Source organism: Zingiber officinale, chromosome 6B (genome assembly GCF_018446385.1).
Source record: "Zingiber officinale cultivar Zhangliang chromosome 6B, Zo_v1.1, whole genome shotgun sequence".
NCBI lineage: Eukaryota > Viridiplantae > Streptophyta > Magnoliopsida > Zingiberales > Zingiberaceae > Zingiber > Zingiber officinale.
The window spans coordinates 263,640-335,728 of NC_055996.1; the positions used below are offsets into that span (position 1 = coordinate 263,640).

Below are 72,089 nucleotides of genomic sequence, written 5' to 3' on the forward strand. Positions count from 1 at the left end.
TCTAAGGCTCAGGTCCCACGGACCTATCGATGGGCAATCCACTAAAAAACTTCTTCCGGTGGAAGAGAGAATCGAATGCAAGAGAAGTTAGGTCAAGTGCAACACACTATACTTGTCCTTTTATAGTAATTAAGTATAAACACAGATATTACCAACACTTTTTAGGAATTGGAATGAGGTACTTTGTGTTGATGTCTATCTACCAGGCATGATCGGAACTCCTTGGAGCAGTCGTCAGGCTTAGCAGCTTCATAGTAGAGTCACTACAGGAACTAGTAGCAATCGAAAGCTTCAATGCACGTGTAGTAACTCGTATGTACTTGATGTATAAGTGCCTACTTGAGACTGTCTTAGAAAGGACTTGGAGGGTGCCTCCCATAAGCATGGAAGGTGCCTCCAATAAGGCAAATCCTATCCTGAGAAAACTGGCACTTATATGCGACCGATTCCAAAAATCATCCTGCGGAGGGCGTCTTCCATAGCCATGGAAGGCGCCTTCTATGAACAGTATCGATGCGCCTTCTATAGCCATGGAGGGTGCCTTCAGGCACTATTCACCTGAAGGTAGACTTGCTTTCTTGCTTGCCTTACACAAAATGTGTTAATCCAAATATCCTGCAAGACAAGTGTTAGCACAAATAATAAATAGTAGTAATTAGACTCTGTCTCATCAACACCAGAATCTAGTCAAGGTCTCAGTCTAGGAATCTCAAATGGACCTAAACTGGACCGACGCCTACTGTCCATCAACTAGAACACATCCTCACACTCACTCTCCTCCAGTGACTTACCTTTACTTACCTTTTGCCAGACATCCGGTCAGCCCATCGACCAGTCTGGACTTCGTGCCAACTATCCGGTCGACCCATCGACCTAGCTGGACTTCGTGCCAGCTATCCGGTCGGCCCGTCGACCTAGCTGGACTTCGTTTCAGGTATCCAATCGTCCCGTCGACCTAGCTGGACTTCATGTCAACTATCCGGTCGGCCCGTTGACCTAGCTAGACTTCGTGTCAGCTATCTGGTCGACCCATCGATCTAGCTGGACTTCGTACCAACTATCTGGTCGACCCGTTGTCCTAGTTAGATTTTTCCTGCACACTCAGTCATATCGTTAGATCATAACAAACCTAACTTAACTTATTTTGTCATTCATTAAAACCTGAGTTAGACCATTAGTGTTAACCGCACCAACAACAGTTTCTTCTGGGGCTCAACCTCCCCGAGCAAGAGCTAACCGAAAGTTCTCTCGACGGCTCAGCCTCCCGATGAGAAGCTAACTGAAGGTCCTCTCAAGGGCTCAGCCTCCTCGAGCAGGAGCTATCTAAGGGTCCCTTCAGGATCGGAGATTAGCCTCCTAGAGCGGGAGCTAATCGAAGGTCCTCTCGAGGATTCAACCTCCCTGAGTGGGAGCTAACCAAAGGTCCTCTCAAGGGCTCAGCCTCCTCGAGCGGGAGCTAACCAAAGGTCCCTTTGAGGACTCTTTAGAGAATTCGCATAAAACACCCAAGATATTTGTGCAAAATGAGGACATAGATTTCTTTAAGCCTTCTCCGAGTGAGGTAGCTTCGCCCATACCTTTTTGCAGGTCAAGAAACTCCAAAGATGTGCCACGCGAAATCAAGTTGGCTATGATAACATGCTTGATGGCTCTCGTGAAGCCTTGTTCAAGCCTTTTTCATATCTGAGCACTAAGAAATTCAAAATATTCTTGCGATTGCAAGAACTCTTGCTCGGCATCCGCTCAACACTCTTCTTCCCCATCCTTATATGGTGCCAGCTCAAACTGTGCTAGTTCAAGCTAAACGGACACAGCTCCTCAACTCTTTATTTCGACCACTGCTCCCACTAGTCAGTCGATCTTCTGCCTCCTTCGACTAGACATAAAGGGGAGGCTGGTGATCAAGTCAGTCAGAGGAGCCCCCATGTGTCCCAGTCAACGTTCTAGTCAATGGATGATCGTCGCTCGTGCCGACCAATCGAGTTCATTCTGGTGAATCATGTTGGATCGAGACCACGCTAGAGGGGGGTGAATAGCGTTTGTGGCTATTTCTTTCGATTCGTAAAACAAACGAGTAAAAACGCAGCGGAATAAAGAAATAACAAACATAGAGAGACAGGAAGATTTACTTCGTTCGGAGCCTAAAGCGACTCCTACTCGAAGGCCCGAGATCCTTGATCGCTTTCCGTGGGCAACAACTATAAGCACGATAAAACTATTACAGATTAACTACAATTTAAAGCAGTAAACAGATTATACCGACAACAAAAGACTAAATCGAAGCTCCGGGTTGTCGGGGTGTCGTTGCAGCACTTTCTGGATCGAGTCGTTAGCAGCTTGTCGCAGGGAGATTACTTAGATTCTTGTGTATTCTTGAAGCTGCACCTTGACCCTTCTTTTATATGATGTTCCGGACGCTGGATCCATGTTCTTGTTGCAGATTCCTTTCACTGTGGCTGTTGGTTGGCTCATGGAGAAACAGATGGATCTAAATTTTCAGTTGTTCGAGACAGTAAATCACAAAGACAGTGTTAGAATAAGACAAACATCGTAAGGAATTGACAGTCTTCGGACTTTCAGATTTTTTTCAAAAATCCTAGGTCGACCCGACGCCTCTTGTTCCCTCTACGGGAGCGTCCTCACCTACTCCACTCGGAGATTTACTTGATGCAGTCGATCCTCCGGATCGGACCCTCGATGCTTCCGGACTTTCTGCTGGACATCCGCTTCCCGGCTAGTCCAGACTTTCACCTGGTTCGCGACACCAGGACTTTCCACCTAGGGTTACCACCCCCTAGGACTTTTGCCTGAAGCCATCGACCTGCCAAGACTTTCCGCATAGGGTTACCACCCCCTATGACCTAGGGTTACCACCCCCTAGGGTTTTTCCCTTTGCCTAACCGCAGCTAGGACTTTCCTGAAATACTCATTCAACCATGTTAGATTACAACAACCCTTAACTTTGAATCCTTTGCCATTATCAAAACTCAGGTTCGATCGTCGGATGCTTCCCGCACCAACAATCTCCCCCTTTTTTATTATGGCAACCCAGATTCAAAGTTAAGTGAAAAAACAAATGCATAAGTATATTAAGCAAGCTTAAGTATCTAAATTCAAATGAACGCCTAACTTAAGCTAACGCTTAAACTTTTTGTAAACTTTTTGTGAAGCTCCCCCTTAATATAGGGTTTCCTTTTTTCTTTAGAATTTCTCTACTTTGAATTTCTCTACTTTGAATTTCTCTACTCTCCCCCTTTGCCATATATCAAAAATGAGCTAGTTTTGAAAAACTTAATTTTCAAGACACAATTAAAAACATTTTAACTTAGGCAAGGAAAGTGAAGGATAACACCTTAGAATTTATTTTGTTTGAATAGACATAGAAAAACATGAGCTCTTTTTGAGTCTATAGAGTCTATAGAAAAACATTGGTTTCCAAAATTTGCATAGAAAAATTTTCAAAATACAAGTTTCAACTTCAGAGATTTTCAAATAAATTTGCAAGGAAAAATAATTTTTAAAGCTTTAACAACTTAATGAATTTTCAAAAGGGTTTTAAAAAAAAATTTCAACGAAGAAGATATTTGAAAGTTAAGTTTGGAGAAAATTTTGATAAAACTGTTTAAGGAATGTTTTTGAGTAAGGAATGTTTTTGAGATAACTTTCAAGAATACTTAAGGCAAAGGAGCAGAGATAACCTTAATTTAGTTTTAGTAAGGTTTCAGTGTTCTAAAAGTCCAAGCATGAGTCAAGATTTGGTTTTGATCAGGTATCAGAGCCCTTAAGTACAAACATGCTTAAACTTTAATATTGCCTCCACCAACTGTCTAACCATTTAGCTACTTGCTGATTGCCTAGAGGGCAACAGTGTTCACCTGGTTAGTCAAGTCAAGTCAATTGATCCAGTTAGATTTGACTAAGGCTGGAAGACTTGATTTGATTACTGTTAATTATGTATTTAATGCCCAGACTCATATTGATGCACAGAAATAAGCATTCTTGAGTCCAGGCTGTACCCTATGCATCTCACACCGTTCTATGTTTTACAAACACAATCAAGGTAAACCTAGGTGTTTGTGAGATGCTCTGGCTGAGTCCTGGAGGAACATGATTTCTAAGGGTACAATCCTAGACTAAATCCAACTTTCGAAAGTCTAGTAAAGTGGGGATTTTGGTAAATCAATTTTGCCTAGAAGTTATAAAAAACAAGTAAAGAATATAAAGTTATAGTATCTATTCTACCCAACACATGCCTATTTGTCTTCTAAGTGAGCTGAACTCAAGTTCAGGTAAGGGTTTTATGAAAATGTCAGCTAGGTTTGATTTTGACTCAACATAGTTGAGTATAATATCACCCTTAGCTACATGATCCCTTACAAAATGATGCTTCACCTCTATATGTTTAGTCCTTGAGTGATGAATTGGGTTTTTTGTTAGATTTATTGAACTTATATTATCAATTAAAATTTTTGTTTTATGATATTCTAGCTGATAGTCTTTAAAAGTATGCATCATCCATAGCAATTGATATGCGCATTCACCTAAGGCTATATATTCAGCTTCAGTGGTAGATAAAGCAACACAATGTTGCTTTCTACTTGACCAACTTACAAGGCATTACCCTAGAAATTGACAACTGCCACTTGTGCTTTTTTTATCTAACTTGCATCCAGCGTAATCTGAGTCAGAATAGCCATGAAGGTCAAGAGTGCAAGTTCTAGGGTACCAGAGTCCTATATTTAGAGTACCTTTAATGTACCTAAGTATTCTTTTAACATAGGTTAAGTGTGACTCTTTTGCACAGGATTGGTATCTTGCGCACATACCTACAGCAAACAATATATCAGGTCGGCTTGCAGTTAGGTACAATAAGCTACCTATTACACTTCTATAATATTTTGGGTCTACTGGTTTTCCTACTGGGTCAGAGTCAATATTGATGTTGGTTGCCATTGGAGTGTTTATTATCTTTGAATTTTCCATGCAGAATTTTTTAATTAACTCCTTAGCATATTTAGTTTGATAAATGTAAATTCCATCTTTAGTTTGTTTTATTTGTAAGCCTAAGAAAAAATTAAGTTCACCAACCATACTCATTTCAAATTCACTTTCCATTAATTTAACAAATTCTTTTAGAAATTTAGAGTTAGTAGATCCAAAAATTATATCATCAACATAGATTTGGGCTATGAAGATGTCTTTTTCTACAGTTTTTACGAATAGAGTTGGATCTATTTGACCTTGGTTGAAGCCTTTGGAAATTAAGTGATTGGACAACTGTTCATACCATGCCCTAGGGGCTTGTTTAAGTCCATACAAGGCTTTTTTTTAACTTAAATACGTGAGTAGGATTGTTTAAGTCTTCAAATCCTGGGGGTTGGCTTACATAGACCTCTTCTTTGATGAAACCATTTAAAAAGGCTGACTTAACATCCATTTGGTATAATTTAAACCCTTTATTTGCTGCATAGGCTAATAGCATTCGAATGGATTCGAGTCTAGCTACCGGTGCATAGGTTTCATCATAGTCTAATCCTTCAACTTGACTAAACCCTTTGGCTATTAGTCTGGCTTTGTTTCTTATGATATCACCTTGATCATCCAACTTATTTCTAAAAACCCATTTGGTGTCTATTATTGATTTATCTATGGGTTTAGGTACAAGGTCCCAGACTTGGTTTCTTTCAAATTGGGCTAATTCCTCCTGCATAGCTATGATCCAGTCCAGGTCGAGTAGTGCTTCTTCTATTGTTTTAGGTTCGATTTTAGAAATTAGGGCAATCTGACTATGGATTCTATAGGAAGATCTAGTTCTGACTCCTAGGCTTGGATCACCCAAAATTTGGTCAGCTGGATGAGAGGTACTGGCCCTAGTTGGTCTTATAATTGGGTCAGGGGCTGGTTCCTCTGGTTTATTAAGATTTGGTTGAATTTCATCATCTTCTATATTTCTTGGTTCAACATTCACATTTATATTTGGTAGATTATTTTCTTCATCAAATATTATATTAGTTGTTTCTTCAACTTTTAGGGTGTTTTGATTGTAGACTCTATAGGCTCTACTATTTGAGGAGTATCCTAAAAATATTCCTGGGTTAGATTTGGGTGTGAATTTTCCTAAATAATCTTTAGTATTTAAAATGTGAACTTTACACCCAAATATTTTTAAATAGTTTAAGTTAGGAATTTTATGATAATATAGTTCATAAGGGGTTTTCTTGTGAAATTTGTTGATTAAAATTCTGTTTTGAATATGATTTGTAGTATTTATTGCTTCAGCCCAAAATTGGTGATTTAAATTATATTCAGTTAACATAGTTCTAGCGGCTTCTTGTAGTGTTCTATTTTTATGTTCCACTAGACCATTTTGCTGAGGGGTTCTAGGACATGAAAATTCATGTAGGTATCCATTTATTTTACAAAATTGAGTAAATCTATGATTTTCAAATTCTCCCCCGTGATCACTTCTTATTCTTTTAGTTTTAGTATCTTTTTCATTTTCTATTAGTTTGCAAAAGTTACTAAATATTTCATAGGTTTCATCTTTTGTTTTTAGGAATCTTACCCATGTAAACCTAGAGTAGTCATCAATTATTACTAAGCAATACTGGTTCTTGCTTAGTGACTTGGCTCCATGTGAATCAAATAGGTCAAGGTGAAGGAGCTCAAGTAACGAGTTGGTTCTTTCTAGATTTGTTGATTTGTGTGTTGACTTAGTTTGTTTTTCTTGTTGACAAGCATTACAGATTGAGTTTTCAATGAATTTTATTTTGGGCAAACCTCTAACTAGACCATTATGACTCATTTTTGAAATGAGTCTAGTGTGAGTGTGACCCAGTCTTCTGTGCCACAAGTCAGTTTCCTCTTCCTGTGTTATTAAACACTTTATTGAGGATGTGGGTAGATTGATTGAGTACATATTATTTTTCCTAAGTCCCTTAAGTGTGATTTCAGGATTTTCAATATTTTTGACTAAACATCTAGCTTTGTCAAAAGTGACTAAGTATCCGCTATCACACAATTGGCTTATACTTAGTAAGTTAAAATTGAAATTTTCAACTAACAGAACTTTTCTAATAATAAAATCGGAGCTGAGTTCGATATTACCTCTCCCGATCACTTTAAGTTGACCATTGTTGCCGAATGCAACTGATCCTAAATTTTTTAGTTTGAGCATTGAAAACTTCAATTTATCTCCAGTCATATGTCTGGAGCATCCACTATCCAACATCCATTGATCCAACTCCTACACATAAAGTGAATGAATTGGTTTCTTGTTAATGGATAAAAAGATAGTTTGACTGAAGTGGACTCCTTAGAATTTTATCTTACCCAGGCTAAGTTAACAATAATTGGTCATATTGTTGCAATTGTTTTAGAAAAGTGTTTTTTTTATTATTTTTTTTATTTTTTTTTATTATTATTATAAATTTAACTTGATTAACACTGTTTAGGTTGGAGATATTTGAATTAATTTGATTTTGAAGGATGTTTAACTTAACTTTAAGTAAGATTTAAAATTTAGTTTGCTTAGTCATCTCACCCGATCTAAATTGTCAATCAGGGAATGCTATAATTGATGTGAGATGATTTATTGTTGAATTCAAAGGTCTGGTTTAACTTTGTATTAGATTCAGGTTTAGCTTTGGGTTCAACAAGTAAGCATTCTTTGGATAAACTTCTGGGCTATGGTGAGTCACACGGAGCTCATTAAAGTAACCATGCCTTCGAAGTTTTCCAAATAGTCCTACCCACTGAACTTAATACTAACCCTTGGTCTAACTAGTTAGGATCCATTTTAAGGGTAGCTTCGATCAGTTCCACTTGGCCAAATGCACCAGGTCGAAGCCATATCTTCCTAGACATGCGATGCCCAAGCTTCCCTAACGTACTATCATCCAAAAAATTTCACCAGTACCGTGGGTCAAGTTAAACCTAGGCCATTTTACCTAACCTCAATTACCCTACCGGGTGGTCTACTCTTGGTTACCCTTATCGAGTATATTAAGTTTGGAGGTGCCAGATAATCTGGAGCCTTCCTTTTAATTTGATTTAATTATTTAATTTCGAATTTTGAATTTCATTTTTGAATTTATAATTTAATTTCGAATTTTGAGTTTCATTTTTGAATTTATAATTTAATTTCAAATTTTGAATTTAATTTTTGAATTTATAATTTTAATTTCGAATTTTGAATTTATAATTTAATTTTGAATTTTGAATTTCATTTTTGAATTTATAATTTAATTTCAAATTTTGAATTTATAATTTAATTTCGAATTTTGAATTTCATTTTTGAATTTATAATTTAATTTCGAATTTTGAATTTAATTTTTGAATTTATAATTTAATTTCGAATTTTGAATTTAATTTTTGAATTTATAATTTAATTTTGAATTATTGTTTTTCTTTTTGCTCCCCCTGGATCACGGCCTCGATATGGTCTATCGAGGTAATGTATTTGATCCTTCGGGACCCAGTATTGACCAAGTCCAACTTGATTGATCAATTTGGACTTGGGGACCCATGCTTGGGCTGTGTTACTACTTTGTTTGTTTATTAAGGATAAGTAAGATTTATATTTACTTTTATATCCTAGCCCATTTCTATTGTAAATGGCCCTTTGTGTCCCAAGAATTAAGTCCAAGTTCTTGGAGCCCAAAGAAAACCGTTCTAAAGTAGTTTTTAAATCTTTAACCTGATTTTTTAGACTTGAATTTTCTTCCTCAAGTTTATGATCTTGAGTTGGAAATTCAGTCTGACTCTGGTCAGGTAAGGTTTTAGTGTCAGTCACTTCTTTAAGGGCAGATACTTCCTTTAGAAGTGACTTAACTTTCAGGTTTGACTTAGCTAATTTGCGCAATAAATAACTAACTAAAATGTTTAACCGGGAGATACTTACAGCGGGGTCTGGTCCTTCGGAAACGGATACGGATCCGTGGCTTTGCTCGGACTCCGCCTCGGACTCGCTCTCGCTTCCGGATTCGACGATTTGGTCCCGGGCCATTAATGCGAGTAGACTCGTCTGTTCGAGCTCGTCGTCGTCGTCCTCCGATGAAGATTCGTCCCATGTTGCCTTAAGGACCTTTTTCCTTCTTTGCTTTTTGACCTCCTTCAGGTTAGGGCAGTTGGATTTGATGTGCCCTTTTTGGTTGCAGCCGTAGCATGTAACTTCAAACTTCATCTTTGAGTTCTGTGAACCTTCCTTCGTTTTTACTGCCTTTTTTAGATCTCTTTTGTTGAAGCCCTTCGTTTTGTAGAGCTTCTTTACGAGGTTTACCAGCTCGGTTGTAATTTCAATGTCTTCATCGTCTGAGTCTGGTTCAACCTCCGACTCCGGTTCCGTTCTTCGTCGTGATCTCGGTTCCCGTGTTCGACTTGTACCTGCAACCAACGCAATACCTTTCTCGGTTGGCTGTGCATTAGTCTGCTCATGAAGTTCAAATTCACAAAATAATTCATCTAATTTTATTGAAGATAAGTCCTTGGAAACTTTGTAGGCATCTACCATTGATGCCCACAATGTGTTCCTTGGAAATGAGTTTAAAACATACCTTACGACGTCCTGATTCTCTATCTTCTGTCCGATTCCGTGAAGAGAATTGAGGATGTCTTGGATTCTCGCATGTAGAGAACTTGCCGTTTCGCCTTCCTGCATCTTTAGATTATATAATTTATTAAGTAAAAGATCTCTTTTACTTACCTTGGTGTCGTTAGTGCCTTCGTGGAGTTCGACTAGCTTTTCCCAGAGCTCCTTTGCGGAAGAGAACGGGCCGACTCTGTAGAGTTCTTCTTTGGTAAGGCCGCACTGGAGGGTGCAGGTAGCTTTGGCGTCGGCTTCCACCTTTTTGATTAGAGAGGCGTCCCACTTCTCGCAGGGGGTTGGTTTGCCGTCGTCATCGGAAGGTAGCTGAAGTCCCGTCTTAATGATCATCCATGTTTCGAACTGAATCTTCAGATACGTCTCCATTCTTCCCTTCCAATAACCGAAATCATCTCCGGAGAATAGTGGGGGACGAACAGTACTGAACCCCTCTTGTTGAGCCATTTGTAATATGCAGCAAAACAAAAAAAAAAATATATGTTCCAAGACTACGTCTTGGATTAGTAGTGCGGGAATAAAGAATAGTAATAATAACGAGCTCGAGTGGTGTTGCACCAACTTCGGGCAAAAGCCGATTCGATAAAAGAATTAGAATAAAGCTTTAAGGCTAAATTCTAATTGACTCCGAAAAATATAAAATCGAAAGAAAAATTTGTTTTGAAATGTGGTTGCACCAATTCAAAACGACCCCGCTCTGATACCAATTGTTAGATCGAGACCACGCTAGAGGGGGGGTGAATAGCGTTTGTGGCTATTTCTTTCGATTCGTAAAACAAACGAGTAAAAACGCAGCGGAATAAAGAAATAACAAACACAGAGAGACAGGAAGATTTACTTCGTTCGGAGCCTAAAGCGACTCCTACTCGAAAGCCCGCGATCCTTGATCGCTTTCCGTGGGCAACAACTATAAGCACGATAAAACTATTACAGATTAACTACAATTTAAAGCAGTAAACAGATTATACCGACAACAAAAGACTAAATCGAAGCTCCGGGTTGTCGGGGTGTCGTTGCAGCACTTTCTGGATCGAGTCGTTAGCAGCTTGTCGCAGGGAGATTACTTAGATTCTTGTGTATTCTTGAAGCTGCACCTTGACCCTTCTTTTATATGATGTTCCGGGCGCCTGGATCCCTTCCGGGCGCCTGGAGTGTGACGTGGCCAGCCAACCAGGATGATGCACGTGTCAACTTCGCGCAGGGGATAAACTTTGGTCCCGGGCGCCCGGATAGCCTTTTTCCAGCAGGTTCCTCACCTGCAAACAAAGGTTAGTCCGAGCAAAATCACCTACAAGACAGTGTTAGAATAAGACAAAACATCGTAAAGAAGAATTGACAGTCTTCGGACTGTCCGAGTCTGACTTCGGATTTCCAACCGAAAATCCTAGGTCGACCCGACGCCTACTGTTCCCTCTACGGGGAACGCGTCCTCACCTACTCCACTCAGGAGATTTACCTGTTGCCAGTCAATCCTCCAGATCGACTGGACTTTTGCTCAGCACTCGATGCTTCCGGACTTTCTGCTGGACATCCGCTTCCCGGCTAGTCCAGACTTTCACCTGGTTCGCGACACCAGGACTTTCCACCTAGGGTTACCACCCCCTAGGACTTTTGCCTGAAGCCATCGACCTTCCAAGACTTTCCGCATAGGGTTACCACCCCCTATGACCTAGGGTTACCACCCCCTAGGATTTTTCCCTTTGCCTAACCGCAGCTACGACTTTCCTGAAATACTCATTCAACCATGTTAGATTACAACAACCCTTAACTTTGAATCCTTTGCCATTATCAAAACTCAGGTTCGATCGTCGGATGCTTCCCGCACCAACAAATCAATCAATTAGATAATCGACATTTATGCCAATCAGCCATTAATATACAGGAAAGACAAAGAGTTGGGGAAGGCATTATGCATCATTAATTAATACATATGGAAGACAAAAAAGTTAGGGAAGACGTTACGCATCATTAATACACATGGAAGACGAAGAGTTGAAGAAGACATTATAAAGAAGCTCATTAGTATGGAAGGAGGTATGCTATTTTTTGGGGGACCTAAGATACTACTATTCATCTTCCCTAGCTAGCTCTTCACTTTCCCGTCATATTTGACTTGAGCGTGGAGTGGTAAAGCCGGGGCAACCCCGACACCATTCTAATCCTCCTCTTTTGCGTTTGTTCATCTTCAAGTACTCCAAGTGATGGTGATTTCTCTCCTCGATCTCCCTCTCCTTGTTATTCTAGCAACAACAGTCAACACATCTGCTAGTTCACCGGTGGATTATCCTCCTATATATATATATATAGGAGCACCCCCTGCGTACCCCCACGTGTGACTGGTGGGTAAGCAACTTTAAAAGTGGTCGATTAGCTAAAACCAAATAAAATTTTAAAAGATCATTTTTCCCTACACAACTAGAGGTGACAATTTTTATAAAAAAAATAGTACAAATTTACTAAATAGATAAATAAAAAATATTGCATTAATTTAATTTTAATTAAGAAATAAAAAATCAAGTAATTCATAGTTTATATTACAACTTTGAGGTTAATTTTTACATATAAGTTAATACAAAATCTTAAATTTTAAACTCTAAGAGTATTTACATCAGCTTCCCTAAATATAAAATTTACATTAAATTTTATATTTTATGTAAAAAAAAATTGTATCAGCTATCATATTCATTCTCTAAATTTAGATTTTATGGATATTACTTCTAAAATTTTAATGAATGAAATACATTCCCTGAATATTAAAATATTATTTAATTTGGGAGAGAGAAAAAAATAAAAGGAATGAATTAAGTAATGAAAAGTAGATATTACATAGAGAGAAAAAGTAATAAAAAAGTGAAAGAGGGAGAAAAAATAATAAAAAGATAAAAAGAATGAAAATTTTAGGATAACTAATATAGTGTATCGTAAAAAATAATTATCAAAATTTAATAAAATGAATAGTTTATCATAAATTTTAAAGATATTATGAAAAAATTGATATGAATACATTAAAAAATAGATTTTTTTCTCTAATTTTTTTCAAAATACGTACTAAGTACACGTGATATATATATATATATATATATATATATATATATAAAAGTAAGATCATCTTGTCTTTTTATATATTTATATATATATATATATATATATATATATATATATAAAAGTAAGATCATCTTGTCTTTTTATATATTTATATATATATATATATATATATATATATATATATATATATATATATATATATATAAAAGTAAGATCATCTTGTCTTTTTTTAAAGTGCACCAACTATTAAATACACGTGATATATAGAATTAAGATTCTTGGTGCAATATTTAATTATTATTTTTTAAAACTAGATATCCTAGTTTCCCTGACTAATTCATACTCCTTATTCATCTATCGGATAAATTTGTAATACAATTTATACAAATTCAAAAGTCAACTTTCAAAATATTCATCTCATTTGAAATTAAAACCCTATTTGTTCCTATACATATTAGTTTATAATGAATCATAATGGTACATGTGCGCCTATAAGGGAGTACAAATTTAGGGTTTGAATTGCATTAAACATAGTGACTCATGTTTAAGTGCAACTTGCATGCATCAAGTATGACTAATCGGGATAAAAATTATCTAAATGAATCAACCAACGTTTTGTCACTTTCTGCTCAAATTGTGTAACGAATACAGTAACGTATTAGATCTAAAATAGTTAGACATTAATGGTGAATCCATAACCACCCAAATAGAAATGGTCAACCACATATCATCAGCAGTTGGCGTTTTGAGCTAGGTGGGTAAAGATAATAAATAGTCTTTATTCAACCATTTAACGTTGTCAAAGATCAGAACTCCTATATAAGAAGGTTGCTACCTCAAGTAGAGTAGACGGACACAGAAATAAGCCCCAAAAGTCTATCCACCTTCGTTCCCTCTTGTTTCCTTCTCTTTGTCAAGCACTCTGCTCAACAGCTCTCGTGAGAGCATTCAGGTACAAACTCAATTAGCCACGAATAATTAGTGTTTGGTTATGTATGTGATCATGTCGTCATATCTTAGCTAGGAAGCAGACGTCTAACGAACCTCAAAGCACCGTTGGAAAGGACGAATCTGATTTAAGAAAATTCTATGGAACACATGGCCTTGGTAATTTTCCATTCGAGCTCGACAGTTAGCTCCCTCGGTACTTGATTCCTACATTTAGGCTGCTCGGTTAGGCAATAGACCACTCAAGTCAGTCAGCAGTCAGCTCTTTGCAGTCAATCTGCTAGGCAACTCAACATTCAGTCCACTTAAGCCACTCGAGCATTCACGTACTCAAGCCACTCAGGCATCCGCAACTACTTAGGCAACTCAACACTTGGGGCCGCTTAAGCAGCCGGGCTGTAGATTTTATAATCTAAATGCATGATTGACGAATTAAAAATGCGGTAAAAACTTACAGCGATCTCCCGCAGATCCGCAGTCGGCAGTGGCGAAAACTCGCTGTCGGAAGAGCGATCACAAGATCGGAAAGCCCTCCGCAATTCCACAAACCAAATCCCGCCGCCTTGGATGTTCTCCTCTTACTCTCGTCGCACACTTGCAATTTCACACCCCCTGAGCCTTGGACGGACCCCCTTTATATAGGCAAATACACTAGGGGCATAATGGACTTTTCCATTATGTGTAGTGGGGAACATCGCTGAAATGATGTAACATCTTATTTATATAAGACTCTTGTGACAGACCCAAAAGTCTTTTAGAACGATCTCTTATGATCTTCACCCCTATGATGTATTCAGCTTCTCCCATATCTGTTGTATCAAATTGTGATGACAGCCACTTCTTGACTTCATTCACATATCCTATGTCATTTCCAGCTATCAGCATGTCATCAACATATAATGATAAAATGACATACTTTCCTTTTTCCTGTTTCAGGAAAACACAATGATCCTCATTGATCATTTCAAAACCATAAGATAAAACGACTTCGTTAAATCTTATGTTCCATTGTCTTGACGCTTGCTTTAGCCCATATATAGACTTTCTAAGTCTACATACTTTTTGCTCTTGGCCTTCAACAATGAAACCTTCTGGTTGAACCATATAGATTTCTTCGTCAAGATCACCGTTAAGGAAAGCGGTTTTTACATCCATTTGATGTAATTCTAAGTCATAATGTGCCACAAAGGCCAAAATAACTCTTATTGATACAAATTTCACTACGGGAGAAAATGTCTCTTCAAAGTCAATACCCTCCATTTGGGTATATCCTTTTGCAACTAAACGAGCTTTGTATCTGTTAATCGATCCATCTGCTTTCCTCTTTATTTTGAGAATCCATTTATTCCCAATAGCCCTTCGGCCCGAAGGAAGATCAACTAAGTCCCAAACATGATTTTGAATCATGGACTCCATCTCTTCAACCATTGCAGCTTTCCATTTTTCTCTAACTCTACATCCCAATGCTTCCTCAATGGATTGAGGCTCGTCGTCGTCAATTGGAAGTGTAACCAATGCCTCATTCTCAATATCAAACCTCTTCTTAGGTTTGATCTTACGAACACTTCTCCGTAAGTTGGGCTGTTGAGAAGTCAACTCATGACTCGGCATATCACTCCCACTCGGTTGACTAGACTCATGTATCCCTTTTGACACCTCTCTTGTTGATAATATCTCATCCTCCTCAAATAGAGGAACATTTTTATCAACATCACCTCTGATTGGGAACTCTGTTTCGAGAAAAATTGCATCTCTCGAGTCTATTTCGGAGATGGTTCCATCTAGTTGCTCACCTATGAAAACATAACCTTTGGAGGTCGCATGATATCTTATAAAGATACATTTCTTACCTCTAGGCCCTAGTTTTCCATACTTGTAAGAACTATCATGAACATAAGCAGCTGACCCCCAAGGTCTCAGATTACTCAAATCTGGTTTTCTGCCTGTCCAACGTTCATATGGGGTAGATGGAACTGACTTTGAAGGCACTTTGTTAAGTATATAGGCTGCAGTTAATAATGCATCTCCCCAATAGGAGATTGGCAAATTAGCTTGCGTCATCATAGACCTAACCATTTCAAGAAGAGTCCTATTTCTTCTTTCAGCTACCCCATTTTGCTGTGGAGTTTCAGGGATTGTCAGCTGTCTAATAATCCCTCTATCATTACATATTGTCTTGAACATATCAGACAAATACTCCCCACCACGGTCAGTGCATAAAGTCTTAACTTTACGTTCCGTTTGATTCTCAACTTCGTTCATATAACGAATAAAGCAATCTAATGCTTCGGATTTGTGAGAAATCAAATACACATGACCGAACCTAGAGAAATCATCAATAAATGTAATGAAATAGGAAGCTCCATGTCTAGCCTTCACATTCATTGGACCACAAATGTCCGAATGAATTAACTGCAATGTTGATTCAGATCTAATAGCCTTACCAAATGGTTTCCTAGTTGCTTTTCCAGCAAGACAATGCTCACATATAGACAATTGAATTTTAGCTCGAGTGCCCAATAGACCCTCTCTAGCTAACCGATTCATTCGTTCTTGTCCTATGTGTCCTAATCTAGCATGACAAACCTCATCAGTTATATCTGCATCACTAATTAAAGCAATGTTTGAAAAATAACCATCAATAGCATAATTGACATCTGGTTCTACATCAAGAACCATAAAACCATTTGTTAAAAAACCATATCCGATTGACACTGAGTCAATCTTAAGCTCAACAGACCGATTGTAAAAATTAATACAATACCCTAAATCAAGAAGACACGTAATGGAAACAAGATTCCGTCGAATTTCAGGAGCATACAGGACATCATGTAGAAATAAAACTCTACCACCACGTAGGTTGAGTTTGCAAGTGTCGACTCCTTTGACTTCAACTCTTGCATTATTTCCCACATAGATCCACTTGTTGCCAGCTGGTACCCGACGGTACTCAACAAATGTAACTCGTTCCCGAGCTACATGGTTGGTTGCTCCCGAATCTATAATCCACAAAGGATAAGAATCAGCTAACAACACTGAACTAGCAACAAAATACTCTTGAAAAGAAGACACACTTGGATTTACCTTTTTTGGCTCAGTGCACTCCCGAGCAAAGTGGCCCTTTTTGCCACAGTTAAAATAAGTCAACTTGTTTTTAGGTTTCTTTCCAGTCTTCTTGACTATCTTCTTGATTGGGCCTTGTCCCACAACAGTAGCTTCCTTCTTCTTTCCCTTCCCTTTCTTGAACCATTTCTTTTTCTTGGATCTATATGATCCAGCAGAACTTACAGCCACATAGGCTTGTCCAGAAATCCTTGCGGATTCAACTCTCTCCGCCTCCAATTCTACATGGCATGAGACGTCAGTGAAAGTCTTGATACTCTCACTGTGAGTTAAGGTCTGCTTCATGGTCTCCCAAGAATCTGGAAGTGAATGAATAACTGCTTGAACCTGTTGTTCATCAGTCAACTCATGACCAGCAGTTTTAAGCTCCCGAATCATGTTCGACATCTCCCTGAGGTGTTGAACCATTGACACATTCGGACGCTTTTTGTAGCTGTCAAATTTAATTGTCAGCTGTCGAAGCTTGCTCAGACTTACTCCACTGTATTTTTCTTTAAGGGCAACCCAGACTTCATGAGCCGTAAGATATGACTCATATTCAAAAGCTAGGTTGTCTACCTTTGAACTAATCAATATACCCTTTGCAGTGGAGTCCTTTTTCTTCCATGCCTTATAGGCATCAAGATCTCGTCTGTGTTGTGCAGTGGGACCATCTACAGGTACTTCCATAACCTGATTTACAACCTCTAGAACTTCTTGTTCCTCAAGTACATATTGTATCTTGAGGTGCCAGATCTTGTAGTTATCTCCATTAAGTTTTTCACCTTTGTTGAGTTCAGCTATTATGTTTTTGGTTGCCATAATCTATCATAAATAAACAAATTATTTAGTATTCAGTGTATATCATATGTATGTAATTTATGATTGACTTAATATTTCTTTGAGTTGGTTTACAAAATCAAGTGACAACTATGTTTTCACTCATCATCCGTATGACCAATCAAATTAATATTAATCAATTCTATTACATACATCCCAACAAATGAACTAATCATTTATAATATCATGAATTCATTAATTAAATGAACTAATCATTTAATATATCATGTTTTTTTTAATTAAATGAACTAATCATTTAATACATCATGAACTAATCATGCATCATGTCAAGCAAACAGCATAAATAAATGAACATATCATTAATATAAAATTATGCTGCAAATTGTTAACATATAACCAACTGACATGAATGAAATGGACTAACTATTGTTCATACAAAACGACAATAAAAATAACAGAATTCTAATAAACTAGATAGGCAACTACCACTCCCACTAGGACAGACACTAGTACAGTGGCCAAAATAATCCCTCTCAGCCTGGACTCATTTGGGGTAATCACAGGCAGGGCAGCTTCAAGGTTCTCTTTTGGATCCACAATTGGATCCTCTTCTAGTTCCTCCTCGATCATTTCCGGGTCCTCTTCGAACTCTTCCGGATCCTCTTCAGTCATATGATGAAGCAGCTCCTCACATAATACAGAATATGTGGCGCGTCCTTGATGACGCCCCCAAATATAGTTTGCTATCATCCTAGGATTTTCTAGCAAAGATTGCATTAAAGCCTAAATCCTATAACTGTCCAGGACTGGAAACTCTTCTCGCTCAAGTTTCCAAAACAGATCATCAAGTCGTCCAATGTGTCCGTCGACTCCATAAGCAGAGTTGTACTCTATCTCCTGAATCTCCTCCCTGAGCTGATTTCGTCGCACTTCGCGACGAGTCAATGTGGTAATCGTCCGTGTCATCTGAAAAATTGAAAATAAATAAGTCAGTACAGAACCGACTAACCAGTACAAAACCGGCTTATTTCAATTTATACAGGCATAGTACCAACATAATAAATCAAGAAAAACAAATCTTCTCGATTTTCAGGAGTTAAGTCGACAATTAGAACTAATCTAATTGGTCAGATCCATCGGATCGGTTGATTAGGGATCCAGATCATAAGCTTGGTCCATTGTCCTTAATTAGAACTAATCTAATTGGACAGGGATTTTGTGCCTATGTTCTGTTACTTTTTCTCTAAGTCCATTTCTACCAATTTCAGACTTATTGATCAAATTCAGATCCGTTTGATCAAACCAATGCTCATTGGTTTAAGTCTGACCAATTAGAACAAATCTAATTGTTTTGATCAAATCTGACCCATTTGAACAAATCTGATCATTTGATCATATTTAGTCCAAGTCCAATTAATCAACCCAAATTGATTTCGGGGTTGGATCAAATTGGTTCGGTTAAACCAACTAATGATTTAAACTTGAACCAGATCTAAATGGACCAAAATTAGTCTAGACCATTTATTATAAATGGAAATTAATTGAAACTAATATTCAATTAATTATTACATGCATGGGATCGTGGTGGCGAATAAAACGGAAAAAGCTAAACATGAAGTTTTCTGTTTTGAATTTTTCTCAAAACAAAAGCGAAAATAATTGCTGCATGCTTTAAAAAAAAATGAAACTTTTGTGTTTCGAATTTTTTATGCAGAAACGTGTTTAACAAAATTAAAAATACTGTTACGGTAGGCATACATTAACATGTACAGTACGCATGTAATTTTTTTTTATTAAACACGTTTCTGCATAAAAAATTCGAAACACAAAAGTTTCATTTTTTTTTTTGTAAGCATGCAGCAATTATTTTCGCTTTTGTTTTGAGAAAAATTCAAAACAGAAAACTTCATGTTTAGCTTTTTCCGTTTTATTCGCCACCACGATCTCATGCATGCACGCCACGCACACTGTGCACGCCGTGTATGTTGTGCACGCCACCAAGCCGCCCAGTTCGATCACGCTGCCAATACCGCAACTGCGACAAACACAATCGTCGGTCATGCCAGCCTTCTGCCGGTGGCAGCCGGTCCTTTCAGGCCCGACGAGATCGCCGACTGTGGTTCTGCCCGTCCTAGCTACTAACACATAGCCGGTCAGCCAAGACGTCATCGACGACCACAGACTGTCGTCATCGGCAAATCCAGCGGTCTTGATTTTGTAAATTTGGCACAACGTGTATGCTACGACACATTAGTCGTGCAAAACAGCGCCGGGAAATGACAAAACGAGGAAACATTCAAACGGCAATTTCATAATTCGTCTATAAGCATTTTAGAAATAACTACGCGCTCTGATACCAATGTAGATTTTATAATCTAAATGCATGATTGACGAATTAAAAATGCGGTAAAAACTTACAGCGATCTCCCGCAGATCCGCAGTCGGCAGTGGCGAAAACTCACTGTCGGAAGAGCGATCACAAGATCGGAAAGCCCTCCGCAATTCCACAAACCAAATCCCGCCGCCTTGGATGTTCTCTTCTTACTCTCGTCGCACACTTGCAATTTCACACCCCCTGAGCCTTGGACGGACCCCCTTTATATAGGGAAATACACTAGGGGCATAATGGACTTTTCCATTATGTGTAGTGGGGAACATGGACCACGTTTCCCACTATCCCCATTTCCAACACGGGCTGCATCCCACTTTCCACTTGAGCAACCCACTCGGACTCAACCTCCTAACTCAACAGCTTAGCCCACTTGGTGATTGGCTACTTGGCCGACTCAACACTTGGCGTCCCACTTGGACTGCACTCAGCACTTAGACGACCCACTTGAACTCAAGTAACACTCGGCACATGGGTGACCTGGCCATGCACATCCCATCGGGCTCGGGCAGCAGCCAGGGCAATCTTCAGTACGATGTGATCCATCGAATTAGTAATTCTGAATTTAATTTCAGAATAAGTTTTATTTAGATAATAATCTTACAGTAAGAATGTCCAACAGTGATTTGTAATTCTGATATCTATTAGTTTAGTCGTAGTTCTTGCTAAATTTTATTGAAACTGAGTCATATTTCTAGTGTTGTCAAATGGGTTCAGTCGCATGTAACATGACAGACTTCAGTATGGTATGCACCACCTCATGTCAGATTTGACCAAAGCTTTGGGTCATATTAGACAATAGGAGGTTAGGCCTGCATGTTAGACTGAGTATAACTTGCATGTTAAGTCGGCATGCTCCTAGTAGGTTTCAAACCGTTTGTTTGTTTGGGTATTTTGACCAAAATATTTCTGATTATTTCTTTTAAAAAAAGTTAACACGTTAGTTAAAATGAGTCTACAATTTTTAGGTGGTCCTAAAAATTTCTAAAAATTAAAATTTTCTTATAAAACTCTCAATTATGCTTTGTCTAAATAGTCCATGTTCTCATTCTCTCAATGGAGACCAAGGAAGTTAATTTCTACCTACTTTTAAAGATAGTGTCAAAATCTCCGTGGCTTAAATGTATTAGAATAGTCAAGGAACAAAAAAATGTATATATTCTTTTATAACTGTCATAGCTAATGACGTATTACTTTTCCATATCTTAAACTACCACATCCAAGTCATATTCTATTGTAGGTAATAGGGTATTTTAAAAAAAAAAAAAAACATGAAAGAGGATGTCGTATTTCAATAAAACGCCTCCATTAATAGATAAGCCAACTAGCCAAGTGGGAAAAAAAGAAAACGCCTACAAAAAGACATACACCTTGTAGTTTTTCCGCACGAGACGATACACAAACCGATAAAAATTTCAGTGAATTCGGTCATCAGAAAAATAGAGCATACAACAAACACGGCAAGAAAAGAATACATATTTCCAGAGTCTAAGCGTGATTTAATCGTACGTGTATATGAATTAATCAAAACTGGATGATTCCTGAATGAATCTAAAAACATGGAGGCCCGATAACAGATAATGAAACGACCTGTCCTTATTGCAGCATGATAGGTATTTAGGCAGTCCCAGAAACGTGTACATGAAAAGGGGAGCCACGGCAAAAGATTGGCTCGTTTGAGGAATCTGATTTGGCACGAGCTCTGAGGACATCAGTTGGATCATTTATGACAGCAGCTGTGAGTAATGTGTACTCGCCTGGCACAAGAAAGTAAAGAGCAAAAGAATGTGTAATTTCTTGGAGTGGTGGCGCCTCCAGATTGATGTCAGTAACGATACCTGAGCAAGGGAGAAAATTAAGGGGTTAACAAAATGCATTCTGAATAGATAAATGGATCTGTAAAGGTATGACTCAAATGTTTCATCTCTTATACACAACCAATGTGCCATGGATCTATTTGGATATAAAAAAATACCCACAATTATATAAAAACCATTTGAGGACAAATTGCATCCTTAGTTGTTCCACAATTCATGTTTTCATGGAGCATAGCATATAAAAGAACTGATCTTTCAATGGAGCATGGCATATAGAAGAAGGGACCACCTAAAGTAGAATGTATTAGCCACTCAAGAAAGATAGACCTACAGGAGAAATTTAAAGGTCTTACAAATAAACTTTGAACTGGTTCCTGGTATGTTAGTGTCATGGCCTATGGATTATATGCAACTTTATCTAGCCTTTTCACATTTTCCTTACAGAATTCCACATCATTTTCAATCAAAATAATCAAATCTTGATATTACTAATTAAAAACTAAATTGTCAGTCAATCTATTTGAATATACCAGCCCATAGAACAGTTGCATTATTTCCTTCAAAGCAATTCTCCCCTGCTACATCTCTGCATGATACAGTCAGGTTCATTCTAATCTTTTCTTTTGTATTATTCTGAATAATGACTTCCATGCGAGTCATCTCATGAGCTGATATGGAATCTTTAGCTTTTCCAATGAACTCAGGAGTGGAATTCTCTGCTGAACTGGATTCTTCAGAGGAGCCAATGTTTTCTGATGGAGTTCCAATTTCAGCCAACCTGAATCCAAAGGTTAAAGGATCTGGGAGTAATATGTCCATCACTGATGCTTGCAGTGCTGCTTGAGTAGCATCTTTGATGTTCAATTCTCCAGAACTATTTCTTCCAGAATGCCATCTCACTTTTATTTTGGATATCAAATTGTTGATGGAAGCATTTAACTCAGCCTTTGCATTCCTTTCTGCTACTGCATTTCCTAGTACATTGTTGACTTGAGTATCTTTTGAAAAGAAAGAAACATCAAGGACAGGCAATTTAAAGTTCTCCAAAGGAATCAACACCCTTGCAGAATAATCACGATCAATTCTGGTTTTCCGGTAACCAAAGTCAATGTCTGCATTGTTGAAAATTGACATGCCATACTCACTCGGATGACTCTCCAACTGCACAGACACATTGACCTCAAAAACTACATCTGTAGGATTAGACAGTTCTAGTTCAAGAAGTCGCAGGCCCCAACTGCCTCGGTAAGGATCAATCCTTACCAAAGAATTTCCTTCTTCAGTGATATCTTTCTCACTATTAATTCTTTTAGGAAGTGCCCCACCTATACGTGCAGGAAACTCCATTGAAAGCAGGCGTGCCCTTATAAAGCGCAAGCCTTGCAGAACAGACACATTTAAAGGGACAACTAATCGCCTTCCTGGTGGAACAGTATTCCCATTGCAGTTTAATTCATCAGAATTTGTTAATGGACCTAAAATAAAAAAATAAAAAAAAAAAAGAGGTTAGAAAACAGTACATCAGTTGATGATTAACAGAATTACCAGGAAAAGTTATTGATATCTGTTCTGCTAACTAAAACAATTAGGTACCTATTATGCCCAAGACAATACCAACATGGACATTTTCCCAAAAAAAAAAATATATATCCTGTAGGTTACACAATTATGTTAAGGACATGTACATGCATCATTAATTATGTTAAGGACAATACCTATTTTGTACTGTATTGAGTAGAGATCTGCACCACTCAGTATACCCAACCTATATTATTATCGGTATGCATGCATTAGGCGAAGTAGAGAATTATTTGCACAATAAATTTCCTTTCTCAGCTGTAACTGCACTGAAAGGTTTGATATGATAACTCTAATTTAGACATTTAACACAAATGTCAATGAGATTGATTGATTATTAATTTTGAGGGAAAAAACTATGCAACTAGAGGTTACATAATTAAGCAGCAGATCTCACGACACAACAATTTGGAAAGCACTAAAGCAGGTCTTAAAATGTCAAAAGCGATACTGAGTGAAAAGAGTTAATTGACAAGATCTTAGGATCCAATCAAGCATTCTTTTCTGAGGTCATCAGAATCAACATCCTACCTAGGAATGGAAAAAAGTTTCACAGGTTTGGAATGAAGCATTGTAAAATCTTACAATTTAGTTAAAATATTTTACTACTATATTTAATATTTATGATTTTAGCATATATATGCACATGTTGACCTAGAATCTAGGTTGCTATAACTAAGCTAATTGAAATCCTGCAAACTGGCAAAATTATACAAGAAATCTTAAAATACCTTTCCTAGAACTTCAAAATTTGAGCGGAGTCAAGAAATGCAAATCAAAATTCAGAGTGTTACATATAAGAATTTAAGTGGAGTAATTCTGACAACCATATGGTCACTTGCTTACCAGAATAATAAACAACCAACAAAGGGCTGCTTCCTTCCTTAGACACTCTTCGTGTATTTGCAGAAGGGCTCTTAGTAGCATCTAAATCAGTATCAGATAAATGTAATTGCCATGCTTTTAGAGTCACCGGAATAGTCACTTCACCACCAGGCTTCAAAGGAAGAGCTGACGACAAAACATCATGTGCAATTGAGCTAACAGAATCCTGGTTCTTCCCTGATAATGCAAGGTGTGCTTGTTCAATTGGCACAGTCCCTGCATTTGTTAGACTTATCCAAATATCACGAATTTCACCTTCATACAATATTGTAGAACCATTTCCTCCGACCATACGGGAAACTAGCAGGGGTAGATGTGGCACCACAGAAATGTTTGGAAAGGACACATTCCTTGGCTTGGTAGAACCACAACATCTGAAAGGGTCTAAAAGAACAAGACCTTGTGATGCTCCAAGAAGCAAGTTATCAACATCTCTAAATAGATGCTCTGTGATGACACCAAAACAATGGACAATGCATCCAGGTATTGAAACTGCTCCAACTTTCGTTGGAATGCCAGATAACGATATCACCTTGGAAGTGTTAGAAGGTAGATTTACACTAACAGGAAAAGCATCAAAGTTGTTAGAATGAGCTGAGAGATAGATGCTTTCGACAATAAGATCAAAGCTACAAGGATTTGCTAATTCTACTAAAACATGAACTGGTTCTCCCACAATCCAAGTCAGCTCTTGTTTAACAGAATCAGTGGAACTTCCCTTGCTGAAAGGTGTGTAGATAAATGGTCCAGAGGGAACTGAGCCAGTCCACCACTCCTTTTGAGAATTACGTTTTATGATATCTGTCTGTGAAGGATGGAGGGGAAATGAGTGCAGCCTGGAAAGAGTCAGACCTCTTACTGTAAGTAGAGAAATTACTATAACATTATCTACGTGGTATTATTGTATCATTGACACAAGTTCACCAAATAATAAGCTTGCAGTGCAGCATTGGACAAGACCTCAAAAGACAAATGCTATATATTCACAGTTAATGATTAAAGAACAACCAGATGGAACAAAAAGTATAAAATAATTCTCACCCTGGCCAGAGGTTCACATCATATAAATATATATAAAAAACTTATATCTAACATCTATTCCCAATCTATGCTACAAAGACTCGAGTATCGAAATAGGTAAACATGTTGGTTTACCTGCAGATTATTTTCTGAAGCTTGTGGTAAATGAACATGTTGGTGTCTAACTTAGAATGACAGTTGGGGCATAGAGAGACCAACAAGTACAAGGGTAAATGAAACTCTGAATATCAGAGTCTCTAATTATAGTTTTCAAAATCAAAATATTATATTCCATTTTCAAAAGGGATTCAATAATTTAGTACTAGAGAGAGCAATCTCTGCTAAGTTTGACACAGCACAATAGCTACAGGGGAACAGGAAAAGATACGGAATAGAGGAGTTCTGAAAGAGACAAATTCCATAACCAAAATCATGAGCTGGCAGAGTACTCCAGAAACTTGAATATTGGTAAGCATATACAATGCATTTATTATCCTTATTTAAATTGCTCATCATAATCATCACATAATCATCTGTCACTTGCAGCAACAGTCTTTCTTTGCAACCCAAAAGAAATTATCTCCTAAGCATGCCCGTTGGCAAGAATTTTTGGCGGAGTATGACTTTTCTTGGGAGCATAAGCCTGGAAGGCATAATCAAGTAGCCGATGCATTGAGTCGGAAGGAAGTTTTTGCTGCTTTCTACTCTATCTCAAGAGTAGAATCAGATATGGTGGACAGAATCAAGGTTGTTGCTGCAAGTGACACAACTTATGGGAAGTTGGTGCAGCAAGTAAGAGACGGGGTCATACGACGGTACTGGATCGAGGACGATCTCCTAATTTACAAGGGGGGAGAATCTTCATACCTGCAGCGGTTGGTTTGCGGAAAGAGTTGTTGAAAGAAACTCATGACCCACAATGGGCTGGACATCCGAGGTTGAGCGCATGGTTGCTCTTTTGGCCCGCTCTTACATATGGCCAAAGATGGAAAACGACGTAGAAGCTTACGTCAAAACTTGTCTTGTGTGCCAACAAGACAAGATAGAACGAAAAAAGGAAGCTGGACTACTTCAGCCACTGCCCATTCCAGAGAAACCTTGGGTTTCAGTCTCTATGGACTTCATCAGTGGCTTTCCAAAGGTAGATGGCATGTCTTCCATCATGGTGAAGGTAGACAGATTTTCAAAGTATGCTATATTCATTGCGGCTCCTTCGGCTTACCCCTCGGATGTTGCTGCGGAATTGTTCTATCGTCATGTGGTAAAATTCTTTAGTTTGCCTAATGACATTATGAGTGACAGGGACACTAGGTTTACGGGGAAATTTTAGATCGGTCCACATCATATTGAACAAAGCCGTCCAAAATCTCCCCGTAAACCGAGTGTCCCTGTCACTCACAATGTCATTAGGCAAACCAAAGAATTTTACCACATGATGATAGAGCAATTCCGTAACGACATCCGAGGGGCAAGCCGAAGGAGCCGCAATGAATATAGCATACTTTGAGAATCTGTCTACCACTACCATGATTGAAGACATGTCATCTACCTTTGGAAAGCCACTGATGAAGTCCATAGAGACTGAAACCCAAGGTTTCTCTGGAATGGGCAGCGGCTGAAGTAGTCCAGCTTCCTTTTTTCGTTCTGTCTTGTCTTGTTGGCACACAAGACAAGTTTTGACGTAAGCTTTTACGTCGTTTTCCATCTTTGGTCATATGTAAGAGCGGGCCAAAAGAGCAACCATGCGCTCAACCCTCGGATGTCCAACCCATTGTGGGTCATGAGTTTCTTTCAACAACTCTTTCCGCAAACCACCCGCTGCAGGTACGAAGATTCCCCCCCCCCCCCCTTTGTAAATTAGGAGATCTACCGTCGTATGACCCCGTCTTTTACTTACTGCACCAACTTCCCATAAGTTATGTCACTTGCAGCAATAGCCATGATTATGCTCACCATATCTGATTCTACTCTTGAGATAGAGTAGAAAGCAGCAAAAACTTCCTTCTGACTCAATGCATCAGCTACTTGATTATGCCTTCCAGGCTTATGCTCCCAAGCCCCTTAACTTAAGGGCAAGGCTGGATGCAAGGATTGGCTCGTTGCTCCTTGGATCCAGCATAGTGTGCGCAAGACATGCCAAGCAGCGGGTGGATTTGTGGCAGCGCGCGAGGGTTGTCCAAGCACAAGTCGAACTGGAGGTCGACTTGACGGTGGCTAACAGATGCAAAGGATTAGACGCGCGAAATCTGAGCATTTGGCCAAGCGTGGCTCGCAGAAAACGTGAGCTATAGCATGCAACGGGTGCATGCAGTGCAGCACGACAGATGGTGCAACAAAGTGGCTATTCGGCCCAAGCCCATGAAGTAGAACCATGGGCCAAGCACAAGGGTGCATGCTGGCCTTTGACATGGCGCCAAGGCAGCATATGATGTGGCTGGCAGTTTGGGACATGTGGCATGGTAGTTGAGGAAACTACCATGCAACCGCTTGTAACCGCCAAACCAACCCTGCCTATGAACTATAAATAGGCATGGGTGGGGCAAAGGCAAGGGATATGAGGGAGTGTATGAGCATTCTGCCAAGAGAGTCCACTTGTAATCCTTGATTGTTAATACAAAAAGGTTGGGAGTTTTCTTGTACGTTGGCTTGTTCTTGCTGGTGCTTGATCGTGCCTTGGCTTGTGCATTCTCTAGCACTTCGGTGGTGCAATTGTAGGCTGAAATCAAGTGTGGTGCTTGATTGCCGCGCATGAAATTTCTAAGGCAAAAATTACCCCTGTGACAACTGGTATCAGAGCGCAGAAACATGGCTGGTGGCAACCACGAAATTAGAGAAAGGCTTTCATCTTTGGAAGTCTTGCTCGGTGCAGTACCGGATGGAGAGGATGTTTGCAATCTGGTTGCAAAAATCTTCAACTTGGAGGCTAATTTGGAGCAAATCCAAGAATCTCTACCGGAGGAGATGGCGCAAATACGGAAGAACAATGAGGATCTACGCTATGAAGTTATTGTTCTGCGAAGAGCAATGACTTCTAGTGTAGAAACGGGGTCTCATCGTCAATTGGTAAGAGTTCCTTAACCAAAATCTTTTGGTGGCACGCAGAGTGCCAAGGAACTCAAAAATTTTCTATGGGACATGGAGCAGTTCTTTGTAGCTGCTAAAGTGCCTGAAACCGAGAAGGTAACAATTGCTAACATGTACCTTGTTGGTGATGCTAAACTCTGGTGGTTAACTCGCATGGTAGATAATGCAAATACGAGTCGGTAGAAGATTGATACGTGAGATCGGTTGAAAAAGGAAATGAAGGATCAATTCCTTCCAGGCAACACTTCCTGGATTACACAAGATGGCTTGAAACGTCTCAAACAGAGCGGTTCTGTGCGAGACTATGTCAAAGAATTTAGTTCTTTGATGTTGGACATTCAGAATATGTCTGAGGAAGATAAGCTCTATAACTTCTTGTATGGTTTGCAACCTTGGGAGCGGTTCTGAGGAGACTATGTCAAAGGAGATTGGAAGAAGGATGGCAAGAAGGATGTCAAAAAGAAGGATTTGGGGAACAACCAAGGTAAAGGAAAGGCAGAGCATTCGGCTGCCAGAGGAAAGGATAATGTGAAGAATCAGAGTTGTTTCTTATGCAGCGGCCCTCATTTTGCCAAAGATTGTCCAAAGTGCGAGAAGTTAAATGCCCTCTTGGTGGGGGATAAAGGGGAAACTTATGAATAGGAAGTTGCTACTCTTGTTAACCCCTTACAATTGCTAAATACACTTGTTGATTATGAGTCTATCGAATTGCTAACCAATATGTCAGAGGACATGGCGCGTGCTCATTCTCAACTCCTGCACATTACCATTGAGTTGAATGGAAAAATTGTAAATGTTATGGTAGATACAGGGGCTACTCATACCTTTGTATCTGCAAACTGGTGAAAGATTATGGGCTGTCAATAAGCAAAAAGATGGTAGTCTGAGGATGTGCGTGGATTACATGGCCTTGAACAAAGTGACGATGAAAAACAAGTACCATGTTCCACTGGTACAAGATTTGTTGGATAGACTGAGCAAGGCATCATGGTTTTCAAAACTCGACTGAGCAAGGCACATCCTCAGACTACCATCTTTTTTCTTTTGGAACAACACCGGTGCACCAAAAGGAACCTTTGATGGTCGAACATATCCTGCCTCCAACAATTCATTCAATTGCTTACGTAATTCAACAAGTTCTAAAGGAGACATACAGTATTCGAAATTGCAGGAGGGACAACACCAGGGATCAATTCGATTTTGTGATCGACATTTCTCCTTGGTGGTAAACATTTCGGCAACTCCGATGGCATCACGTCTTCAAATTTTGACAGAATGTCTTGAACACCCACTGGTAATTCAACATTCTGGTCTGATTTTGCATCGATCAAGGCAGCCAAATAAGTGGTTTCGCCTCGCCTCAAGCCTTTCTCCAGTGATATTGCAGATATGATGTTTGTCTTCCCCTTTTTCCCCTTTCCATAAGGATGTACCGCAGGAACGAAGCATGGATTGGACTCTTGCATCACCATCACTCCATCCAAGTGAGGGGCATGGGCACCATCTTTGTCTTCCGCAAGAAGTCCATACACATGATTATTTGAAAATCTTCAAGCGGGATCACCATCATATTTGCCTTCCCTGCCCAAGTGCCAACAGGTAAAGGTACATTGTAAGTCATACCTACAACTGCTTGCGCCTTGGCATTCATCGACTTGATGTAACTTGGGCATTTGCTTATTGACAGCCCATAATCTTTCACCAGTTTAGCAGATACAAAGGTATGAGTAGCCCCTGTATCTACCATAACATTTACAATTTTTCCATTCAACTCAATGGTAATGTGCAGGAGTTGAGAATGAGCCCGCACCATGTCCTCTGACATATTGGTTAGCAATTCGATAGACTCATAATCAACAAGTGTATTTAGCAATTATAAGGGGTTAACAAGAGTAGCAACTTCCTGTTCATAAGTTTCCCCTTTATCCCCCACCAAGAAGGCATTTAACTTCTCGCACTTTGGACAATCTTTGGCAAAATGAGGCTCGTTGCATAAGAAACAACTCTGATTCTTCACATTATCCTTTCCTCGGGCAGCCGAATGCTCTGCCTTTCCTTTACCTTGGTTGTTCCCCAAATCCTTCTTTTCGACATCCTTCTTGCAATCCTTCTTCCAATCTCCTTTTTTATCCTTGCGGATAAAATTAGGCTTGGAAGATGAAGAAGTGTTCAAATTTTCTTTGCTCATGCGAAGGTCCACCAAAGCGTCAACAACAATAATTGCACTAGGCAAATCCTTCACATTTTGCCTACGAAGTTCAACCTGCGCCCAAGGCTGCAAACCATACAAGAAGTTATAGAGCTTATCTTCCTCAGACATATTCTGAATGTCCAACATCAAAGAACTAAATTCTTTGACGTAGTCTCGCACAGAACCGCTCTGTTTGAGACGTTTCAAGCCATCTCGTGTAATCCAGGAAGTGTTGCCTGGAAGGAATTGATCCTTCATTTCCTTTTTCAACCGATCTCACGTATCAATCTTCTACCAACCCGCATTTGCATCATCTACCATGCGAGTTCACCACCAGAGTTTAGCATCACCAACAAGGTACATGTTAGCAATTGTTACCTTCTCGGTTTCAGGCACTTTAGCAGCTACAAAGTACTGCTCCATGTCCCATAGAAAATTCTCGAGTTCCTTGGCACTCCGTGTGCCACCAAAAGATTTTGGTTAAGGAACTCTTACCAATTGACGATGAGACCCCGTTTCTACACTAGAAGTCATTGCTCTTCGCAGAACAATAACTTCATAGCGTAGATCCTCATTTTTCTTCCGTATTTGCGCCATCTCCTCCCGTAAAGATTCTTGGATTTGCTCCAAATTAGCCTCCAAGTTGAAGATTTTTGCAACCAGATTGCAAACATCCTCTCCATCCGGTACCGCACCGAGCAAGACTTCCAAAGATGAAAGCCTTTCTCTAATTTCGTGGTTGCCACCAGCCATGTTTCTGCGCTCTGATACCAGTTGTCACAGGGGTAATTTCTGCCTTAGAAATTTCATGCGTGGCAATCAAGCACCACACTTGATTTCAGCCTACAATTGCACCACCGAAGTGCTAGAGAATGCACAAGCCAAGGCACGAACAGGCACCAGCAAGAACAAGCCAACGTACAGGAAAACTCCCAACCTTTTTGTATTAACAATCAAGGATTACACGTGGACTCTCTTGGTAGAATGCTCATACACTCCCTCATGTCTTGCCTTTGCCCCACCCCATGCCTATTTATAGTTCATAGGCAGGGTTGGTTTGGCGGTTACAAGCGGTTGCATGGTAGTTTCCTCAACTACCATGCCACATGCCCCAAACTACCAGCCACATTATATGTTGCCTTGGCGCCATGTCAAAGGTCAGCATGCACCCCTGTGCTTGGCCCATGGTTCTGCTTCATGGGCTTGGGTCGAATAGCCACTTTGCTGCATCATCCGTCGTGTTGCACTGCATGCCATGACTCACGTTTTCTACAAACCACGCTTGGCCAAATGCTCAGATTCCGCGCGTCCAATCCTTTGCATCTGTTCCCCACCGTCAAGTTGACCTCCTGTTCGACTTGTTCTTGGACAACCCCCGTGCACTGCCACAAATCCACCCACTGCTTGGCATGTCTTGCGCACATGCCCACTATGCTGGATCCAAGGAGCAACGAGTCAATCCTTGCGCCCAGCCATGCCGTCAAGTTAAGGGGATAACAGTAAGCATATACAATGCATTTATTATCCTTATTTAAATTGCTCATCATAATCATCACACCATGTTTGTCCAAATTATTTGGGGTTATCCTATTTTTCCAAACTATTTGGGGTTAGCTACATGAATCTTATCCCTCCATTGAGCTCTATGCTTTGGTATTTAAATTACTAAATTAACTAAATTCAAAATCCATATTCTCCCAGATTGATGGACAGAGCTCAGCTCTTCCATCAAATTAATGTAGGTATGAAGAGCATGGTAACTGTCAGATGGCTTGTGTAGTAGCCTTCCTGACTAATTCCAGTATGAATTCTTTGAAAGAATTGTTTATAGTGCTCAGGAGGATTCAAGCAAGCTGCAAATACCTGGAACAGGACTAGTTGTTTCACAAAGAAGGATTAAGAAAGATAAGAATATGGGCACCTATATTTTACGCTTTGGTTTTCTAGTGGAAGTTATTATGTTTATTTTATCAGATTCATTGCTCAAATTTAACTATTTGCATAATGATACAAATTTCTCAATGTCTTATCTGTTTCAGAATTGTCAAAAGGGACTAGTAAGAGATAGGACACAAAGGCTTGTAACATTCTTTTGATCATCAAGTGCATTACTGTTACCTTTGTTGGACCATCCAACTAAAGGTCTAAATTTGTTCAACTTTTCTATAAGATTTTAAGTTGATTGGGCTGCAAATTATCCATGTGGATGCTGGGTGACTTGTGGGTGTTCAAATCAGTCCCTACAATAGTTGTAGAAGTTTTCTGTATCCTCATGTTTCATTCAGTTGCTTATACATTTGGTTCCTGCATGTTGAGATTTCAAGAATGCATCTACATGTGCAATGATCCATCAAAAAAGGCCTCAAGGTTACTTGGGTCTCCTGCATGGGAACTATAAACTGAATGGCTCTGTGCTCTGTTATTATTTAGAATTATGTCCTTTCCATAAAATTTGTAACCAAAAGGAATCTAATTTGGGTGAACTTCCTAAACAAGGTCCATAATGCAAGTATGTGCCCTGGGTAACCTATATACTTGGCATTGAACACAATTCTCAAATGGTTGATTGGATTGTGAGTTTGCCTACACTGGTCATAGTTATTAAGAATAATAGCGCAGCATAAAACCTATCAAGTGCATTAGATGGAAAAGGTTCTCATAGTGGATAAGGACAAGGTTACTGATGTTTTCTCAAATAGTGGAAAATAGGTTATCATGTCTGAGTATGATGTCAAATGATTTTATTTCACATTATGGGCAAATAAATTAATGGGCGATGATATAAGTTGATTCTAGCAGCTGTTATGCATTTTGTCAGTGACTCAGATCCACACAGTGGTGAAGATAATATTTGCTTCATGTTGAACATCTCCAATCCATCACCAAAACACCAAATTTGGTATAAAATTAGCACCAAAATACTCCAATCCATACACCAAATATGGTGTGGTGAATACTAGAACACCATCTTTGGTGTTGCACTATTCGCATCACTATATTTGGTGTGGGAGAAGGGTTTTATTTTTAAATTTATTATATAATTAATAAAATCAAATGTAATTAATTTATAATTATTATTTCCTTTTCTTTACTTATAGGATATTTAAATGTAATTATTATTTATTATAAATTTAAATTATTTAGTAGCATATTTAAATTTCATTTGTATATTTGTAAAAATTTAATTTATTAAAATTATTATTTTTATCTATTTAATATATTTTAATTATAATTATGTTTATAAATTATATCACTAATTTCATAAAAAAATATAATAAAATATTAAATTTTTTGATATGCATAAATTTAACCTATCAAATATTAATGAAGTGAAGGGGAGCCTTGGCGCAACGGTAAAATTGTTGCCATGTGACCAAAAGGTCACGGGTTCAAATCTTGGAAATAGCCTCTTGCAAAAAACAGAATAAGGTTGCGTACAATGGATCCTTCCCCGGGACCCCGCATGGCAGGATCTTCGTGCACCGGTTGCCCTTTTTTAAAAATATTAATGAAGTATTAATTTAAAATATAATAATTATCATATAAAAATATTAATAAATTTAAATGTATGTTGATAATTAAATTATGAATAAGAAAAATAGAATATTCTAAAGAATATTCCTTTTTGGTGTGATATGGTGTGGGTGGGTTGGAGCTGAAATAGTATTTGATGCTGAAATTTCACCATTTTAGTGTGAAAACTACACCAAATATGGTGTTATGGGTTGGAGATGGTCTAGATGTTTTGAACCAATACCCATTTGGATGTATCCTACCTTTTACTAATCAGTTACTATGAGAAACAAACCATGAACAGTTAGGCAAAAAAACTCACCTAATAAAAGGAAGGGCAGGATCAGCACAGCGTGTGCCTGATGGAAGCCTTTCTGCAGAATTTGCAAGCGAGCTTGCAAGTCCACTCTGACCAGCAGGCGTGATGAGTGGGTAAAATGATCTAAGTAGACGAGCTGCAGCACTCCATGCAGCAAGAGGATCCCCAGCACGTACAGAGGACATCAATATCTCTCTCAAAACAACCATCTGTATGCTGCTCCATTGAGACTCAAATAAAGAGACTAATTGAGGGTGCACTTTTCCCCCATCAGAATGACTTGCTCCCAGTTCCTTATCGCAAACAACACAAAGAAATAAGATATATTAAAATTGCAGAAGAATCTAAGGGAATGTTAGTCCAGACTCCCAACCAAAACTCAGACCGATATGAAAAAAACATTCAACTTTCAGAGTGGTTCAACTTCATTATCTCAATATAGATTGGTAATTTCAAAATTATAGAACATTGTAATCTCTATTCTTTTTACCATTTTGCCTGGTTAGACACCATTAAATATTCTGTAATAATATTCTCCTATGGTATTTACCATGACACAATTATGGGGAGAACAGATGTTGTGAGATCTAAGAAGATAGAAAAAGAAAAAAATGAAATTCAGATGACCTTTTTTATACAATAGATCAAATAATAATAAAAGTTTAGAAAAGGCAAAAAAAATATAATATATATATATATATATATATATATTCATTGTGTCCAGGATTATGTCCTAGTTCATTAGATAAAAAAATGAAGATGAAGCGAGAAACAAAGAATATCATTTATATGTAAACAAAGAGTTAAGAGAAAGCATTACACAACATATGATCATTTTCTAAAATGGAATAGATTACCTATTTTTTCTTATCAACACATCTATTATTTTTGTTTAATTTTACACATACTGCAGCAAAAAAAAAAATGAAATTTTTGAAAAGAGAAAGAAAGACATCCTTACAAACTTTTGTATTATATGTAACTATGTAATAGGATTTTCTTACAAAAAAACTTAGGGGATGTTTGGTTCATGAATTTGAGAATGAGGGAATGTAATGATAGTAAAAGATAGTGTTTGGATTGTGGATTTGGGAATGATTTCTAGATTTATGGGAATCAACCAAACCCATGTAACTAGGTGGGTTTCATTTCCATTCCCATTCTCATTCTACTTTAGTATCAAATCCATACTCATAGTCATTCCAGTCATTGAATCAAACGCCACCTTATTGTCATATGAACTAGATCTAGACCTAGTAAAACACTTTGCACACTGAAAGGTCAACATGAGTAAATAAGCTGATCCAAATTCTTTTTTGCAATTATTGAATACTAATATTCAAAAATTAAAGCAGCTGACTACTATAATGCAGTTAATAGAACTTATTCTACTTTGCTTAAGAATATGGCCAATTCATATGCCGGGACACTCTTCAGTTAGATCAAATGAACAAGAAATGGTGATATGTTCTCACATTGACTGACCATATAAAAGTTACTAACTAGTTTTGCTATAACCTCGTGATAAAGATTTTAGAATCTAGATTCTACCAGCTATTCAAGTTCCTATTTTACATAAGATTCTCAAAACCTCACATAATATTGAGACATGACAATTACAAAAATTAATAGAACAGTGGATTAACACATAAGACTTAGTGATTGAATTTCAGAGATTCACTGAACTAAAGCATGAAGTCTAGAATCTAAACTGTTTCAAAACCTTTACTATAAATTGCCTCCTGAGGAAATCTGTATTAAAGCTATATATTACCTATGATTCTTTCAACTAAAATAAAAACTTAAAACGCTAAAAGACAAACATATTTACCAAAAATTGCTTGAAAGGGTAATCTAGCATGGCAAATAAGCAAGAGAAACAATCAAAGAAAAGAAAGGAAAAATTGTCCCATTAGTTATTCAAAAAGTATTGACAATATCCGACTATCTTTTGGTAAGACAAACAAATCAAAATTTATTGTACTTATGAGATTCGCAAAGTGAAAGAACTTTGACAAGTTTTCTATCAGCAGATATGCTTGGTGCCATGGTTCAAAAATCATTCCATGCCTATCGCATGCGTGAATCATTTCTTTCACCTACTGACCAACATGAGAAACTACATGAAACCTCAAAACAAGGATTTGGGATCTATGAGTGATGCAAGAGCTTTTGCAACATTTGCAACCAACATTTGGCAATTCCATGAGCGGCAATGAGTTCTGCAAGAGACGGAAGAAAATTTTGGCATCCACGATCGATGTCCGCCAGTTCCACAACTGACTTCTATGACATCTGTGATCAACGCCTACTAATTCTGCAAGTTACAGCAACTCCCACAAGCAATCGTGGCAACAGCTAGGGTTTCGACAAGGCAAGTCAATTTGTTCGTCCTTATTTCTTCTTCTTCCCCAATTCCTTTTCCTCGATGCCTCTGGCACCCCATGTCGGCATGCCCAGCACAACATGACACTATATCGTTCTGGCAAGAAATCAAAATATGGGCTAAATTTTATACCTTGATCTTTATAACATCAATAAGTTGAATTCCATGGATCATTTATCTCAATAAGAAGAGAGGGCGCTCAATGTGTATGTAATCCACATTCATGCTTTTATATTATATAAAAATATGAACAGATTGTCACCACAAAACCAATTTTGTTTTCCTAGAAGAGTATATTCATGGCTTCACGCATAGGAACAGAATTCAGTAAATAAAAAGCAAATCAATAAGTGAGGATTTCAACTTTAGATGTATAATCTAAGAATTCTACATCTTGTAGACAAATTACCTGGGATACTGGACTGATTTTTTGGCTCTTCCTTCTGCTTTGGACACGGTAAGCATTTGAGGTCATAGTTAAAACTTGCATAGCACTTATAGCAGCACATGAATTATCCTGCTGCAAGTATAATTGAGCTACTTGTCGGGAGAAGAAGGCTGCTTTGCGTTGATAACCAAGTGTCCCAAATAATCTTGCTATTTCGACATACAAAATTAAGCGATCATTTGCATCAATTAGAGATTTTGCACCATCAGCAGCACCCATTAACAAATCTACAACCTCTTTAGCAAGTTCACGCCTAACATATTAACATCAATAGAAGCAACATAAGTATTTTAACTCTAAACTGGTTAGTGGGATCTCCAGAAACAATCAAAATCAGATAAGTACAAACTACAGGAAAGAAAATAATTCTACCTTTCAAAAAAATGAGAATATTTTCATAAATGAGTAGAACTCATGTTCATAGGAAAAGAGAAATCTAACAAATGAAATGGTTTTAAACTTCCCATGATATTTCAGTTGCACAAATAATTTGATAGACGAGACGACTTGACAGCAAGTTGTAGAAAGGTTATGAGTTAGGCAATATCAATACACAGAAAACTTCAGTGACGAACTCAGATACCTTAATTTTTCTTCGTGAAGTTGTCTTAAGCACATATAGACTTGAGAGGAAGCTTCTTTTAGAGGAATGATAAATAATTTAGTATGGCATGTAATAGATTATGTCAGCATGAATTAACTATAAGCTTTAGTTGGTAGATAAATCAGCTTGGCTAGTTATTTTCAACTTTAGTAGTTGACTAAGGAAAATCATTGAAGTCTGCCTCATATTCATGATTTGTGCTATGGCACATGTTGTATCTAGATGATTTGATGTGTCATCAAGTTTTGTTATCTTGAGATATTGGAGCCCATCATTAGCGTAGATAATGTGTGTGATATCTAATGAATAAGATATAACCCAAAATTTTCTCGTTTGACATTTTTTTTCCAAGTTCATATCATATCAAGTGGATTGTGAACTGCTTTCATCCTACCATTCTGTGCCACTATATTGCTGCTACAGTATGCAGCTACAACTAATTGTCAATTTAGTACTGTTTGTCTGTTTTGTCCACCCCTTCTCTCTTCATCACTGCCCCTCTTTTCACCATCGCCACTTTTATCTCTAAATGGTTGATTGTTTTCACCTTCTCTCACACTCTCTTTTCTGTTTTCTCAGATCAAAATATTCATACTTTTTTCCCATGATCTTACTAGTCAAAGATCAAATAGCTAGAATAAGACCAAAGAAAGCTCTGGTTTTGGAAACTGGTTGACCTTAGGTGGCATCAAGTTATAGTTGAGAGATCCTTCCCTCGTCTTCCCTCGAGTGATACAAATGTAATTTCAACCCCCCACACCCACCCTGTTGTTATTAAGACTATTTATGCTTCAACAACTAGGCAATGCTAAAAGTTAAAGAGAGATTTGAACATACATCTATGACCTGAAGCTTGGACAGGTATTGCTGCTTTCATGGTATCAGATTGCTAACTCATTCACAGAAGGAACATAGTTCAGCAGAGAAACACATTCACATCTAAATCAATTTAATTATAGATGTAGTGAGCCTGATGGAAAAAAAACATCTTCTATTGTCAAAATCTAATATTGTGTTTTGGTCAAAATTACAAAGAATTTTTAAATGCCCCATGCACACAGACAAGAACAAAATGAAGGTGCTTATATGACAAACAATTGTTATACAAGAATGAAGAAATAGAGATGCAGAGAAAAATTCAATTCCAAGCACATGCAGCAGTTGAAAGCATAAGCAAGCCTTCATATTAATTCAAATAAAAAATATAACAGTTTCAAAGCTATGAAGCAAACAGTATCTAGATGAATATTAGACTGTTACCAAAAGACCAAATATAGGTAACCAGTAAAATGAGCAAAGATAATGCAGTAAACAGACTTACCGGCAAAGGTACCTAGCTAGCTTCAGTGTGGCTTCTAGTTCAAAGCTCACTGTTGAGACCCTACAGAGATAATGATATGATTCGTGTCAGCAGAGAGATCACAACAATTTGTTGGTTCACTATAATATATAAACAAGCATATCTAATAGGCCTACTTAACAAAATATAGTAAAAAGAGAATATTATTTTAAAGTGACTGCATTGATGAACTAAAACTATTATAAACCTAAGAAGAAATTTGTGAAGTGATTGTTCAAAATGTTGACGGTCCACAGATTAGATAAGTTCAACAGTTTCTGGCATGTAGATGCAGATAGATAAAATATTTATATTCATAGTCAGACTGTTGATACAAGAGAACTAATGCATTGTGGCATTAATCCCAACTGTGGAATGCAGGTATCCACATAAATCACTATTTGAATAGAAAGACATGTACTAAGCATCAATGAAAATCTTAATTCACTAACAAACAAATTAAAGAATGATTAAAAAAAACACTGCATATTGAATGCATATTCACAGAAAAAATTGTGTTGAGACAAAGTTGTACCTTTTGTTGAATAAACACAAAACTTACTCAAAGATAGTAATAGTATTGGATTGTACCATTGCCTATTATTACTGCTGAAATAAGCAAGCCTATTATATTTTTCTGGTAATTTCCTTAATACAGCTTTCGAAAAAGAAATTACAAAGAACTTTCTAGTGAATATAAGCTTAGGAAGATTAATTTCATTTAGTATTTTTTTAAAATGATTCATATAACATTTAGCTGACTAATCAGAAGTCCAAACATTCAGCAGAAATATTAGACGCTGAAGGAAACAAGACTACAGATAACTAATTTTATGTACCGTTGTGCATTATCTTGTAGATAAGATCTTCTATAGAGCTGGATGGCAGTGTAATAGCGGTACTTCACTTCCTCTTCTAAAACAGGATCTTTATAATCCATTCGGTCGAGCTACGCATGGAAATGTAAATAATCAATTAATATAGTTAGCACAATCCACCAGAGCAAGAAAAGACCATATATTCCAAGTGCAATTGATGGATTTATGTTAGCATGTGAGATATCATTGGTATAGACATAACTAGCAGTACAAAAGTATAGAAATCATTTACCAATAATGCACAGATGCTGCCCTCCAGAGCTCCTGCATGCCAGAATACATCTCCAGTTAACCTTGCTAGCTCAATCGCGGTCGAGTAATGTGCATTGGCATCAACAGGAGATCCTGCCAACAGGCAGTAATCACCTATTGTCTTCTGGGCTCGGGCAAGCCTCCTTTTCTTTGCTTTGATAAACTGGAACAAAACCAAACTGAAGTCATTGAAATCTACAATCAATTGAACTCCTATTGTTATTTCAATGTGATACTTAAAACTCTTTTTATGTCCTTAGAACACCTAAAGAATGAACCTCCTCTGCACCAAGACTAGATTGGGAGTCCAAAGGTGTCTTCAAGATGGTTCCAGAAGATTCGGCACGAAGAACCCATTTCTCAAATTCCATCAACAAAGAAGCAGCAAGATCTTGCATCATAGTCACCATATGGAATTCTTGTGTCTTTTGATCAGAAGGGGGAAACAAGATGATGTTCTCTCTTTTGTTATCCCCATCCTCCAACTGTTGTCAAAAACCATAAAGACAAGTAATGTACAAAGAACCAAAAGAATTAAAAAAAAACTAGCATATTTTGAAGAACTTAATTTTGAATGTAAACAACCAACCAGCAGAAATAGGTTCTATATCTGTATATGGAATGGATCAAAGCTCGAATTTCTTATAGTATAATCTTTTTCATGAGAAAGAATTATAAGGTAAGAAATGTTCTGGCAGGTGAATTCCAAAATTTGACATATGCCATAGCAAGAGCTTCAATTAAATTTGGGAAAGAAAAAATAATGGCTCACAGGGATCAGACAAGTCTTTGTTTTTAGATCACTGAACAACATTAAGACACAATACCATGAAGAAAAGAAATTTTCCCAACCAAGAAATCAAACCTATTGTTTGTTAACTAATCAGTCCAGGAGAAATAGCATGTAATAGGACTAACAGCGGAATTGAGATGAAGATGTTTAAATAAGTCAATAAAACTTATAAAAGTAGGTGAAGTAGCCATGTAAGATATTTAATGTCGACTTAAAATCTGATTTTAACCTACATTGAAATCATAAAGTCATTTTATGTTCTTCTTGATAAACTGCCTTGGAGGTTCTAATAGATATTCACCTTCTTGGCTTAGTTCTGATTCAAACTAAATATCAAATTCCCTACAAATAAGAAATATAGAAAATACTTTTCATTTATATTTACATATATTTTACCTTCTCTCAGTTCTGTTATGGCACTCAAATCACTAACCAATGTGTTTATATTTCAACAGTGATATATTCTAATTTGTGGTGATCACTTATCAAAACAAAAAGTCATTGTATTACCCCTAATTTCAATGAATGCAATACTTTATCTTCTCTTTTATAATGCCTTTATCCATCTAAAAACTCTGTTTCTATGACATTTTATTTTATTTCATATCCCTTAATCATAGCATGAACAGTAACATCTTAATCAGACTTCTTGTACCAATCAGAATCCACTCTCATGCAGCATATTGCTAGTAACAAACATACTAACTTTCAAAAATTCTTTATAAAATTGCTGGTCCAGCCAACGATATTAAATTGAGGGAAATGTGCATGCACATTCTTCTGTGTATGATGTCTTCACTTATACTAAGTGTAATTCATATGTTAGTGGTTGGTATTTGCTAGCATCATAATGACAAATCATTAGCATATTCAAGGTTAAAAATTTCGAGCCATTCCGGAGTTTCATCCTGAACAATATAGTTTCGGTATCGCATCATGTCGTACCAATATAATTCCAAAATATAAGAATACATCAATTAAAAGAATTATTTTTATTAATATTTGAGAGTAATAGGATACAATTTTTTATAAGAATTTTGATTACTTGTTTTCATAGATCTACCAATATAATTTTTATGTGGGAACATAATATTTTTTTAATTTTATTTAGCATAACTTATGATTGGGAACACCAACAAAGATATCTGAAAACTTTAATTCCAGTATCAGCAATTAAAAATATGAGTGTAAGAAAAAAAACTAAACTTTTCTTTACTATAAGAACTATTACAACATTGTATTTTTCTTTCTATAAAAATTTTCATTGCTATTAATTTTAAATTTTATTAGTTATCTAGGCTGGCCAAACCTTAGGTTTTAAAAACTCTATCAGAGTCTAATTAGGATATGATTAGATCATTTAGGTAGGCTTATCATCTAGGTCATTTTGGTTCAAACATTTTGGTTTAATTGTATTCTTTTAGCTCAAGAAAAAATTTAAAATAAAATCTTTTTTCTGCCCTAAACCTCTTTCATTTCTCTCTCGCGCAACAGCCCTTTCTCACGCAAATGTCTATCTTTCATGCGACGTTGGAGTTGACAGCTCTCTTGCTCGTCTCTCTCACATGCGCAATGGCTTATCGTCGCTCTCACCGTCTCTCTCATGACACCAGACCAGATTGAGCCATCAATGAATGGTGAGTGATCTTTCTCTCTCATTTTTTATCTCTCTTCCTCCCTCCTTCGTTAGCAGTTCCATGCCAGTATTGACCATTCCGCGTATCGGTATGAGAATGGAACCAAAAATTTTGGTTGTGCTGGTTGGAGTGAGATTTTAATCGCTGAGCATATTATCATTTTTCAAGGAAAATGTTAGATAATGAACCCAGTAACAAGTTGATAACATCAAGCATGGATGTCTATCGATGTCCAAATCAAATATATTATCTAATATCTTCTATTTTGTGCCCTATGATCTTAGATGTTTCTAAAATTATGGTAATATAAAATATGTCAAACAGACTCAATGCAATATTGACTGATAAACTATGGTGCACCGCATATCTTCATATGGGCTTTGGCTTCACTAGGCACTAGCTAACATATATTGCATACAAAGTGCATAAGGCCGACAGCTTGACCCAACTTCTTAATTTTGATATCATGATTCTTCCTTCAAACCAAGTAAAAGGAAGTGGTACAGTAATCTTGAGATATATTTTTTCTTATTTTTCCAATCACCCCATCTTAATTCATCAAATCATAGTATATTAAGGTCCCTTGTCTCTCTTTTTACAATAAATCTCACATATTTACATAAAGAAGAAAATTGACAAACCATTTTTCGCCACCCATAATACAACTTATGGATAAGGTGAGAAAGTTTTGTTACTTGCAATAAACAAAAAACTATATAGGGCTACATGGGTTTTATCCCTCCATTGAGATCTACAATTATATGGTGACAATATCCAATATTATTATAGTTACATATAACTGTACTAATAAGAGGTCTCGATTCCTTAAACCATCTCTAATTAATTCACCTTATATAACTAAATAAATTATTGGGCAACTTGGAAAATGTTCACACTGTCTTAATAAGTTTTCTTTCATTTTATAATATATTGGAGCTAGACCAATGGTTCTAGTATGACAAAAAAATTAGTACAGACATTTGATGGTAAAAAAAAACAAATACATTGGCAAAATTCTAACTTTATAAAGAATCCCAATAGCATCATCTTATTGATTTAGGAAGGTTAGCTGATAAATATCTGCGCAAAAAAAAAAGACTAAAATCCAACCTTCTCACCTTGTAAGTTCAGGTTGCAATTGAAGTATCTCCGAATGCTGATAATGTAATAACTAAGACAGTTTGCTTACTTCTCACAGAGAATCAAATTCTGTAATACCTATTCATCAATTGTTTTCCCCATTCTTCCTATTTGTGATTTGTTCAGTTAAGGAATTTGGAATATCCAGAAAATTTTAGATATAGTAGATATTAGATATGATAACTATACCAGGAATCATCCAGCAAAAGAAAGTGATTCGAAATACGTTAGCCAAATGAACGGAAAAAAGCAGATCTATGAGGCACCTGGGAATCAGAGGGGCAGAAAGCAAAACAGCGTTTCGCAAGGGCAGAAGAGTAACCCTTGCACGCGGCGGCAAACTGATCACCGACGAGATCGAGGTCGGTGGAAGAGGGGCAGTGGCAGAGGCCTATGACGGCGAGGATCTTGCGACAGGACTGGAAGTCCTCCCAGGGGCTGGGCGGCGAGCCTCCAAGCATGAATTTGAAGCGGATGCTGCCGGTCTCCCATGGCTGATGGGTGAAGGGGCTCTTCTGGTGCTCCAAATAGAAGGAACTGATGGAGCAGAGGTCGATCTTGGTATGTTGGCCCAGCATAGCCACGTACGACCGCAGCCGCGAGTGGGGGATCGAGCCGCCCACAGGGAGCACCGCCACCCGGATCATGGATCCTGTCTCGATGCTCACGTCCGGCTCCATCGCCTCGCGTTGAGGAGTCGGCAGGAGGTTGTTCTACAGACGACGACGAGGAGGAGGAGCCGGTGGGAAATTAGATCGTAGATCTGTCGCTTGCCAAGCGAAGTGGCTGCAGGGAAATGGTGATGGCTCACCGGACACGAGTCCTACCCGACGCCCAATGGACAGATGGAATCCGCTCAATCCGTAGTAATACGATTTGGAAATAAAATTATGCATAAAGGGGCTTATTTAAATAACTAATCTTGATTATAATTTAATTTTAAAAATTATTTATTTTTTTTTTATTTTATGCCCATTAATTTTAGAATAATAGATAAAAAATAAAAAAAATGATAATTTCAATTACCTTATTAATTATTTTCTGGATGATGAATTTGATCTATGAAAATTTCTTATGAATAAATCAAAAAATACACATGAATTTAGAAATAATCATTAAAATTGAGACTCAAGGGGAGGGGTGATGTGATGCCTTGTTGAGTTTGATGGGTGGTCAAATTTAGAATATCTCTATATACGGTGCAGAAATGTTTTGTATATTAATTTATATAACTTCAAATTAAAATCAATATTTGAATAGATTTAAATTTTTTAAGTTAAATTTTAAAGAAATTTCTATAAAATATAAATGATATTTTTTTTATTCGAAATATTGATCTAGGCGCAAAGGTTTCGGGGCTATGTTGATGGTGATTGAAAAAATATATTTTGATATTACTTTATAAATAATATTTGAATACTTTGTTAATTCAATAATAAATATTTACTATAAATATCAGATTATTCAATTTTTATATTTATTAACTTTAGTTAATTTGAATAATAAATTTTATAATATTATAATAAAATATTATTGGTATATATTTTGTTGTCAATTAAAACTTACTTATAAGTTGAATCTAGGACAATATTTTTTTATATATTTAATGATTATAGTTTTGTATTTATGTTATTTAATTCAGGAATTTTTTAATATGATCGATTACTTAATTCTAATCATCAAAAAAATAATTCTGTAATTTTATGTTAAGGTTAAGTCAATTTTGACAAAAGACAAAAAAAAAATTAACTATAGAAAGGTTACACCGTATGATTGATAAAAATAAATAAATAATGGCATAAGATAATAATACAATAACATGCTTTTGTTCTTCTAAAAGCCATAAGTCAATTAATATGATAAATTATAAATTGAAAATGTAACCGTTGATTTTTAACCATTCATAAAAATATATTGAATTTAATCACTAAACCTAGAACTTAGAACATAATCTTTCAATTTTAACTTAATTTATAATTTAATGTATTTTGTGAACTAAATAGGAATTTAAATTAACATTATCTTAATGTAAAATTTAGAATGTTGAACTCTAAATTTATAGTTACTGATGTTTACTTAGAACTTAGATTCTGAATTTGTATAATTTTTTTAAATAAATTTTATAATTGCATGTGTTCTATTAATTGATTAAGAGAACTTCGTTTCTGAACTTAGTTAAAGACCTTTACTTAACTTGTCTCTTAACTTATAGTTTTTTTATTTAGTAAAAGGAATGTAATTTGTGAATTGGTTTTAGTGCATTAAGAGGTGTTTAAACTAAACTTAGTCTCTGAATTTAGAATATAATCTCTGAATTTTGAATTTATAATTTGAAATTCTGAATTTAGGTATGGATATCAAACATATAATATATAATCTAATCTGTGAAATTTGTGTAGTTTGAGAATCACTATAGTCGTGCAGGAAAGATGTTAGTACCTGACTGACTCTTTAGAGGTTGTCGGTTGGATTATGTGATCGAAAAGAGGATGGCAATCCGATTGGATTTATTTGAGCTACATCAGTCAATTTCATTTCCTTTGTGTTTGATGAATGATAGAATTTAGTTATGGATCTCAAACGTATAATATAGAATCTAATCTGTGAATTTTGTGTAGTTTGAGAATCACTATAGTCGTGCAAGAATGATGTTAATACCCGACTGACTCTTTAGAGGTTGCCGGTTGGAGTATGTGATCGAAAAGAGGGTGGCAATCCGATTGGATTTATTTGAGCTACATCAGTCAATTTCATTTCCTTTAAGTTCCATGAATGGTAGGTTTGAATGTTGTCATAACAATAATAATATTGTTTGTATTTATTTTTGTTGATATGCTAGGACTAAACATTTAATGATCAGTGTTTACTTCAATTATTAGCGGTTATTATTTTGTCTCGGTTTGGTTTCATCTCTATGATTATGTAAAATATATATTTTTTAATGGTGTTTTATCTATTTGGTTTTGCAGTTTTGGGATATCATATTAGCAATTACTTGAAAAATAGAATCATGAGCTCACATCGCAGAACTGAGGTTGGCGACTAGCAAAGATAATTTTATACTATAATTTAGTCATAATTGTTTTCAAGTAAATTTGTTTGAAATATTCTAGAATTAAAATGTAAGTCTTCAAAATATTATGTGATACGGTACATAATGGTGAAGTCATATAAAGTCAGACAGTCAGAAGTCAAGGGGACGAGACAGTCAGAAGTCAAGGGGGCATGACAGTCAGAAGCCAAAAGGGTGTGGCAGTCGGCGGTTAGGGAAAGGAGAAGTAGGACCGTGGGATTACATCAGCAACATAGTTCCCGATTGGATTTTCATAGATCAGAACTCCAGATCAGACACTCCGGTCTAAAACATACAGGGTAGTTGGAGTAATATCTGACTGGGATCCGACTGGTCGGGTTCTCACGGCTCGGTTATATCCAAGCCTGGTTCTCTCCTTAGTGAGCTAAATCTCGGTCAGTTAACCTTCAGTCGGCTCCTGGATGATCTCACCACAGATCCCAACCCCTCATGGTTTAGACCATGTGTTATACCCAACAAAACAACCTGAGCTGCCCTATTCATTCCAGGTTGGGCCAGAAGGTCGGGCTAGGAGGTGCTACACGATAACAAGGTCAGAGATTCGTAACCGTCTGTCAGAGAATAACTGCTGAATGTCAGAGAATATTCCAATGGTCTACGGTCACCTGCAAATAGAACCTTCCTTCAGTCTATAGGAGGATGTCACGTGCCCTCCATCATCCAACAAGTCCTGACATCCGAAATTCTCTGACATCAGTCAGGCTCTAAAAGATACCCACTATCATATAAAAAGGGAGGTCCTCTCCCTTGTGCAGGTACACTCTCTCACACATTCGCACTTGTCTTCTACTTTTTTTCTCCTTCGTACATTGTTCTTCTGGGGAAAAAGTACTGACTTGAGCGTCGAATGACCTTCTGGCCTCTAACGTTCCATGTGCTTGTTTGAGTGTGCGCAGAGCTTAAGTACCGCCGACTCAGTCATCATCGTCCGTCAACACCATGTGGGGGTCCATTCTTGTAGGCGCATACGAGAAAAGTGTCTCAGTCGCCCCTCCGTCAACGCCAGCAACAGCTCATTCGGTCTTCATCCGACTCAAATTTTGGACATGATCAATTTGGCGCCGTCTGTGGGAACTTTCTTCACCTGTTCTGGAGCGTGAAGATGGAGGACACTAGACGGATCAACATGACCATGACAACAAGGGAGTACGAACTGTTCAAGGAGGCCAAGAGGCGAGCGACTTCCAAAAAACAGACTGCTGCTTCGTGACCGTATAAGATGCTTGCAGTTTCCAAGGACCCAACTCATGTTTCTGATAGGGGGTCTAAGAGGAAACAGCCCGAAGAGTTCCCCCAGCCTTCTATCGGGAACCTAGCCCTGACTATTATCACAAGGGTTCAGACTGCTATAATAAGAAAGAGCAACCTCAGGCCTCTATGGCGGGAAGCTCACCGCCTAGGGACTCAAAGAAGGGGAAAACTATAGTCCTAAGGGAGGAGCCCCGAGGGGAGCCCGATGAGCAAGTGTCCTTTTCTCTAAGGGTACTAGAGGAGAAGCTACCGAAGGGATACAAGCCCCCGGCCATTGGAGAGTATGATGGCAGTAAGGATCCTGAGAATCATCTCCGTAAGTTTCAGAATGCTGCATTGTTACACCAATATAGCGATGACATTAAGTGTCGAGTGTTCCTAAACACTCTGTCTGGCTCGGCCCGAAAATAGTTCGATGGATTGCCGAACGGATCCATCACCTGTTTCCATGATTTCAATATTGTCTTCCTACGCCACTTCGCTAGCAGCAGGAAGTACCAGAAGATAGGCCACTGTCTCTTCGCCCTCAAGCAAGGGTCGACCGAGCCCTTGAAGAACTATATCAAAACACTTCAACCAGGTGGCCCAGGACGTCTCATCCGCTACCTCTGAAATACTGATGAGCACATTCTCTCATGTACTAGTAGAGGGGGAGTTCTTCCGAGATCTCATTCGAGACCCTGTGAAGAACTTCGATGAGATGTTTGGGAAGACCGCTAGCTATATCAACGTAGAAAAGGTTCAGGCGGCTCAGCGGAAAGCAAACAAGGCGCCTACTCCCCCGCCAACAAACCAGAGAAGAGGTCACCCCAACCACTAGCTCAGCCTCTTCCATGCGCCCAGGATGTCGGACCGCCCTTCCCTCCTGGTTAGGATCCCAGGCCGGCCCAACATGTGGCAGTTGTCCAAGCCCCAAGGCTCGAGCAGTAGGGGTCGCGTTATTGCACTTATCATAGGTCTCACACTTATGCCACAAATGATTGCTTCTAGTTCGCCCGAGACTTGCGGCGCGCAGCCGAGCTGGGCCTGCCTCCGCTTGAAATCACACCCAGGATTCAACAGAGGTTGCTGGTCGGCCAACAACCCATGACAGGTCAGTCTGGTAGACCCATGTCGGACAATGCGAGACAAGGAAATCAATAGCCTGGTCGTAACAAGGAGCTAGGTGAAGCCTAGGAAGAGGAGAACAAGGGAAACACGACCATCTGTGAGATTGGTATGATCTCCAGAGGGCCCACAGATGGAGACTTCGCTAGGGCTCGGAAGTCTCATGAGCGGCGCCTGGAGATACACGCTGTAGGATGCAACCGGGAGCAAGCTGCAGGGCCCATCATCAGCTTTGGGTTGCAAGACCTGGAGGGGCTAGAGCTTTCTCATGATGATGTCCTAATAATCAAAGCCGTTATCATCAACAGTCGCGTGGACAGAGTTTTCGTGGATACTAGAAGCTTTGTCAACGTGTTGTTCAAGAGTGTGTTTGAGAGCATGCAAATCGACGCTAGTGAACTCCAGCCCGTGACTACTTCATTGTATGACTTCACCGACAATGAAGTGTGACCCATGGGCTAGATCAAGCTAGTCATATCTTTGGATAGCGAGCCCTTGGTGAGGACGCGGAGGAGCACCTTCATAGTGGTGGATTCGCTGTCCTCATACAACGTCATCTTAGGGAGACCGACACTACATGAGTTCCGGACAACATTCTCCACTTTTCATCAGAAGATCAAATTCCTTGTGGGAGACCAGGTCGGGAAAGTTAGAAGTGAGCAATTGGTCTCTCACAGGTGTTACATCGACATGGTGAGGGTGGAGGCTCACAAGGCTCAGCGAACTTAGGATGCACTACAAGAAAATCCTCATTCAACAACACTCAAACGACAACAGTTTTATGCCAAACTGTTGTCTTTTTGCCTTTTAACAACGGTTTTAACAAAAACCGTTGTCTTTGAGCAGTTTTTTTGGCTTACGACAACGATTTTTAAAAATCGTTGTCTATTTATGCTTTTTTGGGGCTACGACAACGGTTTTTAAAGGCTACGACAACAGTTTTTGAAAAATGTTGTCTATGTGCGTATTTTTTTGAGATTACGACAACGGTTTTTGAAAACCGTTGTCTATTAAATGTTGTTGAATATAGTTATTTTTTTCCTTCGCCTGTTTTCTCCCTTCGCCATTTTTTACCGCCTCGTTTTTTCTTTCCCAAATTGTTGCCGCCGCATTCCCCCCAAATTTTGGTCGATTTCTTCACCTACTTCACGTTTTTTTTCTCCTTTCCTCTCCAAGCCCTAAACCTGCCTCCCCTTCTCCTTTCCTCTCCAAGCCCTAAACCCATCGCCCCTTCACGACTCGTAGCGAACCAGTCACGGGGAGGGAGAGAGATGGGCAACAGAGGCCACAAGCATAGGAGCAACCAAGGAGGATTAGCAACGGAGGTCGCATGATCCAGAGGACGACTCCAGGAACGAACGGTGTGGCCAAGCATCATGGCCATGGAGGCGCGATCATGGCAGCAATGACGGCAGCGACGTGAGGTGGGAGGGTTGCATGGAGTTCGAGGAAGGGTCGGATGGGGGATCTGATGGAGGAGAGAGCCTTGCGAGGATGAGAAGCCTCATGGACGGTGACCTGGAGGAACTCAAAGGGTGATTAATTTTGTTCGAGACATTTAGAGACAAGATTGGAAACTTCGAAGTTCGCTGTGAGAACCAGATCAGAGGGCTTCTGAGTCTGTACGAAGCTTCCTACATCGAGAAGGAAGGAGAGGTTGTGCTAAAGGAAGCCATGGATTTTGCGACTGAGCAACTGAAAGAATTCATGGAGGAAGGATCTGTTCCTGAGGCTGGCGATCTCAGAGATCAGGTAGCCCATGCGCTGCAGCTTCCACTGAATTGACGGCTGGAGAGAGTGCAGCACAGGTGGTTCATTGAAGCATTCCGTGGAGACGACACCATCAACCCTCTCCTCCTGGAGTTTGCTAAGTTCGACTTCAATATGGTTTAGGATGCGTACAAGAGTGAACTCAAAGAGCTCTCCAGGTAAATTAACTGCATCTAATTAATCAAACTTTCGATGTTTTTATAATAACAATTTCAAAGTTTAATTACTTTTTAAATGCAGATGGTGGTCCGGGCTTGGGCTTTCAGAGAAGCTGCCATTTTCTAGGAACAGATTAACTGAGGGCTATCTGTGGACAGTTGGTTTCACTTATGAACCAGATAACCGGAGATGCAGAATGATGTAAACAAAGGCAATCTGTTTTATTACAGTGATTGATGATATTTACGATGTTTATGGAACCTTGGATGAACTCCAGCTCTTTACTGATGTCGTCGACAGGTGACAGCAGCACATTCACCATCATCGTCAAGTCATGTATATATGTTTTATCACGAGTATCGATCTAAGATCGAGTGAGTTTTGTTGCAGATGGGACTTAACTGCCATGGACAAGCTTCCAGAGTACATGAAACTATGTTTCTTTGCACTCTTCAACATGGTGCACGAAGAAGGCTACTGGGTGATGAAGGAGAAAGACTTGGACATTGTGCCTGGCTTAAAGAAAGAAGTAAATTAAATTATAAATACTATTTCAATTTTCTTCGTTTTGCTTCTTTGTTATTAATCAATTGTTGGTATATTAATTTTCAGTGGGGAAATTATGCAAAGCATACTTTGAGGAAGCAAAATGGTTCCACCATGGACAAACTCCCAAGCTCCAAGAGTACTTGGAGAATGGTTGGGTATCAATCTCTAATCCGATCATGCTATTTAATGCTTACTGCATGGGCAAAGACTTAACTGGAGAGGCCTTGATGTGTTGTATCCACTTTTTTCTTTCCTTGAACCTTTGTTGTTTCCATACCTTAATATTAGAAACTTTATTCATATATTGGTTTCGACCAGAACCTGTAGTCAGGTAGAACTCTAACTCATATACTGACTTTAGGTTCTTTATGGTGCTGATTTTGACACTGGGGGGTTTTCAGTTGTGGCTTTCTCAAAGAGTGATCCTCTGCGAAGGTATGAGCACTAGGGGATTAGTATATGAGTTCTGGATGGAATTTAAATAACATCATGGCATGCTATTATTTCCTAAGAAAAACTGTGTACTAGTCTATTATGTCACAAAATTGTGTTTACATCATTTAATAAGTATCAAATGTCAAGTCATATTTATTCTTTTCCCTTTTAACAAAAAATGTATTTGTATATATAAGGTGAAGCTTCTCTATTAACACAATGCTTCTACAGTAGTTTACTGGAAACTTTTACTGTCATGTTCGAAGAGTAAATAGTTTCATTCTCTAGTTAATTAGAATTACCTTAGTTCAAAGATGGATTTTTTTTTCAAATTATAATAAAAATCCAGACATACTAGGTTATAAAGAATATTATAGTAAAGAATATTATAGTTACAGAAATCCAGACATACTAGGTTATCTCCTGTGTGGAAAAATCAAGTCATTTAATGAGAACTTTCAACTTCTTGGATTAGGTTTTGCTAGTAACTATCTAATTATATATTATTGTATTTTTGTCTTATTTCATATGCACATTTCAGTGTATGCTTTCTTCTTGGTATCTGTACTAAGAACTCAATATTAAGAGTTAATCAATATGCTATTGCAGGGGTAAAGTTGCTAAAGGTATAGATTTTGATCGACACTATGGAAGACTTGTTATCATGTTTGGGGTTCCTTTCCAATATACACAGAGTAGTTGATCTTAAGGTTAATTGTCATGTCATCACTAAATATGGATCCTTCCCATCTAGCTTCTCTAGTTTGATTGATTGGAATGAGGAAATTCTGAAACACCTTTGCTCAATCATCACTTTGGATGTTGTATGAATTAAGGTTATGAATTGAGCGATAGTTTTCATGGGCAATATTTCTAATTTGACACTTTGTTCCTTACCGAGGCCATTCCTATTCTTATTTTCCTTGCATGGTTTGTTTGTTACCTTAAAGCTGTCTCTACTTGAGAAGATGGGAGCTTAAATAGAGCAAGAGAGGAGTGATAGTGATCCGGCGGTGAGAATGGGGGGCCCACCTTCTGAAGGGTCCCAACCTAAGGACGGATGGAAGGCTGGCCAAGAGGGTAATGGTCCGAGCGGAGCTAGAGATAACCCATCCGTGGGCTTGGGTTTCCGACGCCAAGGCAAGAAGATCGAAGGGCCGAGCGGAAGTCCGCTCGGCTGGGACCGAAGGGCCGATCGAGTGATCCGTTCGGCCAGGATAGGGGCGAGGGTACAAAGGTGGCCGAACGGCCTATGCGCTCGGCTCGGGTTATGGGATATCAGCATGAGCACGTCCGATGATTATGCCTTGCACAAAATCGCACGATGGAAGATCTTGCTGTCACATCATGGGAAGGTTGGCGCAGTAACAGTATGTTCTCATGGACGTCTTCCTGACAGATCCATGATTCAGGCATGGCCCTTCTGACAGACCCATACTTGAGCATGGTCAAAGGCATGTGGTTGCTTTGACTGGAGCACCCAGGTTTCCTCCAGAGGTCTATATAAGGCCTCCATTTCTCCACCAGAGGGAAGCGAGATCTTGATTCGGGAGCCACCTTTTTGTTATTCCTCGCCTGACTTGAGCGTCGGAGGACCGTCGCCGGGACACCCCTCCCGGCTCGGTTTTGTTGCAGGTTCACCGGAGCATTCGAGGACTCCGCGGGAAGCGCCACGTGCCCAGCGTCCCTTGACTCCTGATTCGGACAGGATCAAATTGGCGCCGTCTGTGGGAACGCTCCTGCATCCGATCGGAAGCAATGGATGAGGCTGGACGACAACACGCGGTGACGCTTTCAACCGAAGAACTCGAAGCTCTGGTCGAGATGAGGGCTGCCAAACTAGTGGAGCAAAGACAAAAAGCAACAGCCGAGCGGCCGGAACAACAAGCGACATCTGCGTCCGGTGGCCGAGCGGAAGCACCTCAAGCCACCGTCGCATTCCATCGAGCCTTATTTCGCACCCCTGAAACAGCACCAGCTCGAAGAGATAGAGGCTCCTCTTCAGACGAAATGCCAAGGCGGGACGACAGAAAAGGGAAAGCCCCCCGGACGGACTCATCTCCCGAGCGGACCAACCGCCAATTTTCGGAGGTCATTCTGCGAGATCCTCTGCCCAAGCACTACGTGCCCCCTACGATCGGCGAGTATAATGGAACAACGGACCCGGATGATCATTTGGGTAAGTTTGACAACACAGCCACACTCCATCAATACACCGACGGAGTGAAGTGTCGCGTCTTCCTTACCACTCTATCGGGATCGGCTCAACGGTGGTTCCGGAGGTTGCCGGACGGATCTATCACAAGCTTCAAGGATTTCCGAACGGCCTTCCTCCACCACTTTGCTAGCAGTCGGCGGTATCAGAAAACAAGTGTTAGCTTGTTCGCCATCAAGCAAGGACCAAAAGAGTCGCTCCGAGCTTACATCCAGCGATTCAACCAAGTGGCAATGGATATCCCAACGGCCACATCGGAGACGATGATGAACGCCTTCACGCAAGGCCTTGTGGATGGGGACTTCTTCCGGTCACTCATCCGAAAGCCGCCCCGAGACTATGATCACATGCTGCACCGGGCCAACGAATACATAAACGTGGAAGAAGCTCAAGCAGCTCGGAAAAAGGAAGCTCCAACCGAACGTGCACCTGTTCATGCCGAGTGGAAGCCGCACGCCGCTCAGCAACCACCCAGAGGACCGAGGGCTGAAGCAATTCGATCCTCCCATACCAGATCGCACGTACAAGAAGTGGCTGCCGCTCGGCCCAAGCCAAAGAAGAGGTGGACCCCTATGTTCTGCTCCTTCCACCAGTCAGATACGCACAACACGAGGGATTGTCGAAGTCTTCCCTTCGTGACTAACCCCGTTCCCAGGAAAGTCGAACGACGGTCTCCTCCCGTCGATAGAAGACAAGGGACCTGTGGAGCTGACCGGACCCGCACCGAGAGGCGACATCACCAAACGCCCGATCGGCACCGATCCCCAAGACAGGAGAATCGCCGGGCGTCCAGGGAGCGATCCCGACCGTCCACTCGGGAGGAGGAAAACCGGAGCAATACTGCCCGGGGCGAGATCAGCGTCATTTCTGGCGGGCCGACCGGAGGAGACTCCAACCGAGCGAGAAAGGCGGCCGTCCGGCAGATGCAGATCCATGCGGTCGGCTGTAGCCAAGAGCGGGCGAGTGGACCGGAAATTACTTTTGGGCCCGGAGACTTAGAAGGGGTAGAAGTGCCCCACGACGACGCACTACTCATTAAAGCGGTAATAGCAAATTATACCATTCACCGCATATTTGTTGACACAGGGAGCTCAGTCAACATCATCTTCAAGAAGGCATTCGATCAACTACAAATCGATCGAGCCGAGCTCTACGGGTTTACGGGCAACGAAGTTCAGCCGGTCGGACAGATCCGGCTAGCTGCCTCGCTGGGAGAAGAGCCGCTCCGGAGGACCAGAACAATAAATTTCGTGGTGGTAGACTCCCCATCATCCTACAATGTCATTTTGGGACGACCGGCGCTCGGCGAATTCCGAGCGGTTGTTTCAACCTTCCACCAAAAGATAAAGTTCCCCGTGGAAGACAAAGTAGGAGAAGTGCGTGGAGATCAGCTAGCAGCTCGGCGATGTTATATAGAGATGATCCGAGCAGAAGCTTCTTCCGCTCGGAAGGCCCCCCGAATCGAGGTACACGCCATAACCGAGAAACCTCCTGCTTTAATTTATGATGAAAAGGAGGAAGTTCAGATCCATCCGACCCGATCGGAGGCCACCACTTTCATCGCCTCAGATCTGGAGGAAAAACAGAAGGAGAGGCTGATCCAATGCCTCCAGCGAAATCATGATGTCTTTGTCTGGTCGACACATGAGTTGCCCGGAATTTTGCCGAGCCTGACGCAGCATGAGTTACATGTCCGACCGGACGCTCGGCCAGTGAAGCAGAAAAAAAGAGATTTTAGCGCCGAGCAGAATGCCATAATCCGGGCGGAAGTAGAAAAACTTCTGAAGGCAGGCCACATACGCGAGGTGCAGTTCCCGAGCTGGTTGGCCAACGTAGTCTTGGTCTCCAAGCCGGGTGGCAAGTGGAGGGTCTGTATCGACTTTCGAGACTTGAACAAAGCGTGCCCCAAGGATTTTTATCCTCTGCCCCGGATAGATCAGCTGGTGGACTCTACGGCAGGCTGCGAATTAATTTGCATGCTTGACGCCTACCAAGGATATCATCAAGTGCCGCTCGCCCGGGAAGATCAAGAAAAAGTGAGCTTCGTAACGGCCGACGGCACATACTGCTACAATGTGATGCCGTTCGGATTGAAGAATGCCGGGGCCACCTATCAACGCTTGATGAACAAGGTATTCAAGGAGCAGATCGGGCGGAATCTGGAAGTTTACGTGGACGACATTCTTATCAAATCCGTCCTAGCAGCCGATCTTTTCAAGGATATGGAAGAAACCTTCCGAACACTGCGCAAATATGGAGTCAAGCTAAATCCCCAGAAGTGCCTGTTCGGAGCTAAAGGAGGGCGTTTCTTGGGGTATATAGTGACCGAGCGGGGATCAAGCAAATCCCAACAAGGTGAAAGCACTGCAAGACATGCCGCCCCAAGAAGTCAGATAATTGCTTTATCCAGATTCATCTCGAAGACAGCCGACCGGAGTCTGCCTTTCTTCAAGATCTTGCGAAGAGCTACTAAATTCCAGTGGGATGAAGAGTGTGACCAAGCATTTGAAGAGTTCAAAGCCTATCTCAATTCACTACCGGTACTAGCCAAGACAGTCGTCGGAGAGTCTCTCAGGATCTATCTGTCTTCGACCGAGCATGCATTCGGCTCGGCCCTTGTATGGTCGAACGGTGAGGAGCAGTCGGTGTATTTCTAGAGCCATATTTTGAAAGATGTCAAATCTCGCCACACCGGTCTCGAGAAGTTTGCTTTCGCTTTGGTTCTAGCCGCTCGGCGGCTTCGCATTTCTTGGCCCACACAATCATTGTCCGGACGAACAGTCCACTCGGAAGAGTCCTGTTGAATCCAGAAGCGTCCGGATGGCTTATCAAGTGGACAACAGAATTAAGCGAGTTTGACATCCAGTACCAGCCTCGCCCGGCGATTAAGGCCCAATCCTTGGCTGATTTTGTGACCGAGGTACAGAGGCCAGAACTGGAAGCTCTATGGAGGATATATGTGGATGGGTCTTCCACTCGGCTCGGAAGTGGGATTGGGATATTGCTTATCTCACCGCAAGAAGAAAAGATGCGCTTATCCGTCCGGCTGGATTACAAGGCTACCAACAACGAAGCAGAGTATGAGGCTATTATAGCCGGATTACAGGCAGCACGGCATGTGGGAGCCAGTCGGGTGACACTCTATTCCGATTCACAGTTGGCCGCTCAACAACTTTCTGGTGCCTTTGAAATCAATAACGTTCGGCTTAAGCGCTACGCTGAAGCCTTTGAAAAACTCAAAGCCACTTTCCGAGAGGTCCTTATCCAGAAGATTCCCCGAACGGAGAACCAGGCAGCCGATGAGTTGGCCAAACTAGCAAGTTCTATAACGCCGATCGCCGTTCAACAACCAATCGAAAGAGTACTACTGGTGGCGCACGTCGATCGGATGGAAGGCCTCTCATTTCCAAGCGACTGGAAGACATCCATCATAGAGTTCCTCCAATCGGGAAAAATACCTGCCGACCGGGACGAAGCCCAGCTGCTCAGGAGAAGGGCCGGGCGGTTTACACTCATTGGAGATCAGCTGTACAAGAAAGCTTTCTCGCGCCCTTTGTTGAAATGTGTAAGCTCAGAGGACTCAGCGTACATCCTTCAGGAAGTACACCAAGGATCATGCGGCGGTCATTCGGGAGGACGCTCGTTGGCCAAGAAGATCCTTTTGGCCGGGTACTTTTGGCCAACATTACAAGCAGACGCCGCTCGGACAGTATCTACCTGCCTTTCATGTCAGAAGTATCACAACTTCTCCCACCGACCGGCAGAGGAGATGAAGGCATCAACCATCTCATGCCCGTTCGATCAGTGGGGAATGGATATTGTAGGTCCATTTCCGATGGCGACCGGGCAAAGGAAATTTTTACTAGTGGCGGTAGATTACTTCTCCAAGTGGGTGGAGGCCGAGCCGCTCGCAAAGATTACTGAACAATTGGTGAAAAAATTCATCCGCAACACATCATTTGTCGGTTCGGCATCCCTCGCCGACTAGTGTCCGACAGTTCACAGGGAAGATGTTAGAAGATTGGTGCAATAGCTACGGCATTGAGCAACATTTCACATCCGTGGCCTATCCTCAGAGCAATGGCCAAGCTGAAGTCGCCAACCGGGAAATTCTTCGTATTCTGCGCGCTCGGCTCGACCATGTGGGAGGGAGTTGGCCAGATGAAGTGCCAAGCGTCTTGTGGGCCATCCGGACGACGCCAAAAGAAGGGACAGGAGTCACCCCGTTCCATTTGGTATACGGAGGTGAGGCCGTCATTCCGGTTGAAGTCGGCGTCGAGTCCGCTCGGATCCAGTGCTATGATGAAGGCAATGCCGAGCGGAGAAATATGGAGCTAGATATGGTCGAAGAGGAGAGGGCAAAGGCGTCCGTCCGGCTGATGGCATATCGTCAGCGGATGAAACAGAACTACAACCGACGCGTCATTCCCAGATCATTCCAAGTCGGCGATCTTGTCTGGAAGAAGGTCAAGCCGGTTGGCGACGTCGGTAAGCTGGAAGCTCCATGGGCAGGTCCTTTCAAAATCATCGAAAAGCTCCGTTCGGGCGCATATTATCTGGAGGATGAAGACGGTCGGCAGCTAGATAGGCCGTGGAGCGCGAACCACCTCCAGCCTTATAGGGCGGGGTGAATGGGGTATCACTGTAAATCACCACGTGTACATTTTCCGACCGATTACTGAAAATGCAGAAATGGAAAGTCAGAAGAGCGAAAATAAGGCTTGATCATTAAGACCCGAAGGCCCCCGAGCCGTTCGGCCGGGAGGTTTATATCCGAGCCACAGGCTTAAACACGAAGACCCCGAGCCGTTCGGCCGGGCTGCATACTATTATGGCAGGATGGGAAACCAAAACCCTGCGCTGTTCAGGATGATAGAGGGAGGATATTGCCTAGGAGCGAAGGCCTGAGCCGCTCGGCCAGGTACATTATAGCCGAGACTACCTCGGGGAGGATTATATGCGAGCCAAGCGCTCGATGTGAAGGCCCGAGCCGTTCGGCCGGGTATATGGTATCCGAGCCCAGCGCTCGATGTGAAGGCCCGAGCCGTTCGGCCGGGTATATGGTATCCGAGCCCAGCGCTCGATGTGAAGGCCCGAGCCGTTCGGCCGGGTATATGGTATCCGAGCCCAGCGCTCGATGTGAAGGCCCGAGCCGTTTGGCCGGGTATATGGTATCCGAGCCCAGCGCTCGGTCGGGTATATGGTATCCGAGCCCGGCGCTCGAGCGGGTATATGGTATCCGAGCCCAGCGCTCGATGTGAAGGCCCGAGCCGTTCGGCCGGGTATATGGTATCCGAGCCCAGCGCTCGATGTGAAGGCCCGAGCCGTTCGGCCGGGTATATGGTATCCGAGCCCAGCGCTCGATCTGAAGGCCCGAGTCGTTCGGCTGGGTATATAGTCTCACTTGGAGACCGACGAGCACCATCGTTAAAAATCGAGAGCCGCGCCGACCGGCTATAAAAACCGCGTCAACGAGCACCGTCGTTAAAAATCGAGAGCCGCGCCGACCGGCTATAAAAACCGCGCCGACGAGCACCGTCGTTAAAAATCGAGAGCCGCGCCGACCGGCTATAAAAACCGCGCCGACGAGCACCGTCGTTAAAAATCGAGAGCCGCGCCGACCGGCTATAAAAACCGCGCCGACGAGCACCGTCGTTAAAAATCGAGAGCCGCGCCGTCGAGCTCCGACGATAAATATCGAGAGACGAGCCGGCGTCTATAAATAGTCCGCGCGAACGAGCCGTCTAGCCCAGACGTTAAACCGCAAAGCCGCGCCGACCGGCTATAAAAACCGCGCCGTCGAGCTCCGACGATAAATATCGAGAGACGAGCCAGCGTCTATAAATAGTCCGCGCGAACGAGCCGTCTAGCCCAGACGTTAAACCGCAAAGCCGCGCCGACCGGCTATAAAAACCGCGCCGTCGAGCTCCGACGATAAATATCGAGAGACGAGCCGGCGCCTATAAATAGTCCGCGCGAACGAGCCGTCTAGCCCAGACGTTAAACCGCAAAAGCCGCGCCGACCGGCTATAAAAACCGCGTCAACGAGCACCGTCGTTAAAAATCGAGAGCCGCGCCGACCGGCTATGAATATAACAAGCGGAACGAATATCAGAGTAAGAAACTACGGAAACTATGAATATTAAAACAGTCAGGCCCGAAGGGAGGTTGGTCCTCCGACACTCGGCGTCTGCTGACTCCACGCAAGCGGGACACGAGCCGAGCCGATCGGACGCGTGAGGGAGAAAGCTTAAGAGCACGGCTGGCGAAAATTTTACAAGCATTGATGTTAAGCAAACCAGAGAATATCATGGACAAGGAGTGAGAACGTTTCCATAGAAGAAAAATTATGCCGTACGGCACATACAAAAAGTTCACATCCGCCGAGCGGAGGAAGTACAAAAAAGTACTTAAATAACACATCACTCCGGATCCTCAAAATTAAAAAAGGTGTCCGGGATGTCGTCGAGCATGGCCGTCAGTTCGGGAGATGGGATGCTAAGGTCAGCAGGAAGATGCCCCCCCTTCTTGAAGTACGCTGTGGTGACCTTGACTGCCTCGAGGAAGGTTGAGGAGACGTTGCCGCCAAACTTTTCGCCAAACCGTTCTGAGCGGATGTATTCTTGGCGCGCTGTAGCTAGGCGACTCAGCTCTCCCTCCTGGTATTTTTTGAGCAGCGCCCGGGAAGCAATTAAGGAATCTTGGAGGGCCTTCAAGTTTGCTTCAGCCTTTGTGCGTTCGGCCGAACGGCCCTCCCGTTCGGCGTTCAGCTGGGCCTCCAGATCCTTGGATCGCTGACCTAGCGCATGGACATCCACTTTCATTCTGTCCAGGTCAGCGATCGCCTGCCTCTTACGGCTACCGGCGCGCTTCACCTCTTTATCGCGTTTCTTCACCAAGCCCCCTAGCCGAGCTACCTCAGCAGCCAGGTCGGCAGCCTTCTTCTGTTCGGCCTCGAGAGCCTGTTTCTCCCGCTCGGCCGTGGAACCTTCCGACACTTGGAGTTTTTCCAGAAGGCCCTCTAACTCGGCTAGCCGACGGCTAGTGGCAATTTGTTCAGCCCAGCGCTGTAAGGGAAATAATAATGTCAGGAATCAAACAATAGCATGACACGGGAATGAAGATGGGTTTACCTGAGTCGCCTGCTGCATATTGTTATCGCCGAGCTGCTTGGGCGTCATGAGGGCCGCCTGAATCTGGGCGTCCTCGAAGAGCTTGGCGAGCGGACCCGTCAAGGTTATTTCGTGGACAGGGCTCAACGGCCGATCGGCCGATAGCAAATATTCCTCCGATGGGAATCGAAGGGTGGTCTTGATGGTCGGATGGCCGGACGCCGCTTCTGCAGCTGCAGTAGCCTGGCTCGAAGACTCCCCTATAGTGGAAGTTTCGCCGAACCGTCGCAGGCGACGACGAGTCCGGGGAGGAGAACCAGAAAGCTGTGCCGGTGGCGACGCCATAGGGGTCCCGATCTGTGATGGCGTGCGGTCGGGCGAAGTCACGCCGATCGGTGCCTGTGGTCCCTCCTCCTGGGTCGGCGGAGGGTTCGGTCTCTTCGACGCTTCCGCCGCACCTCCAATGGGGATCCTCGACATGCGGAACGCCCAACTCGGCGGGAGCCGAGGAAACAGGATCGATTTCCGCCTCAACCGCCGCAGAATCGGACGAGGCAGCTTCTGTTTCAGGGGCGGACTGTGCCCCTCCCTCTCCTGTACCTGCCGGGCGGCTAGGGATTAAACCCCGCGCGGCGAGCTCCTTCTTGGTGGCCGATTCAATTTCTACAGACTTCAATTTCAAGTGAGTGGTAGCCTTGGATCGCCACATGACGTCAGCTGCAGTGAAAGAAATTAAAATCAGTTAGACAAAAAAGACTAAGAGAGTAAAGAGTCCTTACTCATGCGGAAGGGAAGATTCGCCCGAACGGGAGATAATCCGAAAATATATAGCACCCCCTGCAAGAGCAATTTGTCGATCTTGTATCGCTGACCGGACAACCAGTTCGCCGCATGAAGATAGGCTGGGTTACTTCTGAACTTGCCGAGCTCCGGCTGGGCCGGCACGGCGGTCTGCCATTGGGTTCGGAAGGCTGGCCGATCGGGAAGTCGAAGATAGAAGAAAAACTCCTTCCAGTGCTTGTTGGAGGTCGGCATGTTATCAAAAAATTTAAAGCCTATTCTGCTTTGGAAGATAAAAGTGCCCGGTTCGGATTGCTTGGGGTAGAAGAAGAAATGGAATATCTTAGGGTCGAGGGGGATACTGTGCAACTTAAAGAGGACGACCATCCCGCTCAGCAACCTAAAGGAATTCGGCACAAGCTGGCCGAGCGGGATGCGGAAATAGTTACAAACTTCCAAAATGAAGGGATGAGTAGGAAATCTGAGGCCGCCCTGGAATTGGTCTAAAAAGAAACAAATAGAGCCGGTCGGCGGGTCATGTGGCCGGTCGGTCGGGTCGGCTATGATTATTTCGTGGTCATCAGGAAGCTCATATGTCCGAACCAGGCGCCGAGCACCCTCCTCATCAAATCGGCTCTCCATGGTCAGGTACCAAGGGCCCTGAACACCAACCGCGGGTTCGGAGGAGCTTGCCATCTCGGAGAGGCGAAAGAATAGCAAGAAAGCGAAGGAAGGGAAACGAAAGGGGCGAAATGAGCAGGGAAGACTTAGTAAGTGAAGGAAGAAGACTCACTGAGGAGGAAACGGGCGGAAAAGATCACCGGGGAAGAGGTAGCAGCCGGAAAGTGGGACTGGATCGCCGAAGGCTGCAGAGGCAGAGGAGGCAGAAGGAGGAAGCACGAGCGAGCGTGCGGCCGAGAAAGGGACGGAGGCTTTATACAGCCGAGGCCGGTTAGCCTCCACCGTCCGATCCAGGTTACAAGAAACAAGGATGCCATCGGGCCGTCCATTTCAAACGAGCGCATCCCATCGTAAGTAACGTCGCCGCCACACAAAGATCGACACGTGGCGCTCTGTCACCGAGTGCAATTAATGCGCCCACGTCGCGCATGCTCCCACTTAATGGAGAGGATTTGCACAATTTTCGAGGAGATCTAGACAAGTGAACATCAACAGGGAACGACAAGACAACCAAAATAAAGAGCCGAGCGGCTGAATCTGGTAGAAGGGCCGAACGGCCCCATGGATATTATAAGCTACAGAAAGACGGCGACCGCCCGCTCGGACACATATGGTCCAGTCAGTCGGACTCATTTCCTCCTTCGACTAGACTTGAAGGGAAGGCAAGTGATCCGGCGGTGAGAATGGGGGGCCCACCTTCTGAAGGGTCCCAACCTAAGGACGGATGGAAGGCTGGCCAAGAGGGTAATGGTCCGAGCGGAGCTAGAGATAACCCATCCGTGGGCTTGGGTTTCCGACGCCAAGGCAAGAAGATCGAAGGGCCGAGCGGAAGTCCGCTCGGCTGGGACCGAAGGGCCGATCGAGTGATCCGTTCGGCCAGGATAGGGGCGAGGGTACAAAGGTGGCCGAACGGCCTATGCGCTCGGCTCGGGTTATGGGATATCAGCAGGAGCACGTCCGATGATTATGCCTTGCACAAAATCGCACGATGGAAGATCTTGCTGTCACATCATGGGAAGGTTGGCGCAGTAACAGTATGTTCTCATGGACGTCTTCCTGACAGATCCATGATTCAGGCATGGCCCTTCTGACAGACCCATACTTGAGCATGGTCAAAGGCATGTGGTTGCTTTGACTGGAGCACCCAGGTTTCCTCCAGAGGTCTATATAAGGCCTCCATTTCTCCACCAGAGGGAAGCGAGATCTTGATTCGGGAGCCACCTTTTTGTTATTCCTCGCCTGACTTGAGCGTCGGAGGACCGTCGCCGGGACACCCCTCCCGGCTCGGTTTTGTTGCAGGTTCACCGGAGCATTCGAGGACTCCGCGGGAAGCGCCACGTGCCCAGCGTCCCTTGACTCCTGATTCGGACAGGATCAGATAGTAATCATTTCCCTTGTCTACTTAGGTGGTAGGGCAAAAAGGGTAAAGAAGGGAACAACTTGGCTCTTTTTTCCTCGCATTTGATTCCTTCCAAAATGGTTGTAACAGGGGGAAAGACTGAAAAACAGTTGGAAACAGTGGTTTAACCTTGCAACGCTTGTGGTTCTATTTGTTTTTATTTTTATTTTCAATTACCATTTTTCAATGTCGTTGAGGAATTCAAATAACTTCCTTTTGTTTTTTCCAGAATTTTGCTTGCTAGGTTATTGTATTTGCGTGAGAGATTCCAGATAAAAGAGGGTGCTTTCTTACTTTTGATGCTTTGGTATGTCCAATTTGGCCCTTTTATTCAGGTCTTATACAATTAGCTATTGCATAAGTCATGATCGTGTGGTATGTTTAGTTTTACTATTATGGTATTGTATCTTCTTTGACTGCTAAGATATTTCTCTGCTGTTATTTGACTATTGTGGTATTGTATCTTTTTTTCAATAGCACTCTGTTCAAATACTACTATACTACTCATTTAGATATGAATAGATAACCAACTTCACATATCCATTACTGGAATTTTGATATGCTTTTCATTTTTTTTATCAACAGATTAAATCTGGACTCTATGACATCCTTTGGAAAGCTTAAAATTAGGTCTGATAGTGATAATAATGGGAAGTAATCAAGGTATGTGTACTTCTATTTCAATTATATATTTTAATGTGTATATTAGTCATTAACAATTTGATATTTTTTAACGTAGGCTCCTAAGCAGCCAGATATGAAATAATGCGATTATTACGTGATGAGATTTATGAGATAAATTACTGAAGAAGTTGCAACGATTGAGGGGGATGCACTGCGAACGATAGTAATATTATCTTTATTATCTAAAATAATGATAAGTTATTTAGCTGTCATTTTTTCCGATTAAATATTTTGTATTCTTTAAGATCATATAATTTATGTGTGTTCGCAGTTTAAAAAAGCAGAGTACTCTCAAGAAGAAATTGATTAAGTGTGCTTTGAGGTAGTCGAATGCATACAAGATCATATTTATGAATATGTATGTATATGAATTCATTTTATTGCATTTGAAATGAACTGCATATATTCTTCTAATTTCAGCTTAGTAAATTTCAATATTTTTATTAGTTAATTATAATGATACAAGTGCAAGCCTTACACTTACATCCACATCTGTGTTGGCTAGTTATATTCAAATTCCAATAATATATTTGAAGTAGATTACTTTTGACCTTTGATATTTTTTTTTGGCTATGTTAGATTGATATTGAATCTGCTACTTTTAGTTGGCTTGCTTGTGCTACAATAATATATCCATGCCTACAAATTTACCCTATATTTCTTCTCCTTCAAGTTTTAGCAAAGCATTCCTTCCTCATCATAATTATTGAATGAGTATTTACCATTGGATTTATTGTTTTAGGTCGTTGGTCCATATTGCCACTGATGACCAGCTTTGTGATGCCATGCATGACAACTTACTCAACTCTACTCCAGAAGCCACAACACTGAGAATGATTTTCAATTTGTCTCTGCAAGAGAAGTCACAACGTTTGCTAAGTCTGTATTTACAATACCTTGTGGTATAAGATGGACAATTACTGTTGTCACTTTTTATTAATGTGAGGTGCACTTTTTATGATGCTATTATTGTTGTTGAATTGATTTTCAATGTTTTTTTGATGCGAGGTGTTTTAAATAGGACAATGATTTTAGAATGTTGTGAAACTATTGTCTTTCAATTGAAAACACTATGATTTTTTTGTTGTTGTCAAACTATGTAAAATAAAAGACAACAGTTTTTATTTGTTGTGAAACTGTTATCTAAAGTATCCAAAGACAACGGTTTAAGCACGTTGTCAAATTGTTGTCTAAAGGACCCAAAGACAACGGTTTAAATGCATTGTTAAATTGTTGTTGATTGAGAAAAAAGACAACGGTTTTTTACTGTTGTCGTTCGTCAACGACAACGGTTTTTCACTGTTGTCTTTGAGGACCCCTTTTAACAACACGACTTTTAACAACAGTTGTTTAAGACCTACAACAACGGTGAAAAACCGTTGTTGAATCCCAAATTTCTTGTAGTGATGGCAGGATCCACGTCATTCAAGAGGAGACTTTGCCTATAGCAGAGAAACTCATCCCTTGGGAAGAGGTCCAGCTTTATCCTGAACGCCCGGATAGCCTCACCCGTATATCAAGTGACCTGCCTATCGACGTCAATATAGACTTGGTCCAATGCTTGACTCGTAATAGGGATGTTTTCACTTAGTCCCCTGAAGAGCTGCCTAGGGTCAAGCCTGAGGTGGCTGAGCATAGATTACACCTTCTGCCTGATTCCTGACCGGTTAAGCAAAAAAAGAGGAACTTCTCAGTCGAGCAAAATAAGATCATCCGAGCTGAGGTGGATCAGCTTAGGAAAGTATGTCACATAAGAGAGGTACAATTCCCTTCCTGACTTTCTAATGTGGTCCTGGTAGCTAAATCCAACAATAAGTGGAGAGTATGCATCGACTTCCGAGATCTCAACTGTGCCAGCCCCAAGGATTGCTACCCGCTGCCCAGGATTGATCAGATGGTGTACTCGACCTCAGGCTGCCAAAGGATTTGCATGCTTGATGCTTATCAAGGATACCACCAGATCCCTCTAGCATAGGAAGATCAGGAGAAAGTTAGCTTCATTACGACATATGGTACCTTCTGTTATACCGTCATGCCTTTTGGATTGAGGAATGCCAGAGCTACCTATCAAAGGATGATGAATAAGATCTTCCGGGAGCAAATAGGGTGAAATGTGGAAGTCTATGTGGATGACATCCTCATCAAATCCACTCTGACCATAAATTTGATTACCGATATAGAAGAAACCTGCGACACACTACAGTAGTATGGACTGGAGTTTAATCCATTGAAATGCCTATTTGGAGCTCGAGGGGGAAAATTCTTGGGATACCTCGTTACTGAGCGAGAGATTGAAGCTAATCCGGAGAAGGTCCGGGCACTTCGGGATATGAAGGCACCTCAGAATCTGAAGGAAGCTCAGAAGCTGATGGGTAGAATAACTGTACTATCTTGGTTCATATCCCAGTCTGCGGATAAAGCCCTGCCCTTCTTCAAAGTACTTAGGAGAGCAGCCAAGTTTCAATGGGATGACGAATGCAACCAGGCCTTCAAGGAATTAAAGAATCACCCAGAGACCTTAGCCTCGTTGTTCAAGCCTATTGTTGGAGAGTCACTCTGGTTTATCTGTCAGCCACCCCCGAGGTCGTGGGGGCGGTATTGATAAAAGAGCAGGACGATTTATAGCGATCAGTGTATTTCTTCAGCCACTTATTGAAAGGGGTTGAGTCCCGATACACAACCCTGAACAAATTGGTCTATGGATTAGTACTCATGGCTCGTCGCTTAAGACCCTATTTCTTGGCATACCCCATCACAATCCTAACCAAAACACCATGGGTAAGACTCTTACTAATGTGGAGGTGGATGGTCGTCTCATCAAATGGGCTACTGAGTTGGGAGAATATGACTTACAGTACTAGCCCCGAACGACAATTAAAGCGTAAGCTCTAGCAGATTTCCTGACGGAGGTTCATCAACCTGACTTCGAAGAAACTTGGAAGATCTATACAGACGGGTCATCTACCTAGCAGGGAAGCGGAGTGGGGATACTCCTGATATCCCCTCAGGAAGATGTCCTTCAGCTGGCCATTAGGTTAAATTTTAGAGCCACAAATAACGAGGCAGAATATAAAGCACTATTGGTAGGGCTACAAGCAGCTTGACATGTCGGAGTCGTCCGGATAGTTACCAAAGGGTTGACGAACTAACTAAAATGACTAACTCTTTGACCACTTAAATGCAAGACAGGTTGATAGCCCAAACCTTCCTAATAGCTCAGATAAACTTGCAAAACAATATTGAGGAGTCGATCGACTGGAGGGCCCCGATGATCATTTGTCTTCAGCAGGGTATTCTGCCTACTGATCTAGAAGAAGCGAGGTTGATTAGGACAAGAGCTCATGTATATACCCTGATCAGGGATCAGCTGTACAGGCGAGAATTCTCCAAATCGCTGCTCAAATGCTTAGGAATGGAAGAAGCTGAGTATGCTTTGCAAGAAATACATCAGGGATGATGCGGTAACCATGCAGGAGGAATGATGCTGGCCCGAAAAGTATTGTTGGCTGGGTATTTTTGGCCCACTCTGCAGAAGGATGCTCAACAACTAGTGAATACTTGTTTATCTTGCCAAAAGCATCAGAACCTGACCCATTGGCCAACCGACATGCTGAAAACTTCAATAGTCTTATGTCCCTTCGACCAATGGGGCATGAATATTATGAGACCATTCTCGATGGCACCATGTCAGAAATGGTTCTTGCTCGTAGTAATGTATTACTTTTCTAAATGGGTAGAAGTAGAAGTCTTGGCCAGGATTACGGAGGGAGCAGTTATTTAATTCTTATGGAAAAACATCCTCTGCCGATTTAGAATACTGTACAAGTTGGTTTCAGATAACGGAAGACAATTCTAGGGCCGCAAGATCCAGGCATGGTGTCAAGGGTTTGACATAACTTAGGCCTTCATGTCTGTAGCTTACCCTCAGAGCAATGGGTAAACCGAGGTTACCAATAGAGAGATCGTTCAGGGATTGAAAGTCAAGTTGGATCATGTTGGAGGCGATTGGATGGAGGAGCTGTCCAACATCCTCTGGGTGTACCACACAACTCCACGAGAAAGCACAGGACTCACCCCATTCCACTTGGTCTACGACAGTGAGGTTGTGGTGTCTATCGAGGTCGGGGTGTCATTAGTTAGAAGAATGCTATATGATGAAGGAAATGTCGAGCGGCGACTTTCAGAGCTGGATCTGATCAGTAAAATTCGTGAACGGATAGCTGCCCGCTTAACTGCATATCGACAAAGGATGCGTCAGAACTACGATAGAAGGGTGATTCCCCAGTTCTTTGGAGAATGGGACTTAGTGTGGAAGAGGACAAAGCCCGTAGGGAAGGTAACCAAATTGGCACCTCAATGGGACGGTCTGTACAAAGTTGTTAAAAGGTTAGCATCGAGTGCTTACTATCTGCAAGACGCTCAGGGTAGGAAGCTAGACCATCCCTGGAGCGCTAACTACCTCCAGCCCTATCGTATTTAAGTTAGTACTTTGTAAGACTTGAGATCGGGAAGATATGACCGGTCGAGCATGAAATGGCAGGTCGGGATACCTGGCTCTAGAACACTCATGAATCTTTTTTAAGACTTGATTAGACCCCCGTGCTCGGGTTAACAGCTCAGGCCCCACTAAGTTAAGACTAAGGAAAAGACATAACATCTAGAAAGAAAATTGTCACAATAGTACAGTAAGTGCACATTAATAGAGTACAATATAATGTTCATACACAAGTTATTTGAATTCTGCAAATACATCGTCGGACATCTCTCTGAGGATGCAATAATGATCTAGAAAATCTTCAGGAGGGGTAGAGGACATATACCCTTTCTTCTCAAGTTGTTGAAATGTCCCCATCGCACCATAGGCCACGGACGTGACAAAGCGAACTCCCACCTGTGAGCCGAACTCTGAAGAGTGTAAATATTCTTTTCAACTCACTTGCAGATGGTCGCTCTCCCCAGCCATATAGGTCTCTAAGGCAATAACGGAGCTCGATAAAGCAAACTGAGCCTGAGACAGCTCTGCCTGCAAAGAACCCAGCTCTATTGCCTAAGACTCCAGATCCCGTTTCTCATCCATAATAAGCAGGTCCCAAGAATTCAGCTCCTAGGCCATACGATCTAGCTCTTGTTTATGTGTAACCTTGAGGTCCTCTAGAGCTGTAGATCGTTGAGTTAGCTATGATTGAGTCTCTTGACACTTAGCCTCAGATGTTTGTAAGAGAACTTTAAGCCGACTCTTGTCATCTCAGAGACGGCTGATCTTCGACTGGGCCTCCTCCAAGGTCTGTTCCCGGGAGGCTCTCTTTTTCTTGAAGGTCGCCACCTCCGCCTTAAGTCCGGACATGACTGCAGTAGGGTCGGAGATTTGAGACTCCAGGAGTATTGGGCTAAGTCCCTGAGCACAATCCCTTTAAGCCACAAAGGTGGCTCATTCAAGATACTCCTGGTCAGACCTCCAGATCACTTTCTGATCAGACCTCCAAATCAATTCCTGGTCAGGTCTCCAGATCAAGTCCTGGTCAGACCTCCAGATCGCTTCCTGGTTAGGTCTCCAGATTGCTTCCTGATCAGGCCAGTCGGGATTCTAGACTCTCACCCCAGTGCGATTATAAGTGAGCATGCTCTTATGACCAATGACCTTTCGGTCGGGATTCCAGACTCTTGCCCCAGCATGAGTTATAAGGGAGCATGCTCTCATGTCTCAAGACTCACGCCCCAGCGTGAGTTATAAGTGAGCATGCTCTCACACCTCCAGACTCTTGCCCCAGTGTGAGTTATAAGTGAGCATGCTCTCATGCCTCCAGACTCTCACCCTAGCGTGAGTTATAAATAAGCATGCTCTCACGCTTCTAGACTCTCACCCCAGTGCGAGTTATAAGTGAGCATGCTCTCACGACCAACGACTTTTCGGTCGGGATTTCAGACTCTCGCCCCAGTGCAAGTTATAAGTGAGCATGCTCTCACAACCAACGACCTCTCGGTCGGGATTCCAGACCCTCGCCCCAGTGCGAGTTATAAGTGAGCTTGCTCTCACACCTCCAGATTCTCGCCCCAGTGCAAGTTATAAGTGAGCTTGCTCTCACGTCTCCAGACTCTCGCCCCAGCGCGAGTTATAAGTGAGCATACTCTCACGCTTCCAGACTCTCGCCCCAGTGAGAGTTATAAGTGAGCATACTCTCACGACCAATGGCCTCTCGATTGAGATTCCAGACTCTCGCCCCAGCGCGAGTTATAAGTGAACTTGCTCTCACGCCTCCAGACTCTCGCCCCAGTGCAAGTTATAAGTGAGCTTGCTCTCACAACCAACGACCTCTCAGTTGGGATTCCAGACTCTCGCCCCTGCACGAGTTATAAGTGAGCCTGCTCTCACGACCAATGACCCCTCGAGAAGGATTTCTGACTCTCGCCCTTTGCGCCTTAGCATAAACTATAAACAAGCACACTCCTGCGATTAGTAACTCACGGGTCAGCCTTCTTCTCGAGTAGGATATCAGCAAGCAAAGCCTTCACTAACTTCCCTCGGGGTCTGAGAGTAAAGAAGGGCCAGAGAAGAAAGTAAAAAAGAAACAAAGACTGATGTTCGACTAGATTTGCATTTATTTAATGAAGTACAGGGGACACCCTTCAAAATCTCACTTCCACATTAGGGACATCTAAGTAATCAGGATTCAGTTCTAGTGTTAGTAGCCGGTTGTCAACTTGAGCAAAGGTGTTCCGCTTGGCCTGTCTGCTTTAAGTAAGAGTGTGCTTGAATCAGCTCGGCCTTGGTGGACTGAATAATGTGACATTGCTGAGCAATGGTCTCATCTTTGAGCCGGTTTGCTTCTTGAAGAAGGGCTATGGAAGCGGCGTGTTGTCAACACGCCGCTAAGTCCACCTGCAGGGTTTACATGACAATCCTTATGAGCTCCTCAAGGGGACATCATCAACCTAGATTACTAGGACACAGTTTCCTTCTATAATCAACAACACACCATATAAATAATATCATTTCTCAACTTATCGGACTTATTGATTTAACGAACTAAATCTTACCCATTGATAAATCAAAGAAATAAATATTAAGTATACGTGCTTGTTATT

The 72,089-nt window shown here is 41.1% G+C and overlaps 1 protein-coding gene across 1 annotated transcript; it reads right to left on the bottom strand.

Moving 5' to 3' along the window:
• Nucleotides 1-21,305: 21,305 nt before the first annotated feature.
• On the bottom strand, nt 21,306-44,638 carry LOC121991638 (trafficking protein particle complex II-specific subunit 120 homolog). The gene is made up of 10 exons (XM_042545621.1): nt 44,037-44,638; nt 40,479-40,685; nt 40,181-40,363; nt 39,910-40,019; nt 39,053-39,112; nt 37,089-37,380; nt 34,297-34,586; nt 24,128-25,002; nt 22,234-23,178; nt 21,306-21,724 (listed from the first exon to the last, which is right to left on the bottom strand). The coding sequence occupies exons 1-10, from the start codon at nt 44,448-44,450 to the stop codon at nt 21,504-21,506; spliced, it is 3,597 nt and encodes a 1,198-aa protein (XP_042401555.1). The 5' UTR covers nt 44,451-44,638; the 3' UTR covers nt 21,306-21,503.
• Between the last annotated feature and the right edge of the window lie 27,451 nt (nt 44,639-72,089).

Coding starts and splice junctions, on each gene's coding strand:
- LOC121991638 (XM_042545621.1), bottom strand. CDS start 44,450: ATGGAGCCGGACGTGAGCATCGAGACAGGATCCATGATCCGGGTGGCG. Junction 39,113..39,909: donor CTACAAGATAATGCACAACG/GTACATAAAATT, acceptor TTATCTCTGTAG/GGTCTCAACAGTGAGCTTTG. Junction 23,179..24,127: donor GTTGGTTGTTTATTATTCTG/GTAAGCAAGTGA, acceptor TTTTTATTTTAG/GTCCATTAACAAATTCTGAT.